The sequence below is a fragment of the Hippocampus bargibanti genome, linkage group LG01, assembly GCF_051943395.1.
Source record: "Hippocampus bargibanti isolate YZ-2025 linkage group LG01, ASM5194339v1, whole genome shotgun sequence".
Classification (NCBI taxonomy): Eukaryota; Metazoa; Chordata; class Actinopteri; order Syngnathiformes; family Syngnathidae; genus Hippocampus; species Hippocampus bargibanti.
Genome location: NC_142734.1, coordinates 3,616,477 through 3,677,424, shown reverse-complemented (window position 1 = coordinate 3,677,424; position 60,948 = coordinate 3,616,477). Strand labels below are relative to the sequence as shown.

General features: G+C 39.9%; 2 protein-coding genes across 9 annotated transcripts in view; both read left to right on the top strand.

Annotated features, from left to right (window-relative positions):
* The first annotated feature begins 522 nt into the window (after positions 1–522).
* uckl1b (uridine-cytidine kinase 1-like 1b) lies at positions 523–30,622 on the top strand. 8 transcript variants are annotated; one of them, XM_088990670.1, is made up of 15 exons: positions 523–676; positions 7,664–7,857; positions 9,751–9,857; positions 12,537–12,707; positions 12,842–12,913; positions 13,929–14,118; positions 14,192–14,253; positions 20,785–20,804; positions 22,252–22,350; positions 22,435–22,528; positions 24,196–24,258; positions 25,199–25,321; positions 25,414–25,521; positions 28,232–28,388; positions 29,210–30,622. In XM_088990670.1, exons 1-15 carry the CDS (start codon positions 591–593, stop codon positions 29,287–29,289), a joined length of 1,626 nt encoding a protein of 541 aa, XP_088846796.1. In that variant the 5' UTR covers positions 523–590; the 3' UTR covers positions 29,290–30,622. The 8 variants fall into 8 exon arrangements, with proteins under 8 accessions (XP_088846796.1, XP_088846778.1, XP_088846807.1 ...); XM_088990652.1 differs by having other exon boundaries at positions 25,199–25,327; XM_088990681.1 differs by lacking the exon at positions 20,785–20,804 and adding an exon at positions 17,545–17,561 and having other exon boundaries at positions 524–676.
* A 17,477-nt stretch (positions 30,623–48,099) lies between these two features.
* Positions 48,100–60,948, top strand: part of zbtb46 (zinc finger and BTB domain containing 46) — a 73,178-nt gene continuing 60,329 nt past the window's right edge. Inside the window, 2 exon segments of the mRNA XM_088990638.1 lie at positions 48,100–48,329; positions 54,966–55,062. Coding sequence (XP_088846764.1) covers positions 55,047–55,062 — 16 coding nt within the window. The 5' untranslated portion in view covers positions 48,100–48,329; positions 54,966–55,046.

The window sequence follows — 60,948 nt, the reverse complement described above, 5'->3', positions numbered from 1 at the left end:
AAACAATAAAACAAAGCACATAACAATAAATAAATATAATAAAATAATTTGTAGCTACCAAATGGCTCCTCAGTTTGTTTGTTATTTTTGTTGCTTAAATTAAGGTACTACCGGACCAAAAATCACGTAAAATTATGTGAAAAACGAATTGCTCGTGTAAAAAATACACTATATCAAATATTTGTATTTATATAGCTTGATTTATATGTGCACAGAGAGCATCACTACCTTTCACTTTCCCTGTGATTACTCTGGTCTGATGATCAGCTATCACTAATTTGCTTTTCATATTAATAATGCTATCATACCAACTAGTAAAAATATAATAATTACATAACAACAACAGCATAATGTGAACATTTGTCCACCTCCCTCCTTCTCCTCACTGCTGTGTGTGTCTGTAATTCTCCCCTCCCTCCTCTACCACGGATATCGACCAATCACGTGCGGCTTTAACCGAAGACTGGGGCCGGGGAATAGATGACAAACAAAGTCGGCTCCCATTTCCGGCTCCTTGTTAGGAACCCGTTCTCTTCGTTCACTTCAGATATCCGGCTCGTTCGCGAACGACACATTACTAGTACGTACATATGATTGGCAATGGATTAGCAATGTCTAGCTTTAGCAGGGAAGAAAGGCTCCCCAAACTGGAGCAAGTCGACAGAACTTCCAAAAGGTAAGATTGAAGAACCTCATTTTATAAATGTTAAAATCATGCTGGGGACATTATGTTTCGCTGAAATCCTCACGTACAGTTGTCATCGGGTAAACACGTTATGACATAGCACACTTACCCCCAACCAGTTATGATCATGGGAGCCGCACTTGAAAAAACGAAAATCTAAATAAAGAACGATGCCATATTTGAACGTTTTTGATGTTGTGAACGTGTCAGAATTGTCTCTTGATTTGTTTTGTGTAGCAACATTAAGTTGCATTCAATCAGTAACTTGTTGAAATATACCTGGAATAATTTCATCGACGTGTACTTTTTCAAATTCTTTACATGACGAAGGAACGTGTGGCGATGAAACAGTCATGTTGAGCATTTGAATAGCTTGCAATGGTGCTCGACGAGGCCACAAGGCGGTGGTACTGCATTGATGTGTTCCCAGAGGTTGTGCTCCCATTTGAAGGTAAAGTCGTTGACTTATCATAAGTGAGTGAAGGCGTCTGATTTGTTTTCAACTTCGGGGTTCGCGTTCATGGTACAAAGGAAAAGCAAACAAACACCCAAAAAAATCAGATGGTGCCTCCCAATATGACAACTTAGTTCCGTAGACCAGTGATTTTCAACCACTGCGCCGCCGCACACTACTGTGCCGTGAAAAAAATTATCAAATGTCACCTTTTTGTACTTAAAATTGTATAAAAACATTTATTCATCATTTTCTGCAAATATAATGTCATTCTCCGGTATCCGTGCTGTAAAGACTGCGAGGGTAACTTAATATTCGTCCGTGTGGCAACACGTAGCTGATTGCCTCGTTCCTCCGCGATTGTTACGGTCCACCGCAATTTTTTTCCGATGTAAAAAAAACTACCTTAGCTCAAAAAGGTTGCAAAACACTGCCGTAGACAGAGAGAGAGAGAGAGAGAAAAAAAGGGAGAGAGAAAGGGAGGCGGAGTGGGGGAGCAAGAGAGACTCATAAAAAGATAATGCTGGATTTCATCATCCTATTTGTTTGTGTGACTCTGGTGTACTCTGGTGTAAATCCCTACAGGGGCAAAACACAACTTCCCTTACTCCCTCTTCAACCTTCCCCAAGTTGTCGAGTATTTAAAGGCTAACCTAGAATAACAACTTGTTTGTTCCTTCTTGCCCCCCCCTCCTCCTCCCAGCCTTTTGGTGCTCTTTATGCGGCCCCTATCACCGTCCTCTTGCTACTTATTTCAGCCCCAGCTGCGCCGTGCACACGCACTGTCAGGCACAGATCCGCGGCCCGAGCGGTCTTTGACGAAGCTATCGCTATTAATATTACCTAATGTAGTTAGTCGTGAGGGAGGGCCGTCCTCTTGCATTCGCTGTTAGTGGGAAGGAGGAGGAGCATCAAAGGACCGGAGGTGCTTTTAGTTGGACACAGAGCGCGTCTTCGTGCCTCCTTCGTCCGTGCGTGCTGCCCCTGCTAAATGGAAGGAAACGGAAAGCACGTTGTAAAGTTTCGTTTCTTCTCCAACCTCATTCTCAGCACCCCTGAGTCGCACACTGTGGCTCACTTTTGATGAGTTGCACGACAAATGCAGCGACGTGTTTACGTACATATAAAAGTGAGTGTGGTTGGCTGCCTGCCTGCGTTGAATTAAATTAAAAGTGGTGGAAGTCTCCCTTCCTCTCTCCGTATGAGCTCACTACCGAATTACTCAGGAGCTAGAATATCTGGCTGCTGGACACTTACATCTGATGGCCGGTAAGTGCACTTTATTTGATCAATTTGCAAGATACTATTTTCTCTGTGTGGTTGTCATGTGCCAGCTGGGAGGCACTCCAGCAGAATAATCAGGATAGACACTCAAAGGATGGGATTTCTCATATTCTTGTATTTAATGAATCCTTGAGGACTGTATGTTCCTTTTAAACGTGGCCTACCTTATTTGTTTTTCTAACAGTTTTTTTTAGCTTGAAACTGATAAGATACATTGGGTGCAGTGTAAACTACCACAAACATACATCCATCCATCCATCCATTTTCCGTACCGCTGGAGCCTATCTCAGCTGTCTTCGGGCACGAGGTGTGCAAACTCCACACAGGGCTGGGACTCGAACCGGCGACCTGAAGCCGGTGTGCTAACCAATCGACTACCGGGCCGCCCACAAACATACAGTCTATTTTAAAAAATATATTTTTTTTCATCACCCTTTCCATGGACAACAGGACAACCACTATTAGCTCATTTACTGCCAGACTATGTGCAAAAATGTGCCCACTCCAGTGCCAGGGTTTTTGTCATTGTCACTCGAATTCCATGACTTACAGAATATTGAGTTTTAGGACGACATCAACATTCAATCCAGTGTAAGAAAACTTAAACTCTCCACTTACATCAGAAAAAAGAGTTAATTCCTAAATTATATGGATCTGGAGTTACATGAGCTTGAAATGAGGGCGGGTGTCCAAAATACAATGCAATACATACGTATTGGTTTATACAGCGATTTGACAACAACTGAAGCTGTAGCAAAGCGCTAACATGGAAAAAAAGGGAAATGTGGAAGATAAACATTGCCAGAGGCCATGGCCAGTGCTTTATCGGCACCCAAAGAAGAAAAAACAAAACCCAGTCAAAATCAGGAATGGCGCTCAACATCATATTTTCAATTCCTGAATGAATTACTTAATGGCAGTGAATGAGTTAACTGGTTGGGAAATCTTGATTACTGATGTTAATTTTTAGCATGCAAATCACCTGTTGACATTTTTTTTGTTAGCATGAAGATAAGCGCTTACCTTAGGTAAAGCTATCTGTTTGTCTTAAATACACATGCTTTATTTTCTGTGTACTTTTCAGTAAACAGCTTGAAGCCTCTTTGTCATTAATTGTTCACGTATCAAATCGTTGCTTTTTTGTCAAATGAGTTGAATTTGCTGCCACCATCCAGCCATTTGATGTAAAGTTTGAGCTCTCAGATCTCAAGCCAAAACAAAAAGTCAGGTGGGCGGAGTTTGTATCTCAAAGCAACCCATAAGTAAAGTCGCTTGTGTTGTAAAAAAATTCAGTATCAGCTTTGTGACACATATGCTTTGTGCTGAAATGTTTTCAAATGTGATAATGACTAATTTGGATTGCATTTGCCTTTATTAGTCGAATTTGTCAAAAAATAAATAAGAATTCCTTAAAAAGTATTTTACAGAAGTTGTTTCTAAAAGAGATATATCTTTATTGTGCTTGGCGCAAATGTTTTTTTAATAGCATTTTTCAACACAAGTGCAACCATTCTTTCAAGACTACAATGAATGTGGTTGTGACTGACTTTAACTCATGTGGAGGTGTCTGCGATGAAGCAACACAATAGTGATACCTCGGTTTACGAACGCTTTAGCTAACGAACGTTTCGCATTACGAACATTAAAATCGCGAGTATATAAACTTGGCATACAAACTAGTTTTCGGGTAACACACGGAGCGCCGCAATGGCTGGGCCACTAACTTTCGGCGGAGGAACACCAAACCACATGGCCGAACAGCGCCACCGTGGCTGCCGGACTACGTTTCCACACCCCCTTTTTCTGAGTGCATACGTGGTTTGGTATCGAGTGGATACTTTTGCTAGTGTTCAGCCAAAGAGGACACAAAATAAAATGACAGTCGAGCAGAAGAAGGATATACAGTAAAGTCTCGTTATATCGATATTCAAGGGAGTCCGAAAAAATATCGATATAACCGGGACTATCGATATATCCGACCCTGTTTGCATGTAATTTTCTCCGTGCGTGCATAGAAATAGTATCGATATAACCGGGACTATCGATATATCCGATATCGATATAACGAGACTTTACTGTAATCGAAAAACACGAACGAGGTGTGCGTTTGTCTGACTTAGAGTCCCAGTACCAGTATGCTAAGTCGACCATTGCTACGTGTGGCTATGGGTGTTTCTTTGTTGTCTAAGCAACGGTCTCAGGCAATAGAAGAGGTTGAAACATTTCTGTTGATTTAGATTAACGAAAAGCAGCTCGCAGGGGACTGTGTTAATGAGGATATTATCACCGACAAAGCATGGCAACTTCACTCAAAGATCATCACAAAGGTAAATAAAACGACTTTATTATACGGTACAGTTTATTTCTTTAATTACAATACAAAAGCACATTTATTATACATACAACAAGGTCTATTTTTTGTAGTTTTAAGGCTTATTTAGTAGAAAAGTCTGTTTTATGGGGACTTGGAAACGGATTATTCTAATTTTTAATGGTTTCCTTTGGGAAATTAATGTTTGGAAGACACACTTTTCGCCTTATACGCACTTTCTGGGCACCAATTAAGTTCGTAAGCTGAGGTATCACTGTACGATGAAAAAAGAAACTTGTGAAAAGGCGAGGTAATAACGATACAGCCCTGTGTTATATTTAGAAACGTTCTTTGCTGTTTGTTGTTGACCTTGTGGAAGATTTATGCTTCAAGGTACCTCTGTCCTCTTTCTTTGCACCGTGACTGATCATCATTGTCTATACTGTAAAGCATGTGACTGCAAATACAGAAGTGTATGACTCAGCAGATTCAGCGGCACTACTAATCTTTTATTGCACACTGGTTTGGTTTTAACGGATAACCCACAAGTGGCTAGCGTGTGTACGCTCTCACTAACTCCGTCCGTGTTCTGGTGACCCCGCGCTGATAAGATAAACGCTTTGTACGATTCACCTCTGAACACTCCACGCTTACCTGAGGAGATGCGTTGCCAATATAAAGGTGGGTAGACGTACTTGACAGAAAAAAAACACAGTAGTGATCTGCCGTTGAGTGTGTCTGGACAGTGGAAATCTTGGGAAACAATGGCAGCTAGCATTTTGCAGTCGTCACTGGGTGAAGTGTGGATGTCTCGGATAATACAGTAAGTTTGAGTCTGAAAAGATACACAAGTCCTGGTTAGTATTTGTGAACTTTTAGCTTCTGTTTTGTTGCGCGTCTTCCAATTTTATTTAGACTGGACTCGAGATGCAACAGTTAACTCATTCGCTGCCATTCCCGAATTTATTCGGGAATTGAAAAGTGTGACATAAAGCGCCATTCCTGAATTTGTTTTGGGTTTTGTTTTTTTTTCTTGCGGGAGTGCCGATAAAGCGCTAGTCAGACCTCTACTATGTTTTTTTCCTTCCACGAGGGGGCTGCGTTTTAAAGTCCATGTTGGCGCTTTGTTAAAGCTTCAGCTGTTGTTAAAGCACTAGATAATTCAATATGTATGTATTGTATTGTATTTTGTGTAGCCATTTCAAGTTCAGATAATTCCAGACCTATGTAACTTAGGACTTAACTCTTTTTTTCTGATGAAAGAACAGAGTCTTGTGCTGAATTGAATGTTTATATAGTCCTAAAAAATATTTTGCTGGTATTTGAGTGAAAATGACAAAAACCCTGGCACTGGAGTGGACACATATTTGCACAGTGTCTGGCAGGGAATTAGTTGATATTGATGTTTGCAACTTCTGTTTTTACTTTGGAAAACAATGACTCACATGTTTGACTATTACGGACCAAAAGAGTCGCTGCGTAGTGACATTTTTCTTTAAGATGATTGATTGGAAGAAAAATAACAATCATATGATTGCTTATTAGTTCCACTCCCAGTCTGGACTGTGAGTAACAATTAAATGTTGAACAACAACACAACTGATAACATGTTTTCTGGCGTCGTAGCCTAACTTAGCAAGCCACATGCACATTACTCAGTCGTGCAATCAGCTGAGCTGTTGTCACGGATTTCAGGTCAGTTTGTGTACTTTGGCTAATGTTGGCTTTTAGACTGGATGGGCCTAAGCTTTTCATGCTCGGTAAGAACTAAACATTAACCTTCAATAAGCAGTAACCCAGCACATACTGGGTCTTGTTTACTGTTAGCATGGTGACCAGTAACACAATGATGAGCTCCTTGTCTTGGGATTTTTAAGCCTCTGTTACAATTGTTGTATTGAAGAACGTAAAATACCCAACCATGGTATTAAGTTCTGCCTTGTTGCAAAATGCAATGTGATACATACTCAGTTGGTCTGATTCTAACGTGGCCAATTTGTCATTATTTTATAATGGATGTGAGTCTAATTCGTGTATTATTTATGATCTTGGTACAGACGCTCTCCAATTTACGAACACTCAAGTTACGAACAACGAGCATTTTTGCGGGTATGTTCGGACAGAGATACTGTAAGTTAGTTTTTAATTGCATGTCTTCTTCCGGCCGAGCTCACTTGCGATTGGCTGTGTAGAGTATGTGGGCGGGGAGGAAATCCCTCTCCCCAGTTGACGCTCCAGGAGGACGCAATGCATAACAAGAAGTAATGGCTGCTGCCAGCATATGTGGATTTTTTTCGGAAGTACTTTTTTTGGAGCATAAAAACATGTTTCATGGCCTGATTGAAGACTATTTACCCATAGTGTGGACTGTTGATTATTTGTACATGTGTACAATACGTTTAAAATATACACAATCCGATGCAAGGTCAAATACAGTCGGTTCACGGATCATTGTTTGATCTTTTCATAAACTCATTCACTGCAATCCCTGAATTTATTAGGGAATTGAAACTATGGCATGGAGCACCATTCCTGAATTTCTTTGGTTTTTGGTTTTTCTTGCAGAGGTGCCAATAAAGCACTGGTGAGACCTCTGATGTTTTTTTTCCGTTCCACAAGGGGGCAGAATTTGCCTTTTGTACAGCCGCCCCCACTTGCACCTTATATAACTCCAGTTCCTGATACATTAGAAATTAACTCTTTTTTTTCTGATGAAAGAAGAAAGTCTAAGGTTTCTAATCCTGTATTGGATGTTTATGTAGTCCTAAAACTCAATATTCTGTGGGTCCTGGAATTTGAGTGACAATGACAAAAACCCTGGCACTGGACACATTATTGCCCATCGTCTGGTAGTAAATGAGTTAAGAGGGCAAGAATTATTCTTTTACTGAACAATGGCGACAACTCAAGCTCTCTTGTTTGTTTGCAGCGGAGGTGACGATGGCTCACTGGACCGCCTCCTCCCCTCGGTCAGCACGGGCCTTTCACCCCGAAAAAGGACCACCAGTCAGTGCAAGTCTGAGCCGCCTCTCCTCCGCACCTCCAAGCGCACCATCTATACCGCTGGACGTCCCCCTTGGTACAACGAACATGGCGCCCAGTCCAAAGAAGCCTTTGTCATTGGTAGGCCTGTTCATTGTCTAGAAATGTCACAGATTGTTTGCTATGTGTGTGTTTGCAATTACGAATCAGTAGACAATAGTGGTTTGTATTCTTGTTTAGTCGCAAATCCAACAACTTGTTTTGGGTTGTCTCACCTTTTGAGAATAGAGTTGTTTAAGATGAGGTTTGTGAAAACCTGCCAACGAAGGCTGATTTAGATTTAATGCTTGACTGTTTAGATTGTCCACATGGTGAAGTCACACCATCTGCGATGGAAATACCAGTCTCGTCCGTACACGAACTCGTAAAAAGTCTTTGATACCATGACACCTGATAGTCTTTAACAGCACGGACTGCAGCCCGGACAGCAAACTATACTATTCCCTCTTCCATGAGTATGGAATTTGCTCGATGTCTAAAGCAGTTCTTCAAAAAGAACTGTGTGGTTGTTTCATGCTGTTTTTTTACAGTCTGCATTATTACATGTTGTATATTGAAGGAAACAACCAGGTTTATCTAAAACACTAATTGTGCGATTGTTATGCTAACACAGAATGCAAGACATCATAGACTGGCTAATGATTGATGTCACAGTTTAAACCTATAAATGCACACTTTTCACCCTCAGAAAGAAAACACAGGTGTAAAAAAATGCTGTATCCAAATCAATGTAAGAAAACCACACAAAGAACACATTGATTGAAATGATAACCAAGATTGAAAACCTGCAGATTTTCAACATAGCCTTGGTGACCACCACTGCGTATATTCAGACAGAATCCTCTTATCATTCAATAAACTATCGTCGAAGCTTCATCCTGCTTTTTAAACTGTTGCCTGAAGCCGTATTGTGCTCCTGTCTAGTTGCATAACAGCGTACAACATCACAGCCACTCCTCATACAGGGTTCCTACTGAACCTTTAAAAGTCTGTCAAGTCTTGTAATTTCTCGATGTCAGGAAGTCATCTAAAGGGTCATTCATTTGGATTAAATAATATAATTTGTAGAAAAGGGACAGCAATTCATTGAATGGAATGGAATGGAGCCCTGGTGTCACAATTTCTTGTCAAAATTCACTGTTTGCTGAAGATCTTATATTACCATTACACAGATGACATTTTTTGCCTTTTGCTCGCATATAGACAGGGCTCATAGACCATTGTGGACAAGTTGGTGATCTTATTCCATTCATTTACCGCGTTTTCCGGTGAAAAAGATTGAAAATACACCATTCATTGGGGTTGCGCCTTAAATTTCTGTGCGCCTTATACACCAGAAAATACGGCATTTAAAAAGAATCAGTGTGCGTCCCTCTGCAGTGCAAAATTTTACTTAGAATGTGGTTGTTTTAAACATGGATTTCCATCCATTTTTGTTGATGTAAGTAACCCCTGCACAAGGCGCACATTTCATGTTATTAATTCCGGATTGGGAAATATGAATTCAAAGTTTGGTTAAGTTAAAAATCCGTTCGCCTTTGATCCAAATGGATGCATTGGATTGAATTTACCTTTATTAGTCTCGCAGTGGAGGAATTTACATTTCACAGCAGCAAAGTTATGAAAGAAGTCGAAAAACAAAATATAGGAGCTGCTGGAAAACTGTATTCAAGGCCTTTTCAATTGTATACAAAGAAAATAATTCATTTGGGTACTTTGGGCATGGGGATTATTCAGTCCCGCACCACGTTGTCCAAGCACATAAACTCGTTGGGAAGTAAGCAACAAATTTCCTCCATCGACGCCATTTTTCAGTTCATTTGGCTACTCAATAGGCTGCAATTGTCCTCATATTTCACATTTTAACATTGGAGAAATAAAGACAAATGCAGTTTTTCACTGTCTTAAAAAGTCTGAAACAGAAATTGAAGAACCCCGTGACAATCCTTGTAAGACGTCAACATTGTGTCACAGGTCTGTGTGGTGGCAGCGCTTCAGGAAAGACGACCGTTGCCAGAAAAATAATTGAAGCCCTCGATGTTCCCTGGGTTGTCTTGTTGTCCATGGACTCCTTTTATAAGGTACGCAAGCATACGTCAAAATTTAACATGGCCGTCTCCCCATGTGGGCTCCTGTGATGTCACTTGAATTAGCACTAACCTGTTTTTCCCCCCTCCCTCACCTCTGTTTGTCACCACTGTCTGGTCAGACTGGTTAGTCCTACCGAGGCCTCCAGCAAAATCTTACTTGAGTCCTTTATTGTGGAGAATAAATTCAAAAAGAAAACCCACTACAGTGATACCTCGGTTTACGAACCCCTTGGCTTACAAACTTTTCAGTTTATGAACGTTAAATTGTCCAAGCACATAAACTGCAAAGTTCTCCATTGTGGGACAAATAAAGGATTTTACCCTGGCATACGAACTATTTTTCAGGAGACACACGGAGCTTCCACAATGAGTGATGTGTCGTTTGAGAACCAGCCCGTTCTCCTAAAAGAAAATGGCAGCCGGCTTGTTTTGGTCCTCTATTTTGGTCCAGTTGTCGATTAAAGCCACGTGATTGGTCTAGAACGCAGCAGTGAGGGGGATTTACAGACAGAGGGAAAGTGAAGCCCTTCTTCAAAAAAGAAAATGGCTGCCGACATTTTTTTGTCCTCTATTGAAGCCACATGATTGGACAAAAACGCAGCAGTGACGGGAAGAGACGGGCAGACGACTGACAGAGAGTGACAAAATGGATAGAAAACAGTGGAATTGGGACTTGTTTCAACTTTGATAGTTCAAAGGCAGTGTAGACTGCAAGGTTAAAAATCCCATCACTCAGGCTCCACAAATAACCCGCACAAGCCATCTGTACACTTGATGCAAAACGCTATCAACCCAGCTAAACAGAACACAACTGATGAGGAACTAGATAAAATTATCACAGGGAAAGCACCTCCAAGGGATTATTCCTCAAGATGGTGAAATAAGTAGGCTACGTTTCTCATCAAGTGTTTAATTCTGATGAAACTGGCCACTCCATTCCATCAAGCCATCGACCATCACAAAGGTAAATAAAACGTCTTTATTATACGACTTTATTATACCGTACAGTTTATTTCTTTAATTATAATACAATACATTTATTATACATAAAATTAGGTATATTTTGTGTAATTTTAAGGCTTAGAAAGTAGAAAATTATGTTTTATGGGGACCTGGGAACAGATTATTGTCATTTTAATGGTTTCCTATGGGAAATTAATTTTTGAGATACACACTTTTCGCCTTACAGACTCTGTCTGGGAACCAATTAAGTTCGTAAGCCAAGGTATCACTGTATATTCTCTTTTGGGTCCTACTGTGATGAGAGCTGAAAGGACGGTTTTAATATTAGACCCTGAACGTGTCTAAGGAGGGCAAGGTGCCCTGCTCCTCGATTTCCCACCCACCGTGTGGTTATGTAATCCTGTCACTCTGCTCTGTGGTGCTGGAGCTCAGCACAAGTGCCAATTTTCACACCGCCGTGTCCCCAGGGCGACATCAGAAATGTTTTGAAACTGTGTTGAGTTTTAGATTCACATTTGTTCGAGTTAGGTCACACCGAGAGTTGAAAAATGTGTATTCTTACCTTATTTATTTTCTTAAGGAGGCTTCTAAAAATCCAAATAGTAGCCAGCATTGGCGTTTTAGTGTCTGACCATCTGGTGCGGAGGTCAGCGTAGCACATGGTGGTCTCCTAAATTTAGTTCTCCTCGTTTCTTCTGCTTGTGAACAGGAAGCTGCATGTAAGAGTTCTTGAAATGAAGCGCAGCAATCAATTTATGGTGAAGAAAAATCACTGGTGGGCATACATACGGGTGGTCGTAACTCGTGCCGGTCGGATCTTACCTCTATTGAATTTGGGATTTTTTTTTTTTAATTCATTCAATATGCGCCTTATAGTCTAATGGGCCTTATATATGGACAAAGTTTGAAAATACACAATTCATCCTCCGGTACACCTGATAGAGTGAGACCTCAACTTACGAACTCAATTGGTTCCCAGACAGAGTGTGTGAGGCGAAAAGTGTGTATCTCAAAAAACATTTCCCATAGGAAACCATTAAAATGAGAATAATCCGTTCCTGGGTTTCCATAAAATATACTTTTCAACTGAATAAGCCTTAAAACTACACACAACATACCTTATTCTATGTATAATAAATGTGCTATTGTATTATTGTGAAAGAAATACACTGCACTGTATCATAAAGTCACTTTATTTACATTTGTGATGGTCATTGATGGCTTGATGGAATGGCGTTGGAGGTCGAAGGTCAAAGGGAATTGCTGTTTGGAAAGAGAGGCACATTACATGAGGACTGTAATTAAAGAAATAAACGGTGCTGTAAAATAAAGTTTTATTTACCTTTTTGATGGTCGTTGATGGCTTATGGAAGGAGAGTCACAGTTGGTGACTTAACCGCTGGTGCTGTTCGGTCGTGTGCTTCCGCCACAGATCACTCCGCCAGCCGTGGTGGGTGTGTATTATGAAAATAGTGTTTATCATAAGGTTTAATTTTCAGAAATGTGACGTTTGTAAGACGAAAAGTTTGTAAGATGAGGTCTCACTGTACACCGTAAAATACGGTATATAAAGAAATTATATATTCGATCATATTTTTTTCCTATAAATCATATTTGTCTTTGTGCTTGGACAGTGACCGCATGCATGCAAGAGTGTACTGTATATCTACACACCATCTCATCAAACGTTTTAATGGTGTCCATCAGGTCCTCTCCTTGGAGCAACAAGCACGGGCTGCCAGTAACGACTATAACTTTGATCATCCCGATGCCTTCGACTTTGATTTGCTGACGCACACGCTCCGAAAGCTCAAGCAGGGCAAGAGTGTGAAAATCCCCGTGTATGACTTCACAACGCATGGAAGACAGAAAGAGTGGGTAAGGATGAAAGATGAATGATCATTGATCTGCTGGATTGCATCCTTTTGCTATTTCGTAGATGTGAGCTTTTTTTTTTTGTATCGATTTTTAAATGGCCACGTTATTTATGTCTTGATATTTATCCACGATAGAAAACAGTGTATGGAGCTAGCGTAATCATCTTTGAAGGGATCATGGCCTTTGTCGATAAAGAGCTCTTGCAGGTAGGGACAATGTTTTCTAACATGATCACACTATTCTTTGCACTTGGGCCTTTTTTTGCCCTCGTATTGTGTGTGTGTGTGTGTGTGTGTGTGTGTGTGTGTGTGTGTGTGTGTGTACAGACACTCCCCAACTTACGAACAAGATACGTTCTGAATGGTCATTCGTAAGGTGAATTCGTTCGTAGGTTTATTCAGTGCTATATTTTGTATGGATTGTATGTTTAAGGCTTATGTAATAATAATAATAATAATAATACATTTCATTTCTAAGCGCCTTTCAAAACTCTCAAGGACACTTTACAGTCACAGTTTTTCCAGTTTAAAGTTTTTTCTGTGGGTGAGCAGCGGCAGGCAAATGCGCAAGCGTTCACTCAACAACAAAGTAAATCAAATAGATAGAAAGCTAGCTATCTAGCTAATGGACAGCCAATAAATAGGTGATAGAATGCCAGATAGCCGACAGCTTACAGTCTCCCGGCTAGACAGGTAATGTAAGTATGTTTAAGGTTCATATAAGTATGTTTAAGTTTAATAAACATTTAATAAATATATGCTCTATAAAGATAATATATGCTCTATAACGATACGTACATGTACAACTGGCTACCTAGCTAGCGAGCTATTTGCTATCTATTTACTATCTATTAGCTCTCTGGCTAGCTAGTTATCTAGCTTGCTATTAGTTATCTATTAGCTATCAGGCTAGTATAGCTATCCAGCTGACTATCTATTAGCTAGCTGGCTAGCTAACTTTCTACCTATTTGTGTTATTCCGGGTTGAGTGAACGCTGGCACATGTGGCTGCCGCTGCTCACCCACAGAAAAACTTATCCTGTGACTGTAAAGTGACCTTGAGAGTTTTGAAAGGCACTTATGAATGAAATGTATTATTATTATTAGTACTAGAAAAATGTTCGTAACTTGAATGTTTGTCAGTAGGGGTAGTGTCTGTATCGTGACAAAAATAATTTGAGTCGAAACAAAAATGCTAAACCATTTTCATTTACCTTTAAAGTTACTGGACATGAAGATTTTTGTCGACACGGACTCAGACATCCGTCTCGTGCGGCGACTGAGGAGGGACATCACCGAGCGAGGCCGAGACATCGACGGCGTCATCAAACAATACAATAAGTTTGTCAAACCATCCTTTGAGCAGTACATCGAACCCACCATGCGCCTGGCTGATATTGTGGTGCCTCGTGGTACGTTCGTTGCCCATTAATCGACATTCATCATGAAGTACTTTTCATATTACACAGCATGTCATTCCATCAGGTGGCGGGAACATGGTGGCCATTGATTTGATTGTGCAGCATGTCCACAGTCAGCTGGAGGAGGTAAGAACATTCACACATTCAACTTAAAGCATGGACACTTGTGTTGTTGACTTAGTCCCCCCGGGTTCAGGATTTGGTGAGGGCTAGTTTTCCAACAATATACTTCTGGGAGAAAATATTTACGCCATACTCCACCCCCCCTGATCAGTCCCCACAAAAAAAAAATAAGTTTTCTGATGAAAATGTAGCTAAAGTGAATTAATGCGGTAAAATGCCTTTTTTTTTTTCCTTACGGCTCTGCGTAGGAGAGCTTGCTTTACTCTACCTACCACCCCCTCTACTGGATAGGAGAGGCGTTGCGTTTAATGGAAAATAAGAATAAGAATACATTTCATTTATAAGCACCTTTCAAAACTCTCAAGGTCACTTTACAGTCACAGGATATTTTATAATAATACGTTTCATTTATAAGCGCCTTTCAAAACTCTCAAGGTCACTTTACAGTCACAGGATATTTTATAATAATACGTTTCATTTATAAGCGCCTTTCAAAACTCTCAAGGTCACTTTACAGTGATAGCATAAGTTTTGCCGTGGGTGAGCAGCGGCAGCCACGTACGCTGGTGTTCACTCAACCCGGAAGTAACTCAAATAGATAGAAAAATAGCTATTTCTATACATTTCATTTAGAAGCGCCTTTCAAAACTCTCAGGGTCACTTTACAGTTAGATGGTTAGCTAGATAGCCAACTAGCTAGCTAGGTAGCTAGCTAGGTAGCTATATAGTTAATAGCTAGCTAGCGAGACTTGCAGCTATAATCGCACCTAAAACATACCTGTCAACGTATACGTCTTCCCCGTATTTTATAAGTTTAATGTACTACTTTTATGTGGGAAAATGCTTATTTTTTTTAATTAATAATAATAATAATAACAATAATACATTTCATTTATAAGCGCCTTTCAAAACTCTCAAGGTCACTTTACCGTCATAGCATAAGTTTTGCAGTGGGTGAGCAGTGGCAGCCACGTACGCTAGCGTTAACTCAACCCGGAAGTAACTCAAATAGATAGAAAAATAGCTATTTCTATACATTTCATTTAGAAGCGCCTTTCAATACTCTCAGGGTCACTTTACAGTTAGATGGTTAGCTAGATAGCCAACTCGCTAGCTAGGTAGCTATATAGTTAATAGCTAGCTAGCAAGACTTGCAGCTATAATCGCACCTAAAACATACCTGTCAATGTATACGTCTTCCCCCTATTTTATAAGTTTAATGTACTACTTTTATGTGGGAAAATGCTTATTTTTTTAAATTAATAATAATAATAATAATAATACATTTCATTTATAAGCGCCTTTCAAAACTCTCAAGGTCACTTTACCGTCATAGCATAAGTTTTGCAGTGGGTGAGCAGCGGCAGCCACGTACGCTAGCGTTAACTCAACCCGGAAGTAACTCAAATAGATAGAAAAATAGCTATTTCTATACATTTCATTTAGAAGCGCCTTTCAAAACTCTCAGGGTCACTTTACAGTTAGATGGTTAGCTAGATAGCCAACTAGCTAGCTAGGTAGCTAGCTAGGTAGCTAGCTATATAGCTATATAGTTAATAGCTAGCTAGCAAGACTTGCAGCTATAATCGCACCTAAAACATACCTGTCAATGTATACGTCTTCCCCGTATTTTATAAGTTTAATGTACTACTTTTATGTGGGAAAATGCTCATTTTTTTAATTAATAATAATAATAATAATAATAATCCATTTCATTTATAAGCGCCTTTCAAAACTCTCAAGGTCACTTTACCGTCATAGCATAAGTTTTGCAGTGGGTGAGCAGCGGCAGCCACGTACGCTAGCGTTAACTCAACCCGGAAGTAACTCAAATAGATAGAAAACTAGCTCATTCTATACATTTCATTCAGAAGCGCATTTCAATACTCTCAGGGTCATTTTACAGTTAGATGGTTAGCTAGATAGCCAACTAGCTAGCTAGGTAGCTAGCTATATAGCTATATAGTTAATAGCTAGCTAGCAAGACTTGCAGCTATAATCGCACCTAAAACATACCTGTCAATGTATACGTCTTCCCCGTATTTTATAAGTTTAATGTACTACTTTTATGTGGGAAAATGCTTATTTTTTTTAAATTAATAATAATAATAATAATAATAATAATAATAATACATTTCATTTATAAGCTCCTTTCAAAACTCTCAAGGTCACTTTACCGTCATAGCATAAGTTTTGCAGTGGGTGAGCAGTGGCAGCCACGTACGCTAGCGTTAACTCAACCCGGAAGTAACTCAAATAGATAGAAAAATAGCTATTTCTATACATTTCATTTAGAAGCGCCTTTCAATACTCTCAGGGTCACTTTACAGTTAGATGGTTAGCTAGATAGCCAACTCGCTAGCTAGGTAGCTATATAGTTAATAGCTAGCTAGCAAGACTTGCAGCTATAATCGCACCTAAAACATACCTGTCAATGTATACGTCTTCCCCGTATTTTATAAGTTTAATGTACTACTTTTATGTGGGAAAATGCTTATTTTTTTTAAATTAATAATAATAATAATAATAATAATAATACATTTCATTTATAAGCTCCTTTCAAAACTCTCAAGGTCACTTTACCGTCATAGCATAAGTTTTGCAGTGGGTGAGCAGTGGCAGCCACGTACGCTAGCGTTAACTCAACCCGGAAGTAACTCAAATAGATAGAAAAATAGCTATTTCTATACATTTCATTTAGAAGCGCCTTTCAATACTCTCAGGGTCACTTTACAGTTAGATGGTTAGCTAGATAGCCAACTCGCTAGCTAGGTAGCTATATAGTTAATAGCTAGCTAGCAAGACTTGCAGCTATAATCGCACCTAAAACATACCTGTCAATGTATACGCCTTCCCCCTATTTTATAAGTTTAATGTACTACTTTTATGTGGGAAAATGCTTATTTTTTTAAATTAATAATAATAATAATAATAATACATTTCATTTATAAGCTCCTTTCAAAACTCTCAAGGTCACTTTACCGTCATAGCATAAGTTTTGCAGTGGGTGAGCAGCGGCAGCCACGTACGCTTGCGTTAACTCAACCCGGAAGTAACTCAAATAGATAGAAAACTAGCTATTTCTATACATTTCATTTAGAAGCGCTTTTCAAAACTCTCAAGGTCACTTTACAGTCATAGCATAAGTTAGCCAAGGTTCACGGGTATGCTAAGGGTATGCTAAGGACACATTCCGCTTTTTACCCCCACGTGTGCACTGGCACACTCATGATAAATTGCTCTCTCACTCTTTTCCCACCACATTGTCATCCCGCCACCTTCCACGGCTCACAGCGCGAGCTCAGCGTAAGGTAGAGTGGCCTTTAATCCTCATCTTATCATCCACCGTCTCCTCCCCGACTGCTCTTTGCGTTGTCTTTACTGCAAAGCAGGGAAAAAGAGAGGGAAGCAGCCAATTTCTGCCCTATACCAGTCTGCTGGCTGCCACGTGACATCACCAGGCCACCACAATCGTAGAAAAGAACATTGCAAATTGATTATTGGACAAAAACTGGACCTAAATTGTGTTAAAGGTCCCATGGCACATTTTTTTCCCCCTTAATCTTTTATGTCCTTTTATCGTGTTTGCGAGATAATTTATTGAAAGTTCCCAGGATGCCACTTTTCAAGCTCTTTGAGTTGCCATGTCGACCAGCCGGATTCATATGAATGAATCATATTCAAACAACATTGATTTGATTTCTGTTAGACTCAAATTGTCTATCTGTTCTGTCCTTCGATTGGTAGTCGGCGATGTTTCGACGTCTCCAGCAGCCATTTTACGAAGGGCTATTGAGACTCACACCCGCAAATCAGGCACATGGATGCCCTGAATAGCGAGCTTCTGAGTAACCAAAATAAATACATAAGGAAAGAGCAACATATTATATGGGCAAAAAGAAAAAAAGGGACAATGAGGCTTGCGTAGCTCCTTTTTAATTTATATACCGACGCTTCCGGACATGTTGTGTCCATAATTTGTAAACTCACTTCAAATGACTTCTGAGTGTTTTTTACAAAGATTCCACCGCTATATATATATAGCTATATTTTACGTTTTAAGACTCACGCTGTTTTTTAGTTGGTGACGATACCTACCGTGACGTCACGGTAGGTATCGTCACTGACCAAGAAAGTGACACACATGATCTCCTTCTTCTGCTCGACCGTAATTTTCTTTTGTGTCCTCTTGGGCTTAACACTAGACTGTCTTTTTCGGTCCCAATAATAGCAAAAGTATCCACTCGATAACAAACCACGTCTGCACTGAGTGCACCGAAAGAAAGGGTGGGTGTGGAAAACTAGTCCGCCAGCCACAGTGGTGCTGTTCGACCGTGTGGTTTGGTGTCCTTGCGCCGAAAACTAGTCTGCCAGCCATTGTGGCGCTCCGTGTGTTTCCCGAAAACTAGTTCGTATGCCAAGGTTGTATTCTTGCGAATTTAATGTTTGTGAGGCGAAAAGTTCGTAAGCCGAGGTATCACTGTATTTACTTATTTACAGTAAAGTCTCGTTATATCGATATCGGATATATCGATAGTCCCGGTTATATCGATACTATTTCTATGCACGCACGGAGAAAATTACATGCAAACAGGGTCGGATATATCGATAGTCCCGGTTATATCGATATTTTTTTCGGACTCCCTTGAATATCGATATAACGAGACTTTACTGTATTTATTTTGTAATCTTACCTATATTTTACATAAAATCTGTTAGTTGCTTAAAACATTTGATGGAAAAGGTTTGAATGCTTTGCCATCGCAATGAGGAACTGATGGTATAGAGGGATATTGCTTCACCTGCATGCGGAAGTTGCCGTCATAGCTAGCTCACTGCAGTGTCTACGGTGTGACTTTTTGGCCTCGATAGGCTGACACTCACTATTTTTTATTGCACTTGAACAACAGCTGAAGCTGGAAAAAAAGCGCTAACATGTAGGAGGAAAAAACATTGCGAGAGGTCTGGCCAGGGCTTTATCGGCACCCAAGCAAGGAAAAACAAAACCCGAACTAATCCGGCAATGGCGCTCGATGTCCTATTTTCAATTCCCGAATACATTTGGGAATGGCAGTGAGTGAGTTAACAGTTGCATATCGTCAACCAACCATATCGGTGTCGAACGCTAATGGCATGGGACCTTTTAATAAATTAAGAATCGCAGTGCGGACATTATTCCTGATGGCCGATGCTAACAAAGGTGAATGTGGAGCAGCCAGCAACTCATGTAAGGAGGTTGGTTTTCCCTCTTTTTGACTCTTGCTGCCTTCTGTGTCAATTTTTTTTTTTATCCCTGAGCACAATGTTTGACCCCCTTTTCTCAATGGCGACCAGAGAGAGTATTAAAACAGAAAAAGAAAATCTTGCGACAGTTGCATGTCATTGGCCCTCAGAGTTTTTGACAGACGCACACAAAGGAAGTGAAAGAAATACAGTGATACCTTGGCTTACGAACTTAATTGGTTCCCAGACAGAGTGTGTAAGGCGAAAAGTGTTTATCCCAAAAATTAATTTCTCATAGGAAACCATTAAAATGAGAATAATCCGTTCGCAGGTGCCCATAAAACATGATTTTCTACTTTCTAATTTTCTAAAACTACACACAATATACCTTATTTTATGTATAATAAATGTACTATGATATTATAATTAAAGAAATAAACTCTACTGTATAATAAAGTTGTTTTATTTACCTTTGTGATGGTCATTGATGGTTTGATGGAATGGAGTGGCCGGTTTCATTAGCATTAAACACTTTATGAGGAACGTAGCCTTCTTCTTTCACCATCTTGAGGAATGATCCCTTGTAGGTGCTTTCTCTGTGATAATTTTATCTAGTTCCTCATCAATTGTGTTCTCTTTAGCTAGGTTGATAGATTTTTGCATCAAGTATACAGATGGCTTGTGCGGGTTATTTGTGGAGCCTGATTGATGGGATTTTTAACCTTGCAGTCTATCAAAGTTGAAACTCTCACTGTCGTCTGCCTGTCTCTTTAATGTTTTAACCACCTCCCCGCACTGCTGCGTTCTTGACCAATCACGTGGCTTTAACCAAAGACTGGGGGTGGGGAATAGAGGACTAAAAAAAGTCGGCAGCCATTTTGTTGTTAGAACGGGCTCGTTCGCGAATGACACATCACTCATTGAGGCAGCTCCGTGTGTATCCCGAAAAAAAGTTTGTATGCCAAGGTAAAATGTTCATAAATTTAACATTCGCAAACCGAAAAGTTGGTAAACCAATAGGTTCGTAAACCGGGGTATCACTGTACCAACTTCCACCGTTCTGAACTTTAATGAAATGCGTGTCACTCAAGCTCGTGTACCACCCGCGCATTTGCCCACCGTAGTTACTCAGCTGCACAAAAATCATAAAAGCCCAAGTGAAAATCTCCACATTGTTGGTAAACGTGTTGTTCACTGTAAGATTGGCCCTTCATCCACCTTGATGTTGTGCCCTTTCATTTCTCTTCCCCTTGTCTGTTGTTCTCCATCTTTCTGTGTCACCCACCGTGTTTCGCCGAAAATTCCCCGTAGAGGAAACTTCGCTGGGATATGTGAGCAGATTTGCTATGATTTCTTTTGTTTTGTTTAGTTTTTTTTTCTTTGCATCTGGCTATTGTGTAGCTCAGTGAGAAGGTTGGCTCTGTAGCTGTTTGGAGAGTCATGTTAGTCACCCATAACTGCATCACTACTAGTAACGGTGTGTGTTCAGTTTGCAGTCAAAGGGTCAACCCCCCCCCCCCCCCCCCCCCGTCTCGGCTAACAGCTTCCATATCCAAACTCGTGTCGTTAATATTTGTGGAATCATGGAAAATTATTACAATTCACCGAGACCATCGATGAAAAGGTTTCTTCAGACGTTATCTGTAATTCTTTGAGGGTGTCGGACGTTTCACTTCTTATCCAAGATGCTTCGTCAGCGAACTTAAGTCTTACTGGTAGTTTCGGCCCTATATATATCCCTACTGTCCAGTCGTAGCGCTGCCGGACTCTGCTATGATAGATCCCTGCTCTCAGGTTGGGGGGAGCAGAGGACTACTCCCTGTGGCTCCACTCATTACTTGTATTGTCCTGACTGATTACTTCTATTGTCCTGCCTGAGGATGAGTAATCAGCAGTACATATGCACCTAAAAGCTAGCAACCACTCACTTGACGACAATGAGGTTAAAATCTTAGCGAAAGAAAATAGATGGTTTGAAAGGGGAGTAAAAGAAGCTATTTTCATAAAACGGCAAAATCCTTCATTAAACTGACATGGTGGGGTGAGGTTCAATTTGGATCGTTCGTACAATAGGCTGCTTAGGCAACATAGGCTTAGTTATGCTGATGAGGTGATACCAGAGCAAATGGGCAATCAGGCCATTCGTAGACCTCATACTCAGTCAGGACAATACAAGTAATGAGTGGAGCCACAGGGAGTAGTCCTCTGCTCCCTCCAACCTGAGAGCAGGGACCTATCATAGCAGAGTCCGCCAGTGCCACGTCTGGACAGTAGGGATATATATATAGGGCCGAAACTACCAGCAAGACTTTAGTTAGCTGACGAAGCATCTTGGATAAGAAGCGAAATGTCCGACACCCTCAAAGAAGTGCAGATGACGGCTGACGAAACCTTTTCATCGATGGACCACTCCTGTACGACTGAGAGCTTACACAGATGTAATTCACTGAGACCAAAAAATGTCGAACAAAAAAAGAACCACCATTAAAAAAAAAAAAACATGGCATGGTCTCTTTTCTGTTCTAATTTTCTCCCGAATGAGGCTAACGAGGACAATGTGTGATTTGCTAGTTTGTCTTTCTGCTTTTGCAAACCAATCCTAAAGCTGTTTTTACTCTGTGAATTTTTTGTGCTTCTGCATTCTCACCACTTACACTTTTATTTGGGGGGGGGGGGGTGAATCTACATTGATCATCTTCCACATTAGATGGTGCTAATGCTCGCTAATCTTTTTTCCCCCCTCTCAATCCATATCGACGTCTGTTACCGTGGTGACAGGGCAGCCCTGGCCTCTGCTCATCAAGCGCAACCGCTACCGCAGACTCTCAGTGTTCTGGAGAGTACACCCCAGGTCAAAGGCATGCACACCATCATCAGGTACGATCGACTACACCGCTTTTCACTTCAATAAATATGCCAGCGTGCACATAGCGTGAACACTTTTTTGTTTTCTTCGTATAGAAACAAGGAAACCAGCCGCGATGAGTTCATCTTTTACTCCAAGAGGCTGATGCGTCTGTTGATTGAGCGAGCGCTGTCCTTCCTACCATCACAGGTGCTAAAGCAAAAGATAAACAGTTCATACGTGAATTATTAATTAACTTGAGCGATAAAAGGTGACGCCCATAAGGAAAATAGCACTGTAATATATAATACAGTGATAGCTCCATTTACAAACGCTTTAGCTTACGAACTTTTCCCCTCACGAACGTTAAATTCGCGAGCATATAATCTTGGCTGGCAAACTAGTTTTCGGTGGACGAATCAAACAACACGGTCGGACTAGTTTTCATCACCCCCTTTGAGTGCAGACGTGGTTCCTTATAGGGGTTACTTTTGCTATTATGGGACCAAAATAGACCCCACCAAAGGCTAGTGTTAAGCCGAAGAGGACAGGATTAATGAAAAGCAGCTCGCAGAGGACAGTGTGAGTGAGGGTATGCCAACAGATAGCTAGCTAGATAGCTAGCCACCTAGATAGCTCTATAGCTAATAGCTATCCAGCTAGATAGTTAGCTAATAGACTGAATGTCACTATTAAACACTAGCCAGCTAGTAGATAGCCAACAGATAGCTAGCTAGATATATAGCTAATAGCCAGTTAGATACAGTAAAGTCTCGTTATATCGATATTCAAGGGAGTCCGAAAAAATATCGATATAACCGGGACTATCGATATATCCGACCCTGTTTGCATGTAATTTTCTCCGTGCATGCATAGAAATAGTATCGATATAACCGGGACTATCGATATATCCGATATCGATATAACGAGACTTTACTGTAGTTGGTTATTACACTGAAAGTCACTATTAAACACACAGATAGAAAGCCAGCTAAGAGATTTCTAGCTAGGTAGCTATATAGCTAATAGATAGCTAATAGCTAGCTAGATATCTAGCCAGTTAGATGGTTAGTTACCTGATACACTGAATGCCACTATTAAATACACATAGCTAATAGATTGCTAGCCACTTAAATGGCTACATAGCTGCTACCTGGTTAGCTAATACACTGAATGTAACTAAATAAAAAGATACTACTACTAATAATAATAATAATAACTGTTCAACTCATCGGTGGCTTTCTTCTTTTTTAAACCGAAAGACGCAGGTGGGCTCCTTTTGTTTTTGAGAGGTGAATGTGATTCCTTGCATGTATTTTGGGAACGGACACGATGGCGTAGAGAGAAGAAGAAAAACTGAAATCAATTAAAGGAGGTCAATCCAATAGTACATTTATTATACATAAAATAAGATATATTTTGTGTCGTGTTAAGGCTTATTTAGTAGAAAATTATGTTTGATGGGGACCTAGGAACGGATTATTCTCATTTTTAATGGTTTCTTATGGGAAATATATGTTCAGCAGACAAACTTTTCGCCTTACACACACTTTCTGCGAACCAATTAAGTTCGTAAGCTGAGGTATCATTGTATTGTTTTAAATCAGGACCAGCGTTAGGTCCTTTTAGAATTTCGCTTATTTTAGAAAGGTTTAAGAATCCTGTAATACAATGTTTTTCAACATTTATGACCCAAGGCACATATTTCACACTGGAAAATATGTCATCAAAATATCATCGTACAATATAATGCATCGTGGAAAAAAAAAGTGTAGAATGTTTCTGTGGACAAATCAAAATGGCCACTCGATGTTGGAAAGTGATTGACGACTATTGGCGCTTCCTTGAGCAATCATTTCATGTTTTCATTTCCTCAGGTCCACGTCGTGCAGACTCCCCAGGGAGAGGACTATGAAGGCAGGACTTTCCACGGAAAGAGGGTAATGTTTTTTTTTTAACTTCATATACAGTGATACCTTGGCTTATGAACTTAATTGGTTCCCAGACAGAGTGTGTAAGGCGAAAAGTGTGTATCCCAAAAATTACTTTCCCATAGGAAACCATTAAAATGAGAATAATCCGTTCCCAGGTCCCCATAAAACATAATTTTCTACTTTCTAAGCCTTAAAACTACACAAAATATACCTCAATTTGTGTATAACAAATGTGCTATGGTATTATAGTTAAAGAAATAAACGGTACTGTACAATAAAGTCCTTTTATTTACCTTTGTGATGGTCGTTGATGGCTGGATGGAATGGATAGCTTTTTGCATAAAGTGTCTCAAGGAGCTCTGGGTTGTACATATTGGAAGTTGTGATATTGCAACAGATGCAAGCAGACACACTTAAAACATCATTAATAGCTGGTTTCCTAGCTTCACTTTTCATTTCAAATTGAACTGATGGCTAATGCGGGTTATTTGTGGAGCCTGGTTGATGGGAATTTTAACCTTGCAGTCTACACTATGCCTTTGAACCATCAAAGTTGAAACGAGTCCAAATTTCACTGTTTCCGATCCATTTTGTCACTCTCTCTCTGTCGCCTGCCTGTCTCTTTAATGTTCAAACCACCTCCCCTCACTGCTGCGCTCTTGACCAATCACGTGGCTTTAACCGACGACTGGGGGCGGAGAATAAAGGACCAAAACAAGCCGGCTGCCATTTTCTTGTTAGTCACATCACTCATTGTGGCAGCTCCGTGTGTATCCCGAAAAATAGTTCGTATGCCAAGGTAAAAAAAATTCATACATTTAACGTTTGTAAACCGGAAAGTTCGTACGCCATGGGGTTCGAGGTATCACTGTCTTGTAAATTGTTAGCTGCAGTTTGCTAACCAATTGTGCTAATTGTCTCTGATTCTTGTTTTATGTCTTTGCAGATCACTGGCGTGTCCATTTTGCGAGCAGGCGAAACCATGGAACCCGCCCTTAGGGCCGTTTGCAAAGATGTCCGCATCGGCAAAATCCTCATCCAGACCAATCAGGACACAGGAGAACCTGAGGTCCAGGTTTAAATCAATGAGATACTGGTGACAACCATCAAAACAGCGTCCGCAACATGATGGCATTAAGTCATACTTTGTTTCTTGTACAGCTTCATTACCTTCGTCTCCCTAAAGACATGAGTGAAGATCACGTCATTCTGATGGACTGCACCGTATCCACTGGCGCTGCAGCCATGATGGCCGTTCGAGTCCTCCTGGTGCGTACTGCTTTAAAAATTGAGTCGATTCTATTCCTGTTGCACCAATTCACAACATGTATTGACAACACTATCTATTTGCGATCGATTAGCTGTCTAACTAGCTAGATGGCTAGCTATCTATTAGTTATCTATTAGCTAGCTAGCTAACTTGATCTATTTGAGTTATTGCCCGTTGAACGGGGTCACAGTTGCTGGCTACCTAGCTAGCTATCTATTTGCTATCTATTAGCTGTCCGGTGCGCCTTATCCACTGGAAAATACGATACTGTAATTAAAATTTGCTATCTATTTGCGATCGATTAGCTGTCTAACTAGCTAGATAGCTAGCTATCTATTAGTTATCTATTAGCTAGCTAGCTAACTTGATCTATTTGTGTTTTTCCCGGTGGAACGGGGTCACCGTTGCTGGCTACCTAGCTAGATATCTATTTGCTATCTATTAGCTGTCCGGTGCGCCTTATACACTGGAAAATACGATACTGTAATTAAAATTTGCTATCTATTTGCGATCGATTAGCTGTCTAACTAGCTAGATAGCTAGCTATCTATTAGTTATCTATTAGCTAGCTAGCTAACTTGATCTATTTGTGTTTTTCCCGGTGGAACGGGGTCACCGTTGCTGGCTACCTAGCTAGATATCTATTTGCTATCTATTAGCTGTCCGGTGCGCCTTATACACTGGAAAATACGATACTGTAATTAAAATTTGCTATCTATTTGCGATCGATTATCTCTCCAACTAGGTAGATAGCTAGCTATCTATTAGTTATCTATTAGCTAGCTAGCTAACTTGATCTATTTGTGTTTTTCCCGGTGGAACGGGGTCACCGTTGCTGGCTACCTAGCTAGCTATCTATTCGCTATCTATTAGCTGTCCGGTGCGCCTTATCCACTGGAAAATACGATACTGTAATTAAAATTTGCTATCTATTTGCGATCGATTAGCTGTCCAACTAGCTAGATAGCTAGCTATCGAATAGTTACCTATTAGCTAGCTAGCTAACTTGATCTATTTGAGTTATTCCCCGTTGAACGGGGTCACAGTTGCTGGCTACCTAGCTAGCTATCTATTTGCTATCTATTAGCTGTCCGGTGCGCCTTATACACTGGAAAATACGACACTGTAATTAAAATTTGCTATCTATTAGCTGTCCAACTAGCTAGATAGCTAGCTATCTATTAGTTATCTATTAGCTAGCTAGCTAACTTGATCTATTTGTGTTTTTCCCGGTGGAACGGGGTCACCGTTGCTGGCTACCTAGCTAGATATCTATTTGCTATCTATTAGCTGTCCGGTGCGCCTTATACACTGGAAAATACGATACTGTAATTAAAATTTGCTATCTATTTGCGATCGATTAGCTGTCCAACTAGGTAGATAGCTAGCTATCTATTAGTTATCTATTAGCTAGCTAGCTAACTTGATCTATTTGTGTTTTTCCCGGTGGAACGGGGTCACCGTTGCTGGCTACCTAGCTAGCTATCTATTTGCTATCTATTAGCTGTCCGGTGCGCCTTATCCACTGGAAAATACGATACTGTAATTAAAATTTGCTATCTATTTGCGATCGATTAGCTGTCCAACTAGCTAGATAGCTAGCTATCGAATAGTTATCTATTAGCTAGCTAGCTAACTTGATCTATTTGTGTTTTTCCCGGTGGAACGGGGTCACCGTTGCTGGCTACCTAGCTAGCTATCTATTTGCTATCTATTAGCTGTCCGGTGCGCCTTATCCACTGGAAAATACGATACTGTAATTAAAATTTGCTATCTATTTGCAATCGATTAGCTGTCTAACTAGCTAGATAGCAAGCTATCTATTAGTTATCTATTAGCTAGCTAGCTAATTTGATCTATTTGAGTTATTCCCCGTTGAACGGGGTCACAGTTGCTGGCTACCTAGCTAGATATCTATTTGCTATCTATTAGCTGTCCGGTGCGCCTTATACACTGGAAGATACGATACTGTAATTAAAATTTGCTATCTATTTGCGATCGATTAGCTGTCTAACTAGCTAGATAGCTAGCTATCTAATAGTTATCTATTAGCTAGCTAGCTAACTTCATCTATTTGAGTTATTCCTGGTTGAATGGGGTCACCGTTGCTGGCTACCTAGCTAGCTATCTATTTGCTATCTATTAGCTGTCTAACTAGCTAGCTACCTATTAGTTATCTATTAGCTAGCTAGCTGGCTAACTATTTGAGTTATTCCCGGTTGATTGAACGCTGGCTGATGTGTCTGCCGCAGCTCACCCACAGAAAAACTGATACTGTGACTATAAAGTGACCTTGAGAGTTTTGAAAGGCGCTGATAAATGAAATGTATTATTATTATTATTTATTATTGTTAATATGAAAGAAAATGGATTGTTTATATATATATTTTTTTATTAATCTCAATAAAGCAATCATTAAAGAGTCGTTACCAAGCAAATCAAAATATATGACTGTATTTTCCGGTCTATAAGCACCCGCTTTGAATGGTGTATTTCCTAATGTAAAGGGTCATTAACAATATACACCACTGAATTTCACTTTTAGAAATCTACTGTATTTTCCGGTGTATAAGGTGTACAGGAGTATACGGCGCACCCCCAATGAATGGTGTATTTTCAAACGTTTTTCCATATATAAGGCGCACCTTCAATGGATGAAAAAAAAGAATGGTTTGTTTGGAGTCGACATCTCACAAGCGTTTGTTTCAGGACCATGATGTACAAGAGGACAAAATCCTTCTGGTGTCTCTGCTAATGGCCGAAATGGGGGTGCACTCGGTGGCCTATGCCTTCCCTCAGGTCAAGATTATCACCACAGCTGTGGACAAGAAGGTCAACGACCTCTTCCACATCATACCTGGCATCGGTGAGAAGCCAAACAATCACCAAACATCTGAAACCAGCAAGAATAAGTCATTCACTGCCATTCCCGGATGTATTCGGGTTTAGGTTTTTCTTGGGGGGACGTGGGGGGGGGGTGCAGATAAAGCGCTGACCAGACCTCTGGCATTATGTTTTCCCTTCTATGAGGGAAAAGCATTCCCCTTTTTTTCCATTTTAGCGCTTTGTTCCAGCTTCAGTTTTTTTTAAACCAAATGTGTGTGTGTGTGTCTGTCTCTGTCTCTGTATGTATGTGTATATATATGTGTATATACATATATACACACACACGTGTGTGTGTGTGTGTGTATGTGTGTGTGTGTGTGTGTGTGTGTGTGTGTGTCTATCTGCGTGTGTGTGTGTCTATGTATGTATATATATATATATATATATATATATATATATATATATATATATATATGTATATGTGTGTGTGTATACATACATACACACGTGTGTATATGTGTGTGTATGTGTGTGTGTATATATATGTGTGTGTATACATGTGTGTACACGTGTGTATGTATATATATATACACGTATACACACACACACACACACATCTATATATACACACACACATCTATATACATACACATTTATACACAAACACATATATAAACACATACAATATATATATATACACACACACATATATCCTTGGCAATACATTTATACAACAATAAGATTGTCTTTTTACAGCTGTTACGGATGCTCAAAATGTTTTGATTTTCCATTTTCTGAAAGCACGTTACAATCATAAAAGTTTCTTCCCATGTGACTCTTCTTTTTTCTTTCCCCCCCTAGGAAATTTTGGCGACAGATATTTTGGAACCGATGCACCTCCCGACTGGAGTGACGACGAGATTGATGAGCCCAGTTACTGATCCGCCGACAGTCAAACAATGACACTGTACAGTAACCACATTCAAGCTTTTAAATTATTGTATTTGTTATCAAGTTGCGCTAAAAAAGATATTTTTGTACAGTATGTTAATAGTTTTGCTTGGTCTGTGAGGAATATTTGCAATCTCACCTTTAAAGCCTCATACTGTGAATGACAGTGAATGTGAATTTGTACATGGCGTAGAGGCGGATATCAGAATAGACTTTATCAGCCACATGCATTTAAAGGACAACCGACACCATTTTTTTGTTAACCTAAGTGGCATCAGAAAAACGTTTTATAGCATCTAAAATACCCAAAACACACAGGCTGATATTTTAATATAGTCAAATGCAAATGGTTTATTACGAACCCCTTGGCTTACAAACTTTTCGGTTTACGATCGTTAAATTTATGAAAAATTTACCTTGGCATACGAACTTTTTTCGTACATGGAGCTGCCTCAACGAGTGATGTGTCGTTTGCGAACGAGCCCGTTCTTCTAACAACAAAATGGCAGCCGACTGTTTTTGTCCTCTATTCCCCGCCTCCATTCTTGGGTTAAAGCCACGTGATTGGTCAAGAACGCAGCAGTGCGGGGAGGTGGTTAAAACATTAAAGAGACAGGCAGACGACAGTGAGAGTTTCAACTTTGATCGTTCAAAGGCAGAGTGTAGACTGCAAGGTTAAAATATCCCATCAATCAGGCTCCACAAAGAACCCGCACAAGCCATCTGTACACTTGATGCAAAAAGCTATCAACCCAGCTAAACAGAACACAATTGATGAAGAACTAGGTAAAATTATCGCAGAGAAAGCACCTACAAGGGATCATTCCTCAAGATGGTGAAAGTAGAAGGTTGCGTTCCTCATCAAGTGTTTAATGCTGAGGAAAGTGGCTACTCCATTCCATCAAGCCATCAACGACCATCACAACGGTAAATAAAAACGACTTTATTATACAGTACAGTTTATTTCTTTAATTATAATACTATAGCACATTTATTATACATAAAATAAGGTATATTTTGTGTAGTTTTTTAGGCTGAGAAAATCAGAAAATAGAAATGTAAGTTTCATGGTGACCTGGGAACGGATTATTCGAATTTTAATGGTTTCCTATGGGAAATTATTTTTTGGGATACACACTTTTCGCCTTACACATGCTGTCTGGGAACCAATTACGTTTGTAAGCCAAGGTATCACTGTCATAAAAAACCCCTTCAATGCTCATCTTTCAGGCTACTGTCACCTTATTTTCATTCATGGTTTTGCACTGTTTTGTTTAAAAACATTTATTTTGTAAATGTTTAATAAAAGTGCAATTGTTTCAATTGTGTCCTAGCTGTGTCGTTGATTGCTGTGACATTTCACATTGGATATTATCATGTACCTGTCTGTGTGATTTCTCAACGCCGCATGTGCTGTCGTGCTTGTAAAATGTAGTAACTCTTTGGCAGGGAAGCTTTATAATTCAATATTCTTTTCAATTCATGACTCTAGTGTGTTTATAACAGTGGATTTCAACGCTAGGCCTTCAGTAGTGCTACATCTGACTAGAAAAAAAAAATGTGCGGTGTGATTTACTACAAGTCCGCTAGAGGGTAGCATTAGCCAGGAAATAACTGGTCAACCTTTCTTAATGATGTCCATTTTTTCTGGAAAAGTCCGTTTTAAAATGGCTTTAACAGTAAATCTCCAATCAAATCAATTTCTTCTCCTTCAGCCATTGTGGGTTGACAAAATTGCTATTAAATCAACAATATATTTGCTCATGATACAGTGTGCTAGCAGACGCCAGTATGCTCTTATCACTCTAGGCATGTGACGAGCAGTTTTCACAAACTGTGTAAATGCTGTTGATACGTTTGTCTATAACTTCTATCCCATAGTTGACCAGCAGATGGCTGTGTTTTATTTTTCTTGACATTACGTTGGGTTGTTGTCACTTCCGGTACAGGTTTTACTCTCCGCGTGTGTGTGGAATGTGATTGGTTAATTGGTTAAATACGAAAACACCTGGAAGCAGCGCAACAGGGAAAAAGTAATGAAGCTGAAAGACAATTTAAAATTATTTAAGAAGAATCCATGGACAAAATATAATTAACATCAGTCTGTGATTCAGATATTTTTAGGCCAGCAGAGAAGGCTTTGCAGGCCTTGACGGTTGCCCAACGGTATATAATGAGAGTTGTAATCAGTATAAAATTTCAAGTTAATCTGAAAAGTATGGGCTTTGTTTATCATGCATTTTTATGGTAGTTTTTAATAATAATAATACATCTCATTTGTTAGCGCCTTTCAAAACTCTCACAGTCACTTTACAGTAAAGGGATACATTTTTCTGTGGGTGGGTAGCGGCAGCCACACGCGCCAGCGTTCACTCAACCCGGAAGTAACTCAAATAGACAGAAAGCTAGCTAACTAATAGATAGCTAGCCAGCGAGATAGATAATATAGGCAGCCAACTAGACCGCTAATAGATAACTAACAGATAGCAAATAGATAGCTAGGTAGGTAGCTCGCTAGCTAGCTCGACTCATAATTTATGATGTAACAGGAACCCTAACGATGATTTTTTTTATCATAAAGTTTAAACTGAGCTTAATGAGCTTTGCTTCCTGTGGCCCCTTCTTGAACTTGTATTGAAGTATGTATAATTTTTCTGTGCTAAATATGAAGAAAGTTCTGACTCATTAGTAGCAGTGAAAATGCAGTAATATCTGACCCAGTCGCAACTCAACACAGAATATGGGCAATTACCTGAGGGAAAATGAGTTCCGTTGTATTTTATTTATTTTTTTGCTAGGTTCTCAATGTTACATTAAACACGATGTTAACACGTGGCTGTCTACGTATTATATGATTATACAGTCTGACTTCAAGGTTTTTAAAAGAGGAATAAATTGACCAGTAGATGGCGCAATTCACACACAAATTCATTTTGGCTGACTTCTTTTTAGTTTTAATTAGAAATAATAATACTAATACATTTGATTTTTAAACGCGTTTCAAAACTCACTTTACTTCGTTTGAATCCACAAAACGCCTCTGATATTTTTTTTTTTTGAAAAAAAAAAAAAAAAAAAAATCGTACAGTAATCTTAATGAAAATGTTTAACACGTTGACAAATTGTTAGCATTCTCAGGATTAAAAATTAAATTAGCAAAACATGAAATCATATTGATTCCTAAACGTTAAACGACGCTTTTTAAATCAATCAACTGAAGGTGCAGAGTTTATTTAAGTCAATTGTTAATCCATTTACACCGAGCATGTTCATATGAACACAGATACGTACATTCATTAAAAAAAAAAATCACAATCAAATCAAAAGAGTATCGAATAGGTTCAAACGGAGTATATAATTAACAATAATGTGGCACGAAACAATATTAATTAATTTGAAAATGAATTTATCTGTTTTCATATATGAACATGCTTGGCGTAAATGGGCTAACCGTGACGAACTTAAGTAGTCATCATCCAAACTGTTCCTATCTTTTATAAATATAAAGATCATTTTAAAATAAACAATGATCTTCTAAGTAATTTCATTACTCTCTACTTTTATGATGCTAATATTAAAAAAATGCCACTGTGAATACCCATTGAAATGTATGATTATTCTTTTTTTTTTACATTTTGTGTGTGTGTGTGCGTGTGCGTGTGTGTGTGTGTGTGTGTGTGTGTGTGTGTGTGTGTGTGTGTGTGTGTGTGTGTGTGTGTGTGTGCGCGTTTGTATGTCTAGTCTTATGAGGACCACTAACATTTTATACCATACGCAGTGAGGACATTTTTGACAAGTGAGGACCTTTTGGCTGGTCCTCACAAGTTTTTCATTCTAAAGGCTTCTAGAGGGTCTATATATGCATCTGTTAACGTTTCAGAGAGGTCCTCACAAATTCACCCAAAATATTTTTTTTTTTGTGTGTATTTTCATATCACTTGGATACACACACTTTTTATTCATTGTGTGTGTTTATGTGTGCTGGGTTAATGAGAGGAAAAAAAAAATCATACCACAAAAAGTACAACGATATTTTAACCAAATTCACTACAGGTGTGAGGACTTTGAATATACCCATTCAGAACCCTCACTCCTGCCGTTATTTCAGTTTCAAGTCCACTTTTTATTTCTTTGTTTTTAAAGAAGTTGAAGTGGGAAATGGGGTGATATTTAGTGTTCAAATGTAACACTAGTTATTCTCTAAACTTATCAGCAACGGTGGACTTCACTCCTTATCTGGAGTTATCCGGACCTTATAAAACCATTGAACAGGAATGTGTGTGTGTGTGTGTGTGTGTGTGTGTGTATGTAAGGGGGTTAAGAAGGTGTGGCGGGAGCTTTGAGCTGAGGTCACTTTGTTCCATCCCCGAGGAGGCTAGCAACAGTGTGGGGGTGGCTCACTTCCCCTTTCCCCTACCCCGCCACTTCCTGTGAACACCGCAACCATTAACCACGCCCGGCTCTGTCTGTCTTGGCCTTCAACCTCCCACGTTGCCACACACACACCCATGCGATAATACGTGCACACTCGCCCCTATTTGTGCTTTATTCTCCTGCCAAGGAACCCAGTGAAAAGCACCCAGTATAAGCAATTACTATAAGGGTCCGTCAAGGAACAGGATCGCTTCTCAAACACATGACTGAACTGCTTTCACACCTTTTACAGCCTGGAACACGTCACCAAGGAGGCGTCCAGGAGGAATCCTGATCAGATGCCCAGGCCACCTCATCTGTGTAGAGGAGAAGAGACTTGACGCTGAACCCCTCCCGGATGACCGAGCTTCTCACTTTATCACTAACCCTCACCCTAACCTCACCCTAACCCCTAACCCTAAACCCTAACTCTAACTTTAACCCTTAACCCTAACCCTAACCCAGTGGTTCTTAACCTGGGTTCGGTGGATCCTCCGCCCCAGAAGTCCACCCCTCAGTCTAGACTACAGTTAGTAGGCACAGTCATTGGAAGAAGGGTTCGGTGAATGAGCAGATGAAAATGGTGGGGTGCAGTGCCTGCAACAAGATTAAGAACCACTACCCTAATCCTAATCCCTAAACATGACCCTAACCCCTAACCCTAGCCCAAACCTAACCTAATCCTGAACCTTAACCTAACCCCTAACGATAACCTCACTCTAACCTAACCCGAACCCTAAACCTGACCCTAACCCTAACCCCAGGTAGATGGATGGATAGATAGATAGATAGATAGATAGATAGATAGATAGATAGATAGATAGATTGATTACTTGATAGATTGATAGATTACTTGATTGATTGGTTGATTGATAGATTGGTTGATCGATAGATAGATAGATTGATCGATTGACAGATAGATAGATTGATCGATTGACAGATAGATAGATTACTAGATTGGTAGATAGATTGATTGGTTGATAGATAGATAGATTGGTTGATTGATAAATTGATAGATAGATTGATTGATACATAGATTGATTACTTGATAGATTGATTGGTTGATAGATAGATTGATTGATAGATTGATAGATTGATTGGTAGATAGATTGATTGATAGATAGATTACTTGATAAATTGATTGATTGGTTGATAGATTGATAGATAGATTGATAGATTGATTGATTGATAGATTGATAGATAGATTACTTGATTGATTGATTGGTTGATAGATAGATTGATTGGTTGATAGATTGATAGATTGATTGTTTGACAGATAGATTGATAGATAGATAGATTGATAGATAGATTGATTGATTCATAGATAGATGCAGTGTTTCCTCACCCTTTGTACTTTTGTATTTCAGCTTTTCAACCTTATCAACATGATTCTATATGCATCAATATGTATTGTATTGTATTGTGTTTGTTCCCGAACCATGTCCATCGTGCCTTTTCTTCTAGCAAAAAAAAAAAAAAAAAAAAAAAAAAGCCTTTACCTTGAAATGAGTAAATAAATAAATTAATAAAATAGGACCATTTACCACCCACCTAAAAAATATACAAAAAAAAATACATGTTTGGTAGGGAGAGGAGAATAAGGGAGGGTTCACAGAGCAACTGAATGTGGGGGAGTGAGCCAGTGTGGGGGCAGCAAGGCCATCTGGACTGTGAAGAGGCTGAAGAAAGGGAGTGTGTTTTGCGTGCTTGCTTGTGTGTATGTGTGTGTGTGTGTGTGTGTGTGTGTGTGTGTGAGTGTGATCGAGAAAGATCGAAAGAGGAGAGGGTGAGAGAGAGAGAGAGAGAGAGAGAGAGAGAGAGACACTTCTTGTTCTTCTTATTACAATACAATACAATACAATAAAACAATATAATACATATTGATTTATATCACGCTTTAACAACAGCCAGCTGAAGCTGTAACAAAGCACTAAACATGGACAACTATCCTATACAGGAAATATAAATAAACCAGTCACAAAGATATTATTATTATTATTATTATTAGTATTATTATTATTATTATTAGTAGTAGTAGTAGTAGTAGTAGTAGTGTTTTTGTTGTTATTGTTACTGTTATTATTGTTGAGATTATTATTGTTACAATAATAATAATAATAATAATAATAATAATTATAATAATTATTATTATTATTAGTAGTAGTAGTAGTAGTAGTCGTAGAGGTATTAGTAGTAGTAGTAGTAGTATTTTTTGTTGTTATTGTTATTACTGTTATTATTGTTGAGATTCAGACGATTGTTATAATAGTAATTATTATTATTGTTAATATTGTTATTATTATTAGTAGTGTAGTAGTAGTAGTAGTAGTAGTAGTAGTAGTAGTAGTCATAGTAGTAGAGGTTGTAGTAATAGTATTTTTATTATATTATTATATTATATTTATATTATATTATATTATATTATTGTTATTAATATTATTGCTGAGATTAATATTATTGTTACAACAATAATAATACAAATAATAATTATTATTATTAGTAGTATTAGAGGTAGTAGTAGAGGTATTAGCAATATTAGTAGTACTAGTCGCATAATAATATATAATATAATAGTATGTCTGTTATTGTTATTACTGATATTATTGTTACAACAATAATAATAATAATTATTTTTATTATTATTATTATTATTATTATTTGTATTAGTAGTATTATTATTTTTATTGTTATTGCTGTTATTGTTGAGATTGAAATAGTTACAATACTACTACTACTACTACTACTACTACTACTACAATACTACTACTACTACTACTACTAATAATAATATTATTATTATTAGTTGTCGTAGTTGTGGTAGTAGTAGAAGTAGGATTATCCATCCATTCATTTCCTGATCCGGTTTATCCTCACAAGGGTCGCGTAGCTTGCTAGCGCCCATCCCAGCTGTTTCTGGGCAGTAGGAGGGGGACACCCTGAACCGGTTGCCAGCCAATCGCAGTCATGAATTTTGACAAATGTGATGTGCCGTATCTAAAATAGAAAACTTGCTGCTTTTTTTGTGTTTTATGCTGTATTGTAAGATTCCCAAGTGAGTCGGTCGCATCAGCCCAAACTGTCCTTGAATGGTCAGTTGACCTCCGTTCCTCGCCCTCCCCCGTCCATCCTTTCTGACCCCGTGCATCACACAGCCGCCCCATCCCCCGTTTGTTGTTGGTCAAATCAATATCCTCCTCAAGACAAACTCCACTACGACATCCCCTTCCCTTCACTTATCACACTTCTTCTCGTCGAGGGGGTCATTGGGGTCTCACCAGTGTGTGACTTCATGCTCCGTTTGCCGTTCCAAAACCTTGTCTTCTAGTTCCGACCTAATTTTCCCTCCTTTCCTCTCCCGTCTGGGTTTTTGTCAGTTCCACTGCTGGTCGTGAAGCGGCTTCTGGATGGTGTATTGATTTGGGTTTCTATTCACCTTCACTCCCTTCCTCTCGCCTCTTCGCGCTCCCCAGCGTGCTGTAATGCTCCAACCTCTTTGATCGCTTTGTCTGTCTGTCTGTTGCTTTCGTAAATGTCTCCATTTACTGTAAGCTCCACCATTTGTCTCACTCCCAAGCACATATACGCACACACACACACACATGAGCACAGACTGGGAAAGGAATCTCGTTTCCCGCAGATAATAATAATAATAATAATAATAATAATTAATAATAAATTTCATTTATAAGTGCCTTTCAAAACTCTCTCAAGGTCACTTTACAGTCACAGGATCAGTTTTTTTTTTTTGTGGGTGAGGAGCGGCAGCCATACGCACCAGCGTTCACTCAACCCGGAAGTAACTCAAATACACAGAAACTAGCTAGAATAGATAGCTAATAATAGTAATTATAATCATAATGGAATAATAATACATTGTATTTATAAGTGGCTTTCAAAACTCTCAAGAATATAGCTAATAGATAGCTAGCTAGATAGCTAGTCAGTTAGATAGCTATATCGCTAATAGATAGCTAATAATAATAATAATAATAATAATAATAATAATAATAATAAATAATAATAATAATAGTGTATTTATTTTTAAGAACATAGTCATAGCTGATAGATAGCTAGCTAGATAGTTAGTTAGCCAGTTAGATAGATATATCGCTAATAGATAGCTAATAAAATAACAATAATAATGATAATAATACATTATATTTATAAGCGCCTTTCAAAACTCTCAAGAACATAGGTAATAGCTAGCGAATAGATAGCTTGCCAGTTAGATAGCTATATCACTAATAGATAGCTAATAAAAAAATAATGATAATAATACATTATATTTATAAGTGCCTTTCAAAACTCTCAAGAATGTAGCTAATAGATAGATAGCTAGATAGCTAGCCAGTTAGATAGTTATATCGCTAGTAGATAGCTATTAATAATAATAATAATACATTGTATTTATAAGCGCCTTTCAAAACTCTCAAGAACATAGCTAATAGATAGCTAGCTCGATAGCTAGCCAGTTGGATAGCTATATCGCTATTAGACAGCCAATAAAAAATAAGAATAATGATAATACAGTAAAGTCTCGTTATATCGATATTCAAGGGAGTCAGAAAAAATATCGATATAACCGGGATTATCGATATATCCGACCCTGTTTGCATGTAATTTTCTCAGTGCGTGCATAGAAATAGTATCGATATAACCGGAACTATCGATATATCCGATATCGATATAACGAGACTTTACTGTACATTATTTATAAGCGCCTTTCAAAACTCTCAAGAACATAGCTAATAGATAGCTAGCTAGATAGCTTGCCAGTTAGATAGCTATATCGCTAATAGATAGCTAATAATAATTATAATAATAATAACACATTGTATTTATAAGTGCCTTTCAAAACTCTCAAGAACATAGCTAATAGATAGCTAGCTAGAGAGCTAGCTATATCGCTAATAGATAATAATAATAATAATAATAATAATAATAATAATAATAATAATGATGATGATACATTGTGTTTATACATTGTGTTTATAAGTGCCTTTCAAAACTCTCAAGAACATAGCTAATAGATAGCTAGCTCGATAGCTAGCCAGTTAGATAGCTATATTGCAATGACTGTAGTCTCACTTGTAGATTAAATTAGTAGTAAATTCTTTGTCATGGTGTGTTTGTGTGTGCGTGAAATCTACGTCTTTATGTGTGTGTTTTTACTTTGGACGACATGCTTAATCCCCTGCAGAACGTCAAATCGCTAAATCGTCATTTTTTTTTGGGGGGGGGGGGGGGGGCATACAATTCTTGGTTGGTGTTTCCAGACATTTCCATCCAGGCTGTTGACACGTATGCAAGCACAAACAAAACAGAGGAAAAAGTACAGAGAAAATATTAAGAACCGGTGAGGCAAGTGTTGGAGGTGGGCGCAGGCAAGGTGGGGGTGGAGGGTCAACGGGGCCAGTGACCTGTGGACATGGGGGGGGGGGGGGCGTTGGGAACCTACCCATCCAAAACAAAGCTGCTGAGTGAACACAAATTAAGTCAAAACATTACAAGTGCCTTCCAGGGAAAACAAGCGAGCACATGATGCAAAACGTGTGTGTTATCAGCTTTTTTGACCTTTGACCAATTGTGTGTGTGTGTGTGTGTGTGTGTGTGTGTGTGTGTGTGTGTATGTGTGTGTGTGTGCATGCGCGCACACGCATGAGGGATCAAGACTGAGCCCTCCCTACCTTGTGTCCACCCCCCATTTTGCTAACCTCGTCTCGTCCGAATAGTCAACTCATTCACTGCCATTCACGAATGTATTCGGGAATTAAAAATAGGACGTAGAGCGCCATTCCCGAATTTGTTCGGGTTTTGTTTTTTTCATTCTTGAGTGCCGATAAAGCGCTGGCCATGGCCTCTGGCAATGTTTTTTATCTTCACAAGGGGGCAGCATTTCCCTTTTTTCCATATGAGCGCTTTGTTCCAGCTTCAGCTGTTATTAAAGCCCTAAGTAAACCAATACGTATGTATTGCATTGTACATTGATACCTCGGCTTACGAACGCTTTAGCTCACGAACTTTTCGCCTTACGAACATTAAATTCGCGAGAATATAATCTTGCCATACAAACTAGTTTTTGACGGACGAACCAAACCACATAGCCGTCTGCTGGGAGGAAGTGAGTTCCAGAGTTTGGGGGCAGAGCATCTGAAAGCCCTGTCCCCCATCGTGCCGAGACGGGCAAGGGGGGATATACAGAGGTGGACGGAGGAAGAGGATCTGCGGGAACGAGACGGAATATAAATTTGAAGAAGGTCATATAGGTAAGGGGGGTCAAGGTTATGGATAGCTTTAAATGTATAAAGAAGAATTTTAAAGTTCTATATTTGCTAGTGGAGCTCTTGGAGGACGGGGGTGATGTGGTGAAAGGATGAGATTCTGGTGATGATCTGGGGTGAAGAATTCTGGACGAGTTGAAGTTAATAAAAGGTCTCCAAAACAGTGGTGGTGCTCACTCACCCCTAACATCATCGCAGGTGCAGGCCAGTTCCATTTTGTGCCGTTAAATAATCTCTTACTTTTGATTCCTGCTTGATTTTTCTAGCAATAAACAAACCTAATAATATGTGCAGGTTTTTAGGATGTGGGAAGAAATACCAAGAGAAAAGTCAGCCAAGGAGAAGGAGAACATGCAAAGTCCCGAGAACATAGCCTGGTTCGAGATGTGAAACCAGAAGATCACAGACGTGAAAACCAGCCATCTACTATGCCGCAACATTCCCTGCAGAAAACCAGACTTTTCTCAATGCAAGGTACACATTGCAACCTCCCACAAGCGTGACCTCCACCCCAACCCGTCTTTCTCCACCTTTCATCCTTTTATTGGAATCCTGCTCCTTTTCCTCCCCCTCTTCCCCCTCCCTGATTTCGATTGCCTCATCTGGCTTTCTTGTTGGTTGCGAGCAAGCAGCTTAAACACCTACATCTATTCTCTTATTCTCACTCTGGTGTGGTTTAGGCAAAGGCAAGAAAGTCCCCTTATACGCGGCCACCCTCAGGCCGACAGGTCGTCATGACCATTAGACCCTGAGGATTCGATCTTCATTCCTCTGTCATTTTGTCTCGCTCAGCTCTGCCATGATCACCAGTCCCAAATCATGTAGATGATTCTGAACACACAAAAAAAGAATGACATTGGAGAGATGTGGAGATGGTAGAGATAAGGGATGGACAATGGAGATAAGAGATGGGCAATGGATGGATGGATAGATGGATGCAAGGATGGGTGATTGGATGAAATAATGGATGAATGGATGGATAGTTATGGATAGATATTGGTAGATATGGATAGATATGGATAGGTAGATAGGGATGGATGGAAGTGTAGCTGCGGATAGTTATGGATAGTTTTCAATGGATAGATATGGGTGGATGGATGGATGGATCGTTATCAATAGAGATGGATGGATGGATAGTTATGGATGGATGGAAGGAATGGTGGATACTTATGGATTGATAGATGTGGATGGATGGATGGATCGTTATCAATAGAGATGGATGGATGGATAGTTATGTATAGATATGGATGGATGGAAGGAATGGTGGATACTTATGGATTGATAGATGTGGATGGATAGTTATCGATAGATAGAGATGGATGGATGGATAGTTATGGATGGATAGTTATGTATGGATAGATATGGATGCATAGATATCGATAGCGAGATGGATGGATGCATGGTTATCAATAGATAGAGAGATGGATGGATAGTTATGTATAGATATGGATGGATGGAAGGAATGATGGATAGTTATGGATAGATAGATATGGGTGGATGGATGGTTATCGATAGATAGAGATGGATGGATGGATAGTTATGGATAGATAGACAGTTATTGATAGTGAGAGATGGATGGATGGGTAGGTGGGTGGGTGGATGGATGGTTGGTTATCAATAGATAGAGATTTATGGATGGATAGTTATGGATGGTTATCGATAGATAGGGATGGATGGATAGGTGGGTGGATGGTGAGGTGGGTGGATGGATGGATGGTTATCAATGATAGAGATGGGTGGATGGATAGTTGTGGATAGATAGATATGGATGGATATGGAATTGATATGGATGGATATGGTTGGATTGATAGCTAGATGGATAGATAAGTGCGTAGATGGATATATACATAGATGGAAAGATAGATTGATGGCACAGATAATTTGCTGTGGAGTGGAGTGAGTTCGTGACCCCCGAGTGGTCAGGTGGGTCAAATGGAACAGTGAGGCTGGGCCTTAAAAGGTCACGTAAGGGACAGGGGAGGCTTGACAGAGTGGGGCGGACGTGGTGGGAGGACACCGTTAACCCTTTCCCCTGGATGCTTGCCTGCAGTGACGAGAGAGGAATTGTAGAGAGGAGAAGAGAGGTCACGTCATGGTAGCATAGCAACCAGGTTGGAGTGTGGGCTGAGGCGAGCAACAATATGTAATATTGCTGAGAGGTTAGACGGCTTCGAGGAACCTTTCAAGATGGATGCGGAAAGAGAGATGCACTTTCTGCACACAAGAGGAGGAGGGAAGCCAACAGAGGGGGTGGGGGTCATGGAAACGCAGTGGAGGAAAGACAATCGCCAATTCTCCCATCTTCCTCCAACACCTGCTCCTCCTCCTCCATCCATCGCTCTATCGTTCCCTGTTCCTCCCTGCACTCGGAGCGTCATTAAAACAAGTGGAGTTGTTTGGAGCGTGGGGCTACACTGAGACATTGACCTCCACAATAAGAAGACATTCTAGCTTCGGGGGATGAGAAGATCGTTCTCTGAATATGTCTTCTTATTTTCGTTTAGTTCAGTGGAATAAATGAGATTGGGAGGGTTTCGGAAAGCATAGATCGGGATCAAGATGGTTGACCTACAGAAAGGGAGTGGGAGATCACAGGCCTTGGGGGGTGGAGGGTTGATGAAGCATTCACAACAACTAATAAACAAAGCAGAAGAGGAGCTTCACATTTCATATGCAAACACCAGTGGCGGACCATCATGGCCTGCATAGCCTTCTCTGCTGGCCTAAAAAATATCTGAATCACGGACTGATGTTAATTATATTTTGTCCATGAATTCTTCTTAAATAATTCCAAATTCTCGTTCAGATTCCTTTCATTACATTTCCCCGCTTCCGCTGCTTCCAGACGTGTTTTTTTTTTCGTATTTAAGCATTTAACCAATCACATTTCAGCCATCATTTGTTAAAAGTGTCAAAAATCTACCTGGATGCCTTCGGAATCAGTTCTGCGAACCCTGGAGCATCAAATGTGTCGATCAAACTGTTGCTCTAACCATTTAACCAATCGAGATTTTGAGTTGGCAACCCAAAAGGGGTACTAGCGCCTTCTTGAAGGCGCTGGTCAATGTCAGAGTTTTCGCAAACTATGATTTGGCTAGTCGCATGATTGGCGAGTCACTATCCAATTATAGCATCACTAGCCACTTCTCATGAGAGCATACTGGCCAGAGGTAGCACAATTTATAGCTAGCTGCATAATCAAATACATTCTGTTGATTTAATAGCAATTTTGTCAAGCCGCAAGAGCTGAAGGAGGAGAAGAAATGGCCAGCAGCTTCCAGAGGCATCTTTACTGTACATCAGCAACCTCAGAGTCCACTGGGTGAAACGAGGACAGACCACCACCCACCCCCCATTTCCCGCTGCATGTCGCTGTCACACAGCAACGAAATGTGTGGGAAGCGAGCGCGAATACATTCCCCTTATCCTCCACACGTTTGCAAACATCCTCTCAATCCAATAACCTCCATTCACTCGCTTTCCCCCCCATGTCACTCTCTGTTCAAGTCTGACTTTCAGCTCCCTGTTTTAGCGCCATCTCTTTCCCTTGCCATCCTCGATTCCCTATGATCAATAACGAACTCCAAAGTTTCTTTTTCTCTCGAAGGGAAGACTCGCCGCTGATTTTAGTGTCACTAAACTGCACCTTTGCTCATAATGTAGTCTAGCACCTTGTGCCAAATATTCCTTTGTGAACCCCCTCGCCCCCCAGCCCTCTGCTTGCACCTGGAAGAGATAGTGTTCTTTCAGCCTCAGGCTCTGCTTTCAATAAAGCCAAGGCTGCGATGGCATGGGCGGTACACAGCTGTTCCCCACAGTAAATTGATAGCGGAGGGTCGGGGATCAGCGGATCGTGTTATTTTTATGAAACGTGTAGATTTTTTCCTAGTTTAATCGATGTGAACGATAAAGTTGCCACACTCCTCGATGGGGTTGGGGCGGGGGGGGGGGGGTGTATGCCAGGTCTAAGCTCTCTGATGGACTTAAAATTTTAAAGAGTTCAAATTCACAGTGTCACGAAAGAGAAGCCTTCCTATGTCAGTTTGATACATTATCCTCTCATCGAGTGATGCAGCCTAGAGCGACTGGAGTAGGAAAACAATTGCAGTTAGTGATTGCCGTCATACATCTACTGATACACCGGAACAGAAAAACTGCCCTTGAATTGGCTTTTGAGTCATTTTTCTTGAAACACACACACACACATATAAATCATGCGAGTGTCGAGGAAGATGTGGATGGCAACAAAGAAGAGAAAATGGCTAATACGTTTGAAATTTGAGAGGCTGTTGGCAATGTTGGCACTGGACGATGGCAACTTGGCAACACACATGGTTATGCTTTGAGATAGCAGGTCCAGTCACTGATGACTATGCTTGTGACTCCAAACACCGGTTATCGCTGGACTGAATATCAATACCATATTTTCTGCTGTATAAGCCTTGATTTTCTTCAAAAGATGACTCTGCGCCTTATACGTAGTTGCGCCTTATATGTAAAGTAATAATGAGCTACATACAACAGATCTCGCAGCAACAGGTCTATCAGCACTCACCGATTGACTCCATTTCCCCCTGTAGAAGAACTGGTACGTAACGCCAGCCTCTACTGTAGCGCCTTATAATGTGCTGTGCCATCTAGTTGGTAAAGTTTTATATATTCATATATTATATTTGGAAAACTTTTTTTCATCCATTGAAGTTTCTCCTTATAGTCTGGTTGCCGGGTCCATATGCGAAGTTATTGCTAGCTAGCCTGCACACGGCTCATTAGCTTCCACACTTGCTTTCTGCGGTCTCTCGCAGAAGTACAGTAAAGTCTCGTTATATCGATATTCAAGGGAGTCCGAAAAAATATCGATATAACCGGGACTATCGATATATCCGACCCTGTTTGCATGTAATTTTCTCAGTGCGTACATAGAAATAGTATCGATATAACCGGGACTATCGATATATCCGATATCGATATAACGAGACTTTACTGTATATTGATGCTAGCATGGGGCTTGTCAAAGTGCCACTGACATTTGACTGTTTTATCAATGGTATTGTTTCATTGCATTCAACCTGAGGTGTACGATATTCGTCACCTTTATTACTCGTCGGGCTTATTTAAAAAGGGGCGTTTACCTGTTTTGACATCTACGTCTACCATCCAATCAAAATTGCTCATTGAACATCAACGGCCACCTTAGGTCAGGATCCTCCAATCAAAATTGTGCTTTCCGCCAACTGCAGCCCAAACAGGAAACAAACAGCGAAAAAGCGAGAATATGTATTTTGTTTTATCGGCGAGCCAGATGCAATCATCAATAGAGCCAGATATGGCTCGCCAGCCATAGGTTCCTGACCGCTGGGTTAGAGCAACAGTTTGATTGACACATTTGATGCTCCAGGGCCTGCAGAACTGATTGTGAAGCCCTCCAGGTAGATTTCTGATAAATGATGGCTGAAACGTGATTGTTTAAATGCTTAATTTGGAAAAACAAGGAAACAATTCACATGGTAAAGTTGTCATTGGAATGCAGTAATGTTGCATATATTTCATGTAAAATAAACCCAGGGGGAAAAAAAAGAAGCTTGCTTACTCACGCCACTTGTGGGAAAGAAAAATCCCCCTTCTAAACGTGAGATCAACTCAACATACAGATTTACCACAGAAATATTCCTTTTAAAAAAGACATCACGTGACTCGAGACGGTGTTTTCCAGGCCCTTTTTTTCAAACTGTCAACGGCAGTGGTCCGACCACCCCCACCCGGTAGTGTTTTTCCTCCGGTTTCCACCAGAGGGGGTGTCATTCCCCGAGTCCCTGCCGACCGGTGAGTCCCATGGCAACAGATGGTACACGTGTCATCCATTGGATACGTCTAAACACAAATATCGATTATTATATTTATTATGAAGATGATAATTATTCTTACAACTTCTCATCTTTTTACCAATGTTAGTAAAATTAGTTAGTAATGTTACTACAATGTTAGTAGTAATAGTATCATTAACATTAATATCATCTTTCTATCTATTTGAGTTACTTCTGGGTTAGGTGAATGCTGGCGCGTGTGTGGCTGCCGCTGCTCACCCGCAGAAAAACTATCCTGTGACCGTAAAGTGTCCTTGAGACTTTTGAAAGGCGCTCATAAATGAAATGCATTATTATTATATTATATTATGTAAATTTCTCCACTGTGAGACTAATAAAGGCAAATCCAATCCAATCCAATCCAATTATTATTATTATTATTATTATTATTATTATTATTATTATTATTATTATAAAATGATTTGGAAAATATTCTATCCATTAATAAAAGTATTTGATTTCTAACCCAACCTATGCCCTTCTCAATAAATACCCAGTCTTGCTTGAATTTAAAATATAACAATAATAACAATAAAAATAATATGGAAAATGTATATCATTGTTTAAACATATTTGATGATGTTCCTAAAATTTGATGTTAGTGATTTTACATTATTGAGATGATTTTCCTATTATTTGTGTATTTATCTGCCCGTTTTATTTCAATGCATTTCCACCATTATATTAGTATAGTAGTATTGATTTGTGAAGACATTACAAAGTAATTTAAATCGATAAATGTATTTTTCATACCTTTACAACCCGAGTGCCATGTTACACAAGTACAGTATAATGACTCAATTTCTCAGTTTTTTTTTTCCATACCTTATTATTTCTTCAATACAGTACTGTATCCGTTTGCTGATTTGTCTGTAGTGACTAGAAGAAGAATAAAAAGTTTCTATGAGTACAATAGAAAAACAGAAAAGTGTCAACTTTGCGTCAAATGAAACAGGGCCAAATTTCAAATACAGTAATACCTCGGTTTACGAACCCTTGGCTTACAAACTTTTCGGTTTATGAACGTTACCTTTATGAAAATTTTACCTTGGCATACGACCTTTACCTTGGCATACGAACTTTACTTTGGCATACAAACTTTTTTCGTACACTGAGCTGCCTCGATGAGTGATGTGTCGTTCGCAAACGAGCCCGTTCTTCTAACAACAAAATGGCAGCCGACTGTTTTTGTCCTATATTCCCTGCCCCCAGTTTATGGTTAAAGCCACGTGATTGGTCAAGAACGGAGCAGTGAAGGGAGGTGGTTTAAACATTAAAGAGACAGGCAGACGACAGTGAGAGAGTTTCAACTTTGATCGTTCAAAGGCAGAGTGTAGACTGCAAGGTCAATTTGGCTCCACAAACAACCCGCACAAGCCATCTGTACACTTGATTGATCAACACAGCTAAACAGAACACAATTGATGAGGAACTAGATACAATTATCACAGCTAAAGCACTTACAAGGGATCATTCCTCAAGATGGTGAAAGAAGGTTACATTCCTCATACAAGTGTTTAATGCTGATGAAACCGGCCACTCCATTCCATCAAGCCATTAACGACCATCACAAAGGTAAATAAAACAACTTTATTATACACACAGTTTATTTATTTAATTATACACATTTATTATACTTAAAATAACGTATATTTTGTGTAGTTTTGAGGCTTAGAAAATTAGAAAGGAGAAAAGTATGTCTTATGGGGATTTGGGAATGGATTATTCTCATTTTAATTGTTTCCTATGGGAAATTAATTTTTGGGATACACACTTTTTGGCTTATACACTCTGTCTGGGAACCAATTGGGTTTGTAAGCCAAGGTATCACTGTAGAGCTTTTCTATCCTGAATCAATTGTATCAGGTTCATTACTATAACTGTACCGTAAACCATTAGAGGCCTTTTGGAATTGTGTTTCTTTTGTTTTAATATCTCCCTTGCCTCAATTAAGATGTGGAAACACTGCTTTATTGTACCACAATAAGATATTCATTTTGATGATGATGATGATGATGAGGAGGAGGTGGAGGATAATTGCCCAGAGAGAAAAAAAGACGTTCAGGGGTAAGTGAGAGAAAGAGGGACAGAGGTGAGGGGGAGGAAGAGAAAGTATAATGGGGGAAGGAGTGAAGAAGAGGAGATGAGGGGAGGTAGGGGGAGTATGAGGAGGAGGAGGGGAGGCTCCTGATAGCAAGACACGGAAGAGCCGGGGAGGGAGAAGCTGGGAGAGCGAGAGAAAACGGGGCTGGGGAGTGCGAGAAAACACGGGGAATTACACTTGGCAGAAAAGACACGCATAGGAGAGGACTGAGCTTCCCGAGTGGACACCCCATCGCGCTCCCCACGCTCCACTCATCATCCTCCCCGACCGTGTCGTGTCTCGGGGTTGTCACACCACGTTGGACTCGGAGGGAAGCGGCATCACCGTGAAACCCGGAGCCCATTCAGAGCCAGCCCATGGGGTAACAGGTAGGTCTCCATTACGCCTTCCTTACAAATAGAAGCTTCTTCTTCTTTCTTTCTTTTTTAAATCAGCTTTCGAAGACTTAGCCACGCTGCCAGTCTCTGCATATTTTATTCTTTTAACGAGTTCCATTGGCGTGTCCAGCTTCTTGTTGGAACTCAGACACAACGTCCAATATCATACGTATGGATACCTGCCCAGTGTGTTTATTTAGCTTTCAAATAAATGAGTTATATGACGATGGCTACCCGAGGGGGTCGCCGTGACAATCCTCTCAAGAGTGAACGGTGTGAAAGTACCTGTCTGCTGCTTTGTGGAAACTGTCACCGTCGTTGACAACGCGTGGCGTATCACGCAATTGAACATGACTCACACTTGTCTGGCTTTGTTGGTGTTGACACGCTGCTCTCCGAGTCAACTTTTGAAACAGAAACTTGAGTTGGGGGTGCCAAAGAACTACTCGTTGGTGTGGTTACGGCTCGCGAGCACTTTTAAGCAGGGTTGCTGAGACGCTTGTGTAGCCGTCTGGAGAGCGGGCATGAACCCTTCTTCGTCTGGCCTCAGTTAACCTCCAAGGGGGGCTTCTTCTTCTTCTTTGTGCGATTTATGCTGTGTCAACAGACCAAATTTCACTACCAGGAAATACACGATCGGCGTTCGTGCCAAGGTGACTGACTATTTTACATTGGGAAAATGTCACTGCACGCCAACAAACCGGTGTATCATAAAATGTCTCATCTCAGTTTCTGCACAAATGATGGAACTGTGAGGCTGTTTCATTGATCACAAAGCAGGTACATTCTGTTGTATGAATGGCAACAGGTGATTGGTCATTCTGTCATCTAGTGGAAATGTTGTTGTCATTGTTTTGCCTATCAACGTGCTGTATGTAGCCAAAATAGATAGATGAACAAAGATCGATTATTTGGAGTAAATAAATAAACCGAATAGAGAGCTCAAATGCTCACTTAAATAAACAAGATTTTTTTTCTGATAAGTGATCGTTTTTGGAGATATGAGGATTTCATTTGATGGCAGTGGAATGCATGTAACTGACTGTGGATGAACACGCAGCGTACTGGATCAGAATCAGAAAGCCTTTAATAGTCCGACAATGGGGAAATTTACAATCTACAGCAGCAAAATTGAAAGGGGCGGGATAAAAATAAAGTAAATAAATTGTCATGAGGCTGAAATGTACAACTGCACAAAAAAGATTCATAAAAATAACTGCATATAGTGCAAAGTATAAAAATACAGTATAAAAAGCATATTTAATATATGTAACTGTATTGATTTGATATAAGGTGCAATGAATTGCACGAGTGCCATCCGTTAATGATGGTACATTGGCTCTTTGTATTATGATTTTGCATCGCCAAGTTAATATGGAAATACTTCTTCCTTGATAATTATGATTGTGGTTGAGTAAAAAATGAGCACTCTTAAAATAATACCCCCAAAATGTTTCCCGTTGAGAACAATAGGGCTCACAATGTTTCTTTTGCAGTGTTATGTAGGCGAGGAACATTTGCATAATGTGCAACTGAGAGTCACAGCTCTTGTTTTTTTTGTTGTTGTCCAGTTTAGCAATTTTTGTCCATGTCCCTTGGTGTGCATTGGGGATGACAGTAGATGTTGTCATCATTGACGATTAAAGTCGATTGATCTCAGCCCTGGCCTCCCTCAGATGGCTTTGCATGTTGTTTTTGTGGGATTTATCGTATTTTAGTAAAATGTGACAATAATGCAGGCTCACTGTTATTGAAGGCTCTTGCCTTTTATATTAAAGCGAAAGCAGTTTGGAGACATAAGCCAGTGTCTTATTGTGGCGATCATAAAGAGTTGTGTCGGGAAGGGCATCTGATGTAAAATCTTGGCCGAAAACAAACATGCAAATCAAAAATCTAAAGATGGAGGAAATTGATTCACTGTGGCAACCCCTGACGGGAAAAGCCCATAGGAAAAGAAGAAGAAACAGTTTTTGTCCATTTCTGCCTTGTCATTGACTGGTGACGAGTTAGGGTCTGTCCTTCCTCCCACAACCCAAAGTTGTCTGGGATCGACTGCAGTTCACTCTGACCCTAATTAGGATAAGACGTATGAATCATTCATGGTTGAATGCATGTAATATAATTAAAAATTGTATGGCCTGTTTATGTGTACGGTAGACACATTATTTCTCCATTCCTTGTGTATCTATCGATCTTTCTGTTAATATTCGATAAACACATTGTTAGTAAAGCCTTTTCTGATGAAAGAAATCCTTTAAATGTCCAGGGCTCAAACAACACAATTTGACAGTGACTAACTGGATTTTTTTTGATGAAAAGACAATCGGGTGATTTCCCAAACTGTTTTAAAACCTGGATGGATTTGTACAGTTGTTTAGTCCTCCCTAATGCCAGTTCAAGAGTTCCATCTTGGAACAATTAAGCCCTCCAAATTCCTTTATTCGGTTCTTCAATTATCATGTGATTATATATTGTGTCGTGTGCATGTGTATGTTAGCGTCGGTTTTGTCAGGCCAAAAAGTTTCTTGTTTTATATATCAAAGAGTCTGAATGAGTTTGCATTTCTCATGCCTGTGAGACTCACACCGTTGCTTCGCTGGTTATGGTTCATGGGGACCCCCCCCCCCCCCCCTCGGATGTCTCCTTAAACTTTTTAGATTAACTGCCTCCATCGCATATTGCGAATACAGGTGCTCCTAATCCTGGTGGGGAGCCTGTGGGGGATGTGTGTGTAGCAGCTGTCGTCTCTGTCCACCTATCGAGCACTATCTAGCGAGCTCATCTCCCTGCCCCCAATTAGAAACAGGTGAGTTTGATGCCTCCTCAACAGGGACCCCCCCCCGCCCCCCACACATACAAATGAGACTCCATTGATGGATCGGGCTTATATTTCACAGTTTAAAAAGTATGCTATTGCAAGGCCACTAAAGCGTTTCTGGTCTTTGTACTTGGTCATGAAGTGTTCAATTAAGAAATCAATTTTGAATGGGTTTGCAATTTTTTCCCCTCATTAGTTAAAAATCAACAGTAAATGGAAGCATATTTGTTGTGTTTCTTAAAACTGCGTCGCTTGAGAAATGTAGCTGTGACTGATTCAATGCTGTCACGTTTCGGTTTGTGACCAACAGGTGGTACTGTCGGGCCCCGCCTGCAGCGGCACAGGTATTGGTCGTTTTAATCAGTGGCAGTTGAAAGGACTCCCGGCATGACGATTCCGTGTCAGGTCATTGTTTGTTTCACCCTGTCAGGTTTGTTTCGTCTTTTACACAGGGTTTTGTTTGCTACTTTGGACCTTTTTGTTAAGAAAATTTTACTGTTTGAGATTTTGTTCCTGCCGAGTTTGTTCCATACAATTTGTCAAATACACCCTGCTCCTCCCACGTGCCTGCTTTTTTTGGGGTCCACCACCACCTCCACTTTGCGAATCGTGACGAGTGCGTGTGCTAGCAAATTATCATCTCGTAAAATTGAAATAAAAGAAGACAATAAAATTCACTATTGATTAAACTTGACGGTACTGATAAGGGACACATGATATTGGTCAGCATCAGTTTACGTTTGTTTTGATATATATTCCAAATTATTCCCACATGCACACAACCACTTGCATTGGTTGACCGTGAATGCCCTGCAATGTTGTACGTACAGGGTAGACATCCTCAAGGCAATCACCTGGTCGGCTGGCCAGTGGAAAAGAACACACACACACACACACACACACGCACGCATGCACGCGCACACGCACACACACGCACCCACACACACACACTCCTAGTCATTCATTAATGAGTGACTTAAGAGTCGGTGCAGAAAGTTCGAAATCGACCAGACTTGTGCCGGATGTGTAAGGTCAGGCTTCTAGACGATGTTGAAAGACTCCTACAAAAAAGAAAAAAAAGTATATGTGCTTGTTAGTTGATATTTTGAATGAGTTTGCCTTTATACACACAGCATGAGCATTTGATGAGAAATTGAGTGGCTCGGAGCAAATATGTCTTCAGAAACGGTCCTCTAGCCTTAGGCTGCGGCTGGTGCCAGATTTCCATATCAAAGCTCAGGTACGAGACATAGAGACGTAGTGAATGAGGGTGAAAACAACCAGAGACACGCTGATGAAACCAATAGTGTTTTTGTTGTTTTATGTTGTTGTTTTCTTAAGCGTCGCATGTTTAATTTGGTGTGTCCACACTATCCATAATTATCAAAACTCCTCCGGTTAAAAACCACACAAGTCGTGACAAAATTCCCAAGTTTTGTCTGTTCATTCACTGCGATCATCATGTGAGAAGTGCTAGAACAGCTTTCTGCTTATATAAATAACACTTCGGACCTGAGCATTGTTTTTTATACACTTTGTTTAAAAAAACAAACATAAAAACAATGCATATATATATATATATATATATATATATATATATATATATATATATATATATATATATATATATATATATATATATATATATATATATATATATGTATATATATATATGGATATATATATATATATATATATATATGTATATATATGTATGTATTTATTGTTTTATGCATGATTTTACTGTTTTGTGTGTTGTCTTTGTTGTAAAGTGTCCTTGAGTGTTCAGAAAGGCGCTTGTAAATTAAATGTATTATTATTATTATTATATGTATATATATATATATATATATATATATATATATATATATATATATATATATATATATATATATATGTGTATGTACAGTAAAGTCTCGTTATATCGATATTCAAGGGAGTCCGAAAAAATATCGATATAACCGGGACTATCGATATATCCGACCCTGTTTGCATGTAATTTTCTCCGTGCGTGCATAGAAATAGTCTCGATATAACCGGGACTATCGATATATCCGATATCGATATAACGAGACTTTACTGTATATATATTGCAGTATATATATATATATATATATATATATATATATATATATATATATATATATATATATATATATATATATATATATATATATATTGCAGTGAATGTTTGCCTTTTTTTTTGAAGCGTTTGTTCATTTTTATGTTTAAAATATCCTTTAATTTCTTTCTATCCGATGGATGTGAATGTGTTTCAATTGTATGCAGACTTTAACACTCTGACTTGATGGTGACACTAATGAATGGATGGACTCTCTGTTTAGCGTTGTTGAACATTATCCGGCTTTGCAGAGTTTAGTAAGCCAGTTGTGAACTGGAGCACTAAAGTGCCACTAACAAGACCTGTTTAACATTCCCTCGCCCGCTCACCATACAATTATTCCACTTGGCTGCTATTAACATGTACAGTAGGAACTGGCTTTTAATTGGCCTGATATGACTAATGCCAGATCAACTCGGATTTGCTAATTAGTTTTTGCTTTAAAAGTGCCATCAGGACATGAAATATTCATTGATGTGAGGTAGAGCGAGGACTGTGGGTGGAATTATGGGATATTAGTACTATAGGCGGGCTGCTCCAGTGCGCCGGGAGAAGAGATTGAACCTTCGCCGGCTTGTTGTGGTCGCTTATTCATACTTTGGGTGAGGTGTTAGTGTTTCGTCACACGCCCACACACCACCTCCATTCAAAGCATCGCAAGGCCACATCTTCTCCACCAGTCGCCACCTACGTACTCTCTCCATCTCTCCAGCAACCCCAATCAGTTTTTTTAAACTCACATCTTCGGCAACATGTGCACTATTGTCCTGTAGTGCGGTGGAAGATTTAGGATACTCTTCTTCTCACTTTCTCACAGTGTTCAAAACTTCTTGAACTACAATGACAAGAAGACAGAAGTGTTACTTTTTTTGTCCCAGTTGCCCATGTACATCTCATCCTGTTGACTTGGGCAACCTGCCTCCTAATCTGAAATCAACAGTCTTAAACTTGGGTCTTAAAGTGGACAGTGACTTTAAACTTGACCGACAAATTGGTACTGTTGTTAAATCCAGTTTCTTTCATTTTAGGAAGCTGGCTAAAATAAAACCTCTCCTTTCTCATGAGTACATTGAAGCAGTACTTCATGTGTTTGTCACATCTCGTCTCGATTGCTGTAATGTGCTTTTCTTTGGAGTCAGCCAATCCTCCATAAAGCATCTCCAACTGGTCCAGAATGCTGCTGCTCACGTCTTGACTGGTACTTGAAAGAGGGAGCACATAACTCCAACTCTGGCATCCTTTAATTGGCTCCCCATACATTTTAGATGACCTCACACCTCTCCGAGCTCATCCACCACAACACCTTCCCGATGCCTCAGGTCTGCTGACCACACATTATTAGATGTGCCAAAAACTAAACAGAGGCTCAGAGAGGATTGAGCCTTTTCCGTTGCTGGTCCCACTCTCTGGAATGACCTGCTACTGAACATTCGGCAAGCCCTCTCGCTGCCCATCTTTAAAACCTGTCTCAAAACTCACTTTGACTCAGCATGAGTCCGACTTGATCTTGGTTTCACTCCCTGGTGCTTTCTACTATCTTCGTGACTGCTTTATTTACTGTATATAATAGCTGTGTATGTAAGCGCTTTGTGACAGCTTCAGTATTGTATTGTGTTGTGTCTGTGACGTTGCCTCTCCGCCCTTTGTGTTGCAATGGGGTCACTCACATTTGTCACATCTTGTTCAGGGTTTTCCAGATGAAACTTCCACCTTGGGAAACTTGAAGCTCTCTCGCTCACTCTCACTCTGAAATGGTTTTTGAGAAGCTATGGCTGTCATTGTAGGTAAGCTAACCCCACAGTTTAATTGTCGAAGAGTTGCATGCGTGCAGTGTGAGATGCCAGGGCATAGAGTGTTTCCTATCACACTATGGATGGTTCGCAAGATATGTTACACCACTGTCAGATGTAGTTGTGCGCACCAGGTTTCTTAGTCGCAAAATGACTGCCTTGGCAAATTAATCATACAGGCCGGGGGTAGCAAACTCCCGTTCCTTGAGAGTCATACACTGCCTGCCTTTAATATCTCTAACAAGCCTGATTCAATTGATCATAATCATTTCAATCTTTGACAGATTGATAATGAGCTGATCATTTAATCGCGGCCTACACTAATTTTTGACCTCTAAACTCAAATTATACGATCACATTGTGAAAGAGTAATGTGGTTTACCACAAGGTTTTTTGTTGGGTCCCAATGTATTTCTATTTTATTTGAATCCTTTATGAACAAGCTCTAACGTTTAGAAACATTTACTACTTTGTTATGCTCACAGAAGGATATGAAATAATTAGTGATAACCACAAAGAGGGAAGTGATAATATTCACGCTTTGATTAGTCAGAAATAAGCGTATAAAAGCGAACCTCAACTCATGGTGTTTGGTACTAAAGCGGGCGAATTTGGTAGTAAATAGGGAATTTAAATAGAATTTAAATGGATCTGAAATCCAAAAAGTACATGAAGTCTGCACTGTGACTTTAGATGATCTTGGAAACTGCATACAAAATGTATGAATATGTGGCTTAGTGTTAACAGCTTTTTTCTCAGCCCACCTTTTGGTTGCTTCCCCTCACACTGGCCCCCGTCCTCTCCGTGCCCTCAACTCCTTTCCACCCATTCTCCTCCAGTTCATTTCCCACTCCTCCATATTCCATCTCTCCTCCTCCTCCAGCACCACCACCCTACTGTAAGTGGGCCAGGTGCCTCCTGTGGCCTCCCCTACTCTATTTCTCATTTTTACCCTATGTCTCCTCCGTTTCATATTTTCACCCTCTTCCTGTTCCCTTTCTCGTTTGTATCCCTCCTGCTAACCCAAGATCATATTTATACAGCGCATCCTGTTAGTGTAACAGTCACTAAACAGGGAGACCTGGTAGGATTGGGGTCTGCTGACTAGTTTAAGAACCACTGCTCTAGTCTAAATTGCCCATTGTTGCAAAATGAGTTTGGACAGAAGTTTGTTTATACAGTGATACCTCAGTTTACGAACTTAATTGTTTCCCAGAAACTGCGTATGAGGTGAAGGGTTTGTCTGCCAATCATTTATTTCCCATAAGAAATCAATAAAAATGAGAATAATCTGTTCCCATGTCCCCATAAAACATAATTTCCACCTAAATAAGCCTTAAAACTACACATATATACCTTATTTTATGTCTAATAATTATGCTATTGGATTGTAATTAAAGAAATAAACAGTACTTAAGTAAGTCGTTTTATTTACCTTTGTGATGGTCGTTGATGTAGTTCCCTCTTAATGACATCCGAGTGAAGTTACCATGCTTTCTCGGTGATAATAACCTCACACACCGTCCCCTGCTAGCTGCTTTTTGTTAATCCAAATCAACAGAAGTTTTTCAACCTCTTCTATTGCCTGAGACCGTTGCTTCGACAACACAGAAACACCCTTAGGCACACGTAGCAATGGTCGTCTTAGCATACTGGTACTGGGACGCTAAGTCACACAAACGCACACCTCATTTGTGTTTCTGAATGATCTCCATCTTCTGCTGGACCGTAATTTTATTTGTGTCCTCTTCGGCTTAACACTAGCCTGTGGTGGGGTCTTTTTTGGTCCCATAAACGCAACAGTCCTCCACTCGATAGCAAACCACATCTGCACTCAAAGGAGGTGTGGAAAACTAGTCTGCCAGCCACCGTGGCGCTGTGTGGTTTGGTATTGTTAGTTATTGTTAGTTTGCCATGATTATATTCTCGCAAATTTAATGTTCGTAAGGCAAAAAGTTCGTTAGCTAAAGCGTTCGTAAGCCGAGGCTATCACTATATATGCTCTGTAAATGACTTGGGACCAGGCCGGGATGCAGGCCCCCTTTTGTCTCAAAATGAACCCTAATGAGAGGCTTCAAAAGATGCAAATAACTTCATTGGCATTCAGAAATCAAGGGAATGTATTCCCTTGATTTCATAATGTATGTATGTATGTATCGGCCTGTTTCCTTCATGAGCATGTAATCCAAATGAATGTGCAATCTTGTCTATCGAGGGGAATTCTTTAAAATACAGATCACACATTGTTTCTGGAACTCTTTTTGTCACTTCAGTTCCAGTTAAGAAGTCGTTGTGAACAGAAGTGAAAAAGTCCATATCCCCTTTTCAGGGGGCAAGGGGGCAATTTCCCCTCAAGAGTTGACTAAAAGGGAACACAAAATGAAATGTACCTAACCCATCGCTACTGCCTTGTCGTTTGCGGCTCGGCGGAATGTACACGGTGCGTTTGATTTTATCTCTTCCGCCTCCACTTCCTCCCACTTCACCACCTTTCACTCATCGTCATTCCTTTGTCTTGTTCTCATCCTTACCCGCTTCTTTTTATTCATTTTCTCTCAGGCGCACACCTCCTTGCTTCGTTTTCGCTGCGTCAGCCTCCCACCACCCGATCGTTTTGGTGTGCGCTGGTGTGGGTGATCGGCATTTAGTCCAACACGTGATAGGATCACAACCTCACAAGGAGGGGGATGACTGTCAGCACTCTTCAAAGTTATCATGTTATCATTTCCTCGTTTTGTATTCACTTTCCGTGGCTCCCGGGGTTGCAGGAGTTCGCCATCAGCGCTGTAAGACGGCAAGCGGTGGCCGTTGTTCATGTTAATCAACAGGTGATAGTCTAATGTCCGAGCACATTGAACCTGAAGACATACGGAAAAGGAGACACGTGGAGAGAGGAGCAGATCAATGTGAAAATGTCCATCAGCCTTTTCATTTGATCAGAGTAGCGTTAGTCTTAAAGGATAACCGACGCCTCTGGACAAATTGTGTTCACAATTTGTAAAATCACTTCAAATGACTTCTACTGAGCGTACAGTAAAGTCTCGTTATATCGATATTCAAGGGAGTCCGAAAAAATATCGATATAACCGGGACTATCGATATATCCGACCCTGTTTGCATGTAATTTTCTCCGTGCGTGCATAGAAATAGTATCAATATAACCGGGACTATCGATATATCCGATATCGATATAACGAGACTTTACTGTATTTTAATAAGATTCCACCGCATATATATAGCTACATTTTACGTTTTACCGTGGCGCTGCGTAATTTGGTTCGCCCGCCGAAAACTAGTTCGTCTGCCAAGATTATATTCTCGCGAATTTAATGTTCGTAAGGCAAAATGTTCGTGAGGAAAAGCGTTCGTAAACTGAGGTATCACTGTATATTGTCTCTTCAGATCATGGCCTGTATAATCGTCACTATCAATGGAGGATTCATATGTATCACTCAGTACGGTATACTGTATATGATTTATTTTTATTCACTTTGTTTGCTTTTTTTATGTTAAGTGAAAAACAGGAAAGCATCTGCGGGTCGTGGGTAATTTATCCAACAATAATAGCGGTACATCATAATCACTCAACCGGCCAATCATTATCTAAATATCCCTATTTGTTCTAAAGGGCCTTCTTTCAAAGCAACAGTTTAAGTCACAGAAAGGACAATAACTCATATTGACTCTTAATTGATGGACATTTGCAATAGTGTTGTACGACACCGAGTCTTGTCCTCAAGTGTCTTCCATGTCCAGTTCCCCATTAGTTCACTGCGTGTCGCGACATGGAACATCGATCTCAAGCTACTTGTCTTTCTTTTTCTGCCACAATGCCCGCTTTTGTTCTCCATCACTCATCCTTCACTTTTCCTTTGCATCCCCATCTTCTATCCTCTTTCTTATCATTTGCCGTCTTTTTTTTTTAACTCCAAAATTGTGAGTCGCTCTATATTTAGATGGCCCTCTACTCTCTCCTTGATTCCTCTCCCTTTATCTCACCTCCTTCTTTTTTTATTTCTGCTGTTGAAGGACAGATTTGCCAAAGCGCTTCACGACTCCTCCGTGTTTGATTGTGGCGGCGTTTTGATCAGCTTGATGAGTGACACGCCTGCCTCGGGCCATACTATACAAGTGTGCTTTTATAAACACATCTTTGTATGTAAATGAGTTGTTATAATAGACTCTAGAAGCCAGTGAATGTGGCGTATTGATTCTGAAGCCAATATAGTAAAATTAGGCTCTTTTATTTTGGTTTTACGGGCTCTGCATTATTTTTGCATTTAATTTGCCATATTTGCCCATGGGACGTCGGGAGCTCCGTATTTGTGGCTAACTTGAGACGTATATCTTTTGTCACCTCTTCTTTGATGAACTCGTGTCGAGCTGATTGAAGCTGTTTGTTTTCGAACTGAATGCGACACTATAGAGTTTCTTTTATACAGAAACACACACACACACACACACACACACACACACACACACACACACACACACACACACACACACACACACACACACACACACACACACACACACACACACACACACATAAACTCACCGGACACCCGCCTCGGCACCAGATAGCTCGCCATCAGTGAGTCACCATCATCCAGTCATTCAAAAAGCACACATTTTAGTAAACAACAATGAGCTCACACTTTGTGATGTTTTTTTTTATGGTGAATTTCTTGCACAATGTCTTTTTGGCATGCTTGAATTTTTAAAGACTACTGAATGCATGCTTATACTGATTTTTCTAATATTTTTGGTTACTTTGGTTGACGATATGAGAGAGATGTCATGTGCATTGATATATTTTCAAAGTCAGACTTTTGCGTACAATGGGATTGAATCTCTTTAGAGTGTGCACTTTGTAATTGTAGTCAGGTTAACTTGAGGCCAGTGAGAGCAGCATTGGGGCATGAAGTCTAGCATCTAGTAAGGTGCATTCTATACTTCAGAGAGGGAAGGAGAGAAAACTTCAAAGCTTTATTCTTTTTTTCCTAATTTATTTGATACATGTTTGTACACCTGCCACTCAATGTGGATTGAAACACTCAAAATGAATGTGGAATTCTGCAGTTTCAATTCATAGGCACCGTGGTGGTGTTTACAGCCAAAAAAGATAATTGCATCAATGTCTAAAAATACAGTGATACCTTAGTTTACAAATTTAATTGTTTCTCAGAAAGTGTGTGTAAGGCGAAAGGTTCGTCTGCCAAACATTTATTTCCCATAAGAAACCAATAAAAATGAAAATAATCCGTTCCCAGGTCCCCATAAAACATAATTTTCTACTAAATAAGCCTTAAAATTACACAACATATGCATTTAATGTATAATAAATGTTCTATTGTATTGTAATGACAGAAATAAACTGTAAGTCATTTTGTGTACCTTTGTGATGGTCGTTGATGTAGTTGCCTCTTGATGATATTCGAGTGAAGTTGTTCTCGGCGATAATACCCTCACTCACACTGTCCCCTGCTAGCTGCGTTTCGTTAATCCAAATCAACAAAAGTTTTTCAACCTCTTCTATTCAGAATCATAATAGGAATTCTATTGCCTGAGACAGTTGCTTTGACAACACAGAAACACCCTTAGCCACACGTAGCAATGGTCGACTTAGCGTACTGGATGCCAAGTCACACAAACACACACCTTGTTTGTTTTTTTTCGATGATCTTCTTCTGTTTGACCGTAATTTTCTTTTGTGTCTTCCTTGGCTTAACACTAGCCTTTCCCATAATAGCAAGAGTACTACACTCGATAACAAACCACAACTGCACTCAATGTAAGCGGGTGATGAAAACTAGTTCGCCAGCCGCCGTGGCGCTGTTCGACCGTGTGGTTTGGTGTTCATCCGTCGAAAAATAGTCT

Coding starts and splice junctions, on each gene's coding strand:
- uckl1b (XM_088990652.1), top strand. CDS start 591: ATGATTGGCAATGGATTAGCAATGTCTAGCTTTAGCAGGGAAGAAAGG. Junction 22,529..24,195: donor TGTCCTTCCTACCATCACAG/GTGCTAAAGCAA, acceptor TCATTTCCTCAG/GTCCACGTCGTGCAGACTCC. Junction 28,389..29,209: donor CCACATCATACCTGGCATCG/GTGAGAAGCCAA, acceptor TTCCCCCCCTAG/GAAATTTTGGCGACAGATAT.